Source organism: Chaetura pelagica, unplaced genomic scaffold (genome assembly GCF_000747805.2).
Source record: "Chaetura pelagica isolate M959 unplaced genomic scaffold, ChaPel_1.0 scaffold428, whole genome shotgun sequence".
NCBI classification, from domain to species: Eukaryota; Metazoa; Chordata; class Aves; order Apodiformes; family Apodidae; genus Chaetura; species Chaetura pelagica.
In genome coordinates, this window is record NW_009954311.1 from 641,691 (window position 1) to 704,878 (window position 63,188).

Here is a 63,188-nt window from a genome sequence, read left to right on the forward strand (position 1 = left end):
GTGAAGAGAAAATGCAGAACCTCTCAGAAGGTTTGCTAAGGTGCTCAGATCTGCATGTGTGCAGAAGGCAACACAGAGCAGGGACTCTGGCTTAACCAGTCATTTTGATGTGAAGAGTATGTAGGAACAGTAGTTAAGGGTGACAACCTGGGATTTAGGAAAGCTGTGTTCAATTCCCTGCTTTGCCATGTGTGACACTGCACCTGTGCCCCAGCTCCAAATCTATACAACAGGACAACTGTGTTTTCCTACTTCACAGGACTCCTGGGAGAAGAAATGTCTTTAAAACTGTAAAGTGTTTGGTTAATTTGACAATGAGATCGTATAAGTGTATTATGTAGATATGGCAGAAACCAAGGAAGGTGGCTTTAAAACCATATTAACATCTATCTTCTTGAGATTGATTCTATGAGAAGAGACTGTTCTGCATCTGTATTTCAAGCTATTACTCATCTTCCTGATCCATCCATCGCTCAGGATGTTCCTTGGCCCTGAAAACCCAAAAGAGCTTTGTCATGAACTGCGTATTAGAATAAATATCTCCTCCATTTGACAGAACTCTGGGCTCTGACATTTTCTTAAGTACCTTATATTTTCTCCTAAACTCACAGCAGTTAATGGAATACAGTGATGATTTTTACAAGGTGTCCTGTAACTCAGAGGAATAGCTTGCAGATTTGAACTTTGCTTGTCTTTCTAGATGTCTTGCCTGGGCTCTAGAGATAGGCCAATTCCAATGATTAAGAAGTTCTGTTAGTATCAGCACTATTCAGAGTTTTGGCTGCTTTATCTCTGCCTTGCTTTTAGTCCCAGCTGAAATCAAGAAGAAGAAAAGCAAATTGAATGAGAGTGATTGTTATTAATTAAAAGAGAAAGCTAGAAAGTTATCCAAACTTTTTAGCAGCTCAAAACAAACTTCAGGTATGTGATGTCCTAAGCTTCTCGAACAAGTTCATATCTATTCCTTCCTTATCTGAGTCCATTCAAGCATGTCACACAGTTGATAGGGGCCCCATGTAGCTTTATCTGAATCAGTTCTCCCAAAGTCTTAAACTGCATAATTAAGGTCTTTTTAGTGACTGGAAAGCTGCCATTAAATTTGAAATCTGTCACGGTAATTTCAAGGCTAAAGAAATTAAACTGAACAAGAGATATTATTCCTAATTATTACCCTATCTCCAGCCTTTTGCACTTGCCTAAAGTCTTTAAAAGTTTTGTCCCTTTAGCCACCTGATCAACAGAATTTTAATTAACACTGATCAGGATGTCTGGACTGTGACTGCCCATAGATTGCTCTCTTTGACTTAATAGTAGGTGTTCACCTCAAAGCCTCATTGTGTTTGGTACTTGGGGTGACACAGCTATCAGGGTTTCCAGTTTTGATACAGCTTTTCCTGAAGTTATTTGTATTGAATAAACTGAATTTAATTTGTAATTCCAGAGTAGATTACCACTTCTCTGCATTACAGCAGTCTTGCAAGAGGCTAAATCCTTTTTGGAATCATTTAGTGTTGCCACCAATATTCTATTTAGATGCAGGATCTGATTTTTATCCCAGAGAAGTGTGGATGAACTGCTTATAGTGACCACTTTTTTTTTGGTAATTTAGGTTATTGACTTCAGCAAATATCTTTATTGATTCCCTATAATTGCCACTGTCATGTTTTTCAGTGGTATTTAATAAGCTCCTCTGGAGTTCTTAATAGTATCAGTTTTATTACAAAAGATAAATCCACATATGTGAAGAAGAAGAGAGGGGGATCTATGCATCTGTTCTTAAAGGGGTGAACTTTCACTGAAGAGCAGTGGGTGCACATCACAGCTCCCTCAATTAGTAGGAAAGAAAAGGTTGACTGGGAGAGATTGTTCAGCAGCTTACTCCCTTTTATGAAATGGTTGTCTATCCTTTGTTTTCCTGCAGCAAACATTTGAGTTTAGAGCCATTGTCCTCTCATTATTTTCCTTCTAATTTTCAGTAAATTATGCCATCTCCAGAAGAATGTGACAGTAGCTGTACAGGTTCAGACCATGGTTCCCATCTGCTGACAGTTTCTAGGCCAGGGCAGCAGGACAGGGTGGCTGGTTGCTGTCCCACGTTGGGGTGATGTTCCCTGGAGGCTTTAATGGGCAGCTTTGTCCTGCCACTCCTCTTTGTTAGGGATACTCAGGGATACAAATCCTACTGCTAACACAGTAGATTATCTGCAGCTGAACAAGAAAGAAGTTACAGTAACAGATTGTTATTAACAGGCAGAAAAAAAATGAGCCCAAGGTTTCTTCTGCATCTCAACATTCAGATCAGATGAAAACATCATAACTTTGAATGATCAGCCATGAAACACTGGAAGTCAGGCAGTTGGGTTTGTTCTCAAAAGCAGCCTTATATACTTTCATCTGTGGACTTCTTTCTGAGCAGCACAGCCTTCTGTCACACCATGGACCATTTTTATGGGCAGACTTAATTGAAAGAGTTTTATTTATAGTGGTGAATATTAATTCTTGTTAAAGGTGATTCTGAGGGAGGTTAATGAATGTTCTCGCTGCGAACGGTCTGGAAAAAATATACTGCTGGTTCCAGGGAACCTCCTCTTGCTCTGCTGAATTATACTGGACGAAAGTTGTATTTCACCTTCCGTTTATTTATTATTCACATCTCTCTCGTGTCTGTGATGCATCAGGCCTGGCCTCAACAGGCAGCCCGTGTCCCAGAGCTGGTAATTAAAGTCTGAGGCAAGAGGCTATAGATGGAGCCAGAGAGACAAAGAAAGACAAGGAGATAATGAAACCAAATCCATCAACACAACTGGCCGTGGTCTTCATGAACTAACATTGTGGCAAAGAATTGTGGCAGAAGTGTGTCTGAGAAGAGCCTTCTGTGTCAGTGTATCTTCTGTGACACACTATGCTGAAATATTTCCTCTGATACTAGGTAGCTAAGGAAGGTCATTCTAACCACAGAATTTGAGCAGAGTGGGTTATTTTTACCACTGATCAGTGGTTGCTCTTTACAGTCCTTAGTTCTTGGTTTTGCTGTCCATGGTTCATCAGACTAAGGGTTGGCTTATTGCACGGCAAAAGAGGCATCAGCCTTTTGTGCAGCTATAACACAACCTGGAGCTGCAGCTTTTCAGGTGATGAGGTATCACAGCCATGTGAGCTTCTGAACCTGCCCGCTGACTGGGACTGGTCATCACACTTCTTTTTTTTTCTGCAGTGATGGTGTTTCATCATTTAAATTGCCAGAAGCAACCAGGACATGCAGCAGTATCCTGTAGTTCAGCTCTTTTACATGACTGAATGCAACACTGCAGGGCAGTGAGGGATTCAGGGAATCAGAGCCTGTCCTCGGCACTTATCCCCTCCTTTCTCAGCCAAGGAGAGAGGAGAGATTAATGCAGCAGAGGGAGTTGGTGAGTACTGAGATTTCATGGGCCAGTGCTCCTGTGAGCTGCCTGAAGACTTCAGCTGTGTCACCTGGAAAAGGTCTGCAAAGGGGCTACTCCTGCACAGGGGTCCCCAGCTCCTGCTTAGGGAGGTCTCTGGGTAAAACGGATGATAAAGGATGAAAAATGGTCTCTGTCAGCTCTCTCCTCTACTGACTCTTGTGAGTGATCCAAGGCTGCTTCACAGACACACACTGAACCATGCTCAACAAAAGTATTTTAATGGTAAATATTATCAAACCAGGGGAGGTGTAATACAGTGAAATCCAGAGCCTGGCGCAGGAAAATGGCTGTTGACTTCCAAACTTTCTTTGGGTACCCAATCCTGCAAGTTCTTCTGTAAAAACAAGAGGTGCAGGGCTTTCATCTACAGATGCCATTTTATGGCTACAGTGAGCTGTGCCCGGGTAATTTGATTGGGACAACCTTTAGGGAGCACCAAAACATGTTGCTCCTACCCAAAGTGGAGATCTCATCCAAAATTCAGGCTGCTATGAGGACTCAGAAACAGATCATTGCACAGGGAGACACTTTCTGACCCATCCTGAGCAATGGCTGGGGTGCTGTTAAAGTACTGATCCACAACAGCAATTTCTAGCTTTTGGAAATAATATTGAGCCATGACAGAAGCAACTTTGGAAAGTGGTGAACAGACCAACAGTGGAATGAAAAGCCTCTGGATGGTAAAAACAACCTTACTCACACCTTCTCTAATTCTTCTCTCCCCTTCCAAAAGTGCCTCCCTCTGTGAGCTTTTGCAATTAGCTCTCATTAGCCATTGACAATAAAGGAAGAGAAGGCATAAACTGGAAGCGTGAATCATAACCCAAATTAGCCTGTCACTTCTGCTAATAACAAAGCTTATGTTTCTCAGAAACGTCTCTGCAATAAGACTAATAAGGAAGGCAGCAGAGGGAAAGCTGAACCATGCAGACTTCTACAATGAAGTGGTTTCTATTTTCCTCTAAGCAAGGGAATAATGAATCAGAAAGTTCTATTCTTACAACTGTCTTCCTCTTGTACCAGGTTTGTGCCTAAACTAGTTCTCCACATCCAAATGTGTGTGGGGAAAGCTTGGTTTCTGGTGAAGTGTCTGCACATCTGGGGTTAACCGTGCAGCTCTGATGCAGATCGTGTGTGCTTGAGCAATCCTTATGCAATAGTCTGCATTTCACAGCTGAGAAATAAAAGTGCCCTGACACACTTCATTGAAAGGGTTGTATGAGACCACTGCAGTAAGAGGGACCTGCAAGGTCCTTCTAGCCCTAAGTTCCTAAATTTGAGGGCTTTGGGTACTCTAATGATGGAATAAGTTGACAGAACAAAAGGACTTCTTTAAACAGACAGAAAGGATCTATGAATAAAAAAAACAGTGGCTCTAAATATTCTTTCTCTTGAGGCACCAGAGGTAACACAGACCAGGATTAGCTTGTTGCAATGTACAATTGACAGTATAAAGTCAACACTTGTGAGAACACACAGACATCTTTCAAGCAGGTCACATAAAAATCAGCAGTGACTATATCCTAGACAGGAATGAAGGAACCCAGCAAGGCTATTGGTACATTTAAATAATCCAAATTATTTCTTCTGAAAAAAAACAACACCATTTCTATTCTGTCGCAGGGTTTTGTATAAGCTTTCTGTAGGGTTGTATTGTTTTCATAGTGAAATGCTCTTTATGTTTTTTCTGCATAAGACCCTTACAAGTACCACCTGATTAAGTTAGGAAACTCTGTAGTTTAGAGAAAGTTGCAAAATCTAAACAGACCAAAGCTATTTCACTGAAATAATCAGGTATCAGTGAAAACAAACGTGTAGTATCAAACCACAGATTAAATATTGATGACCTTTGGTACTCAGGCAGCATAAAAACAAGGTCACAACTTTGCAAAAACTCAGTGAAGATCTATTGCATTGCAAAGACTTTAAAACGTGCAAGCAAGTGGTTACACCATTGTCTGTTATCACATCTTCTCAGGAGAGAAAGAAAAATAAGGCATGATCTCTGAACTCTACTTCTGTTACCTTATGCTGCTACTAATGTATTAGCAGAAGAATCTCTTATTTGAATAAGTGCTGAAAATGAGCCTCAGGAAAAATGCATTGGGGTACAATTCCTTGCATTGCAAATCCCAAAGTCTACCAAGAGGTGCAGGCAGTGGCGTGTTGTGAACTGCCTGGGAAGAAGGTAATGGATGTAAAAAGTCATTATCCTCTGTCTTTTGGTGAAGCTTGCTGAGGACCTGGTGGTGCCCTGCCTGACTTGGCTACAAAAAAATGTGGTAACAAAACTTAAACAAGAGTTCTGGGTGTAATTAGCCCTGTTCTGTGGAAGTGTCCGCACCCCTCCCTGGGCGACAAAGAAAGTCCCTCTCTTCCAAAAGTGACACAAAAAGGCAAACTAAGGAACCTGGGGCATGGGACAGCATTTTGAACTCTCTGCAAGTCCTGCTATGTTGAAAATATACAGAAGTGGAAGTAAGTGGAAAAGTACAGTTTCTGAGTATTGAAAGTTCAGCCCTGTCCTGGTGATCCCCAGTTGTGTCACCGTTGCTCTCAAAACCAGTGACTATTAAGGAAGTGAAGCTGTGGTGTCTTCCCCACAGGGCTTTTTCTCTTTGCTGGAAAACTTCCCTTGGACTCCATCTGTCTTTGGGTCAGATCTCCCTGAAATCCCAAAGGCTCCTGGAGGCTCAGAAAGGAAATAACCTCAGGAATGAACCTTTTCCATTTAAAATGCTGACAGAAGAGTCGTTTGGTAACGGAGCAGTAATAACAAGCAGAACAATTCAGATTACAAGTCCACAAATCCACTTGACTAACACAGCTCAGGCCAGCAGCTCCAGATAATGGAAGTTATTATATGAAATACAGCCCTTATTTTAGAAGTTAATACTCATCTTTATCTCCTTTAAATTCTTGCTGTGAAAACTATAAATGCTTCTTCCCCCAAAGAGCCCTTTCAGGTTGGCTGCAGGGAGTGGATAATACGCAGATATTGGAGATTTTGTTCAATTTTATATTTGGAAGGCTGAGTCCTTAGCTCTAATCTGTTAATTCCTGCCACTTCTGGAGGTGAGACCGTGCCATGAGCTCTGAGATAAGACACCAGTAAAAGCTTTCCATTTGGGTAACTAAGTGCTGGCCCTGACTGCTCAGGGATGTTTTTAGGAAAGGGCTTGAGAAGTCTTAGTTGGAGTAGTTTTGGAAGGGTTCCTGCTGCCCTGGGGCAGTCTGCACAACTAGAAGACCTCTGGGGAGGCCCATCCTGCTTTCCATCATTCACCTTGTCTTTCTTGTCTTGGTCGTGGCGGCCTACTGTTTTCTGCTTCCCATCCATGCCAGTTTATAGAAACAAGTATCTGATCCCATGATGTCTTTGGGACCATCCATTGCTGCCCAAGTGGTCCTACAGTCCTTTGGAGCAGGCAGACACATGGTTCATGCTGCCCTAGAGAACAGCCTGTCCACTTCACAACCAAGAGGATATAGAATAAACGGAGGGACGTGAAACAAACCACGTTTCTCTCTTTAAAAATCATGCAAGAATTCCCATGCTACCTTATTAACAGATGAAAGCAAATATTATCACCTGTCATGGGAAAAGAGGAGAAGGACTGAAACATGATCTCTTGGGAAATACAACACAAGAACCTGCATCACATGAGCTGTTAGGTTGATCCAATAGACTAAGCTATTTCTTTTTTTATTAATTTCAAGGGACAGCTAAATAAAACCCCATAGTGAGATCCCTGCTGAGTGCAGCCATTTTCAGCTCTTTCAGAGTAACTGATTTCAGCTTTAAGTTGTATTGAAGCTTCTTTTAAAACAAAGATTTTAGCTGCTTCTGGAAACACTACAGAAAGTTGCCTGAGGCAGGTGCCCTCTCTTCTAATCCTCAGTAACTGCCATCGCTCGTTGCAGCTCCCTCACCTGAAGTGTGAAAGGACAAAATCTGGCTGGAGAACATCCATTCCAGAAAAAAAGAGAGCTTAATATTCACTGAGTGCCATCCAGTAGCTCGGACATTCCTACTTTTGGACATGAAAATCACAGAATCATAGAATCATTAAGGTTGGAAGAGACCTTAAAGATCATCCCAACCCCCCTGCCATGAGCAGGGAACCCTACCACTAGACCAGGGTGCATAAAGCCTCATCCAAGCCAAATGTCCACAGCAAAGTAGGCAAGAATGAGATTGCTACCAAAAAATAAGGAAAAAAAAAATAGACAATGACTTGGCCATGGTGTTCAGAACAATACCAGTACTGACAGAAGGAGGTGTTTTTTCTCCACAAGTGCCTGAGGGGTGTTAATTTGCTGAAAAGCATTTTCTCCTGTAGTGGTTTGATGGTTTGAATGGTTTGAAATGCCTTCAGGAATGCAGCCAATTCCTACCATCAGCTCCCCCCTGCCTTGTCCTTTTCCTATGGGCTGTCCTTCCAGGCAAGGAATGCAAAGGGAAGAAAACCACCACTCTTGCTGCCTCTGAAGGTCACAGACACAAGGGGTTGGTGCCTGCTCCCCAGGACAGTCTCTGAGGGCAGGTTCCAGCAGCATCTCCCTTTCACTGCACCCATTGGCAAGGTACACATATGGCTGTCAGCACTTCTGGAGAAAATTGTTCATATCTGCATCTTCTACCAGACTGACCAAGCATCTAACACTCAGCAGGTGTGAGGAGAAATCATAGAAGACATAAAAAAAAATTATTCAGAGACCTCAAAACAGTGATTCTTTCCTTTGATGTTCTTTAGAAGAGAGAACGGCTCTTGTTAACCTCTCTTTGTAGCTGGGCTGGCATGGATGGTCTCTAAACCAGCCATATGGGGAACAAAACCAGCTCATACACAACTGGGGCAGCAACTCTACTTGTGTTTTGGAGGAGGCTGCACACAGTGATGCAAAAACCATGGGTAGCATAAGACTTTAGCAGCTTTTTCCAACTGAGGCCATTTAAAGAAGCCTGAAGGTTGTTTTACTTTGTACCAGTGGCAGATTTGGTCTTTGGATCAGGAAGGGTGGAAAAATGTCTTTGCCTGTCTTTGCTTTCCTACAATAGCTACACCAAAGGGCTCCCTACACTGTTAAATCCGATTTCCTCAGTGCTAAAAGTAGAGGGTGATTGAAGTTACATTGATTGCAAAACCAGGGTAAAAGCAAGGAAAATGAGGTCTGTTCTTCTGTTAGCCAGTGTGTAATTTTTAGCTGGAGTGAGCATATTGCTACAAACCTGTCAGCAAACAAAATGTACAGCAATCAGAAATACCTGGGGAGAAGGAGCTTAGTGAGGTGTGAAACGCCCCGGCTGTCACTCAAGCAATCCTCACAGCTCCAAGGACAAATAAGCAGCATCTGTGTGGATGCTCTTCGCAGCATCCACAGAATCACACAACAACAGAATAATTCTGGTTGGAAAAGACCTGCATTTTGGGAGGCTGGGTGTGGAACGAGCCCTCGCCTCTCTTCCATCAGCTGCATCCCTGTCTCACACCAATGCTCTGGGCCCTCCTGTTTTTCCCCCTTTGCCCAACACCATCTCAGACCAAGGAAACCTCAGGCTGCAAGGAACTCAGTTGTGGTCCCTCTAAACCAAGTTTAGACATTTCACACTCTAACTTCCGGAGAGCTTCTTTACCACTTAAAAGCAGAATTGATTGTACAGTAGCAAGGCTGAGATCACAAAGGAGCAATTTCTCTTGCACAGACACATCTGAGGTAGTTAGATGACCTGCTTTGTGAGCCATAATTTTAAAACAGTAGGAGAGAGAGCTAAGCATGCAACTAAACCTTGAGGAAATTCTAGGATCCTCCCAACAGTCCCCCCAGCACTCATTAAAAAACCCCATCACTCATGGATTTCTGGATGTACACTTCTGGCACTCAGAGCTTTCCCTGTTCAGTCAGCAGATGTTGCTCATTGTTTGCAGCCTGCACTCATCTGTCTACTTCTTTCTGCTCGTCTATAATCCAGATCTTGAGCTACAAATGAGCTACTCAATGACCCACAGCCTTATAATCATATCACAACCCATTAATCCTGGGCACGCATTACAGGAGGTTTCTATTTCTAGAATTGTGGAGTTAGATGGTTAATAGATGTTGCACAGACACAAGCATCTTGTATGAAAGCTGGTTGTAGTCACACCACTCAGATTGTTATTGGTAGCAATCATTGATGGTCATCAGCAACATATTGACCACTCAGACTGTGTAACAATCCATAACATTTGGTTATGCATTTCTTGAAATAACTATTAATTGTTAATTAATCCCTTATAAAGTATTTATATCCTCACCTTTCATATAAAGCATGACTGTAATGTTTAAGTCTACTATCAGACCTTTAAATTCAACCAATCAAAAAACCAGTAAGAAACAATTTATTTTTTTTTAGCATTCACATCTCTCTGACTGAAAGAGCTGGACATCAGCAGTCCCAGATTCATTTGGATGGAGAAGACTCTGTCTAAACACCATGTGCCTTGCCAAGTTGTTCTGTGTTCCCTCTCCTGTTAGAGGAGAGACTGTGGCACTATCAGAGCAAAACTGATGGAGCCCATCTATTTCAGACCCCAGGCTCAGGATGGGTCGAATCACTCTCTGACTCTAGAGATGGGTGACCTGGATGAACTCCAAAGAGCTGGGGTGAAGTGAGAGCGTCCCCACTGCTCCTGGTGCTGAAGACCTGTTCTGATTCAGCAAAGCAGTTCAGAATGTGCTTGAACTGAAGGCCTAGATGGACTTCTACATTTAGCTAGGGAATGGGAAACTTCTTCAGGGAGCAGTGGAGTTTGCAGCATGTAGAGCGGCTGAGGGTATTTAAGTCTCCACAAAGAGTGAGGAGCTTAGATCCCTGTGTAAAAAACTGGTATTTATCATATCAGGAGGTTGGAGGAACCTTGGCAATTTCACCAGGACATTAAATTCCAAGGCACATTTGTTGAAAGATCTTTAATCTTTGGCTGCTGTCACTTTCTCTCTCTCCCTGGCTCTTAGGACTAATAACAGCAAAGCTAACTAATGCTTCTGAAAACACTTTGTATGGCTTCCAAGCTGGGCACTGCTCTCCTTCTGGTATTTACACTCCAGTCATCCTCTTTCATCATCTCCATGTCCTACATTATCAGGCAGCAATGTGTCATATGATTACACATCACGAATTAAACCTCATAACAAGGTGTTCTGAGCTGGGAATGTACAAGAAATGTATTTTGGCAAATCATATAAGAAGCAGAAGAGAACAGGCCTGTTTCCAACAGGCAAACATTTCCAGTTTGGCCATGAGTCTGTAAACTGGACCAGTCTCTAGGTAACATCCTCCAGTATTGTGCCAAGGGGAATAATGGCTTTTTTGATCCCAGTGCTACCCTGGTATCCGTAAACTCTAGGAAAGCCAACTCAAATTCTTTCCAACTCCATCTTTATCCAAAGACATCCAAGAATTTCTTTATTCTCTGTCCCTGGCTCTCTATGGCTATTGTCCAAAACCTGCCTTTGAGCCACTGGAGGCAAAGATCCAAAGTATTCACAAGGGGAATGGAGTAGTGAGAAGGCAAAAGACAATCTGCCATGATATAAGGTGGGTAATTCCCTGTCAATGCCTGAGCAAACAGAGACTGTGGCAGGGAGCCTGACAGATGGTTAGAGTGAAGCAACGGGCTTTTGTTCACTGATGCTTGGCCATCTTCTTTTTCTGTTTGAAGCAGAAATGTAACCTGGATAACAGTTCTCTTCTTGTTCACTTAATAGGGCCCAAATCAAGGGTGTGGATGGGTACATTGAAATAAGACAGGGTCCTCACTGGTTCTCCCTCTACATTCAAAAATGTTGGTCCATGTGTCCAACCCGAGTTACTCACTGTTTCAAGCCCACAATCCCTTCTGGTGCTGGCACCTTGAGCCCAGCACTCAGGTGCCAAGTCCTCAGCAGCTGAGCCTGGGCATAGCACTGCTGTATGTTTGCAGCCTGGCACTGGCAGTAATGGATCTGATGTCCCCACTGGGGGCGCCTTTACTGTCCTTGGATGCTGCCCTGCAAGGGGATGCCACCGTTCTTTTCTCCAGGACAGGAGAGCACCCACCACTGGCACAGCCTTTCAGCAGGGAGGCAGCAGCAGGGATGGGGCAGAGGGCTGAATCATAGAATGGTTTGGGTTGGAAGGGACCATAAATCTCAGCTAGTGCATCTAGTTCCAACCCCCTGCTTAGGCAGGGACACCTTCCTCTAGACCACGTTGCTCCAAGCCCCATCCAACCTGGCCTTGAATACTTCCAGGGATGGGGCTTCCACAGCTTCCCTGGGCAACCTGTGCCAGTGTCTCCCAGGAAATCATTTCTTCCTAATGTCTGACCTAAATCTACCCTCTTTCATCCTAAAACTCTCCCCTTCTCTGGGAACAGCCCAAGGCAGCCCCAGGGAAGGGGCTGGCAGGGAGGTGGGCAGCCCTGCCAGGAGACAGGCTGGCCTGCAGCACCTGCTCTGAGCCCTGCTGCTCAGGCAGGAAAGACTTTAAAGACTTATTTCATCCACTGGCTCTTTTGTTTCATCAAGCCTCATGCCTTGCCCACGTCCCCTCACTGCTTTCACAAACACGAGCTCAGCCCTCTCAGAGAGGTGAACTGGGAGATGTTTCATACGGGGAGAGGAGGTAATCAAACACCTGCTCCCTGGGAAACAAAGCCTTTCCTCTTCACAGCCTGCTGAGCACTGATGAGGAAAGGCAGAGGCAGCCCCCACCTGGCACAATGTGCAGCCCCCAGAGCGGGCAAATCTGGGTTATAAAAGCAGAAATGTGAACTGCTCTTTGTGCTCAGGTCTCTGCTGCTCTGCCCAGGTCAGAGAACGTTTTGCAAACATTTCAAGTTGAAAACTACAGGAGCTTTCACTGCTGCCTGTTCCCATCATCAGGCAGGGAAGGGAAAAAATTAAGAAAAATTGCCTTTGTTATTCTGGCTGGAGCTGGGGCTGACCTAGGCAGGCATTGTGCCTCCATAGGTTCTCCTACTGACTTTGGCCAGACCTGGCAATGGTTGGCTCATTTCATTCAGGGTTTCATGCTGCTGCTGGCCCTCAGGTCACTGGGATGTGGTAACCACAGGTCTGTGCTGGGTCCTGGCCTTGGCACCTCCAGCTGGGCAGCTGTAAATGCTGGTATACAGAAGATGGCTGTGACCAAAAACTGGCCCAAGAGATCTTCTCCTGGTCACTTAGCACCTGTAGGCTGGAAGTGGGGTAAAGGTGGGGAGCTCTGCTTCTCTGTCTCCTGGTTGCAAAAGCAGGAGTGTGATTCTCCTTGCAAAGCCATCACTGCCATATGTCCCAGGACTACCCCTCTCTGGGTGCACAGCAGATGTACCACAACCTACAAGGGCATATGTAGGGACGAATGGAGGAATATACCCCAACTTTCCCACCTTCCACGTGGCAGTAACACTACGGAAGCAGCCAAATAGTGCTGGCTAATCCCATTATTTCATCAGGGGTCCTTTGCCTGCCTTCTGCAAGGTAGCAGTGGCCTCACAAACGTCAGCTTGAATATCCTCAGTCAGATCCCTGCTTGCACGTGAATTTTAGATGGTTCCTCATTGCCTCTGATGTCTGACATGCAATAATTTCAGAGGGACCTGCACGAAGCACATCAGCAGGCAATCAGGCTTCACATATTTCTCTTCCAACACAATTGTCCCTGTAGGAGGACCATTTTCTCTGGCTGGGGCCAGGAGCCCTCTGGTCTTTTGGCCATTGCCTTCATCAAGTCCACAGCTTGAAAAAAAGAACTTTTCCCCATCAAACACTCACTAGGACTGACTGCCAGAGAAATAAGCATCTATATCAAGTGGAGTGCAGCAACATCAGCCCTGGAGAGCTCTCTCCCAAATCGGATGCCTAAAAAAATCCCATCTGATGTTGACTGCTCTGAAAGGCTGGAGATGCAGAGGTATGTATTTGAGACAAGTAACCCCCAAAGCACATCCATTAAAACCTCTGCAGACTGCACTACTGCTTGCATTGTAACCAGAAGGAAATAGGCTGTCAAAATATAGCAGAGCTCAGGGATGCTACACACAGAGCTGCTTTATATACTCATCTGCACGGTGAACATCGTGCACCACCTATTGTAGTGCTCTCCCTCTTGCCCATATTTCATTATCTGCTATTTCCCAGTGTGTAAAAAGAGGACCTGCTGGCACAGTTTAAATGGTGCTAAGAGCACTGTGGAGAGGCACAGTGATAGCTGTGAGGGAAACCAGGAGACAGAGGAGTTCTCCTGAGCAAAGAGTGATATCAAGCAAATGCTGAACTGACAATCTCTGCTGCTGAAACCAAAATGCACTGGCAAAAAGCCACCACCACATACATACAACCAGCAACCCTGAAGAAGAGAACACATCAGAAACATATTTAGCGAGTGAAGCCTCAGCTGTATAAGATATTGCAGACAGGATACTCCTGCTACTTTACCCACCTGAGGAAAGTCAGGCAATTTTCCACCTTACAAATTCAAAGGCAAGTGGTTAACACTGGTGCAGGTTTCACACCTCCCTGGTGCTCAGGGTTGATTCAAGATAATGGAGAGGAAGGTCTCTAGGGTTGGTTTCCTGAATGTTCTATATCTTTGCTTCGCTGCAGTACTCAGTGCTACCCAAGGTACCAAACCTTCAGCACTGGTATGTCCCACACAAGGTGTGAGACATGGGGGCTTTTGTTTGATATCCAGGCTGGTCTCTCCAGCTTTGTGGTGCTGGTGTTCAGGCAACTGAGACCTTTAGCAATCTGTAGGTGCCCTGATGGAATAAAGATTGTGCGTGGCTGGAGGAAAAGAAAATCAGGAGAAAATTGGTTGGAGGTGATTCTGGAGACTTGTTTGCCAGGATTTAATACATTTTTGAGAACTGACAGCTGGCCTTCCATACTCACAGGTTCCTCTAAAATATTTTGATTTCCTCGGGCAACGTTTACCTCTGCAATTTAAACAAAATGCAGTCGGAACCAGACTATCAGAGTGCAGACTGATTGACTGCTTTCAGACAGCTCTTCAAGCCTCCTAAACAGGTTAAACCACCCTCTTCTGGTGAGTAGCTGAATGAATAAGGATGCAGATCTGCCAGGAAGCATTAGTGAAAACATTCCCAAGAGCTGCTCAGTATTTGTGGACTGAAATTATCCACAACAATATTTTTATAATTCTGTTTTTAATTTCTAGTAGTGGGTACAAGAGTCAATCTTTCATCTGCATAGATAGCTTTTCTCATTATCTAACAGGGTAGGTGTTTTTTCCAATATTAAGAACCAGCTGATGGTTGGGAATTTGTGGTGTTTGTTGTTTTTTTTTATCCTGAGATAAAGTTTATATTGGAAGGATCATATTTGTGTTTGTTGTGGGGTGTTTTGCATGTAAAGTTGAATCTCATTGACAAATAGTAAGGAATAAAAAGAGTTTAGCTAAGAAGTTTATACCAATATTTGGTAGTGATGGAGTGGAAAGGACTTTGGCTGGGAAGAGATGTGTGTGGGATCTCTAAAATTCCTCAGATTTAGTGAATAGAAGATAATTTTCCTCTTAAGTAGAGCTCAGGGAATTCAATTCACTGCACCCGAATAGAAAAGAGGACTTTGAGAGGTCAGTTAGCAACAAACCCCCAAATCTCTGGGCCTGCTATAAATGTGATGAAGTTGTAAATGAGTGCTCCAGACACACATTTTCTTGTCAACCCAGGGAATTCAGCAAGACACAGCCCAGCAAGCTCAGCTGTGGCTGCTCTGCACACCCCATCTCGACTCTTACCTTCTAGCCCTTACCCAAACCAGAGGAGACTGAGGCCATAACTAAATCTCAGCATCACAAAAGGAAGTTGCTAGGGCTGGTACACAGTGAGTGAGTCTCTGGTATTCACTGGTATGTAGGCTTTTTTCTTCTGCCGAAAGTCCTCAGCAGCTGCACATGCTGGATTTATCAGGCTTTATGAGATATGGCAGCACAGAAATTGGTCTGAGACTGCCAGACTATTTACTACTTCTGCACCAGAATAATTCATATGTTTATTCCCCATCCTGAATACATCCAAAACTAAAGCTCCCAGGTGAAGTTGAACTGATTTAAAGCTAACCATAAATCTGCTGACCCTTGGTAAACCATACTTTTTCTTTTTTTCTCTTTTTTTTTTTTTTTTTTTTTTTTTTTTTTTTTTTTTTTGTAAAGGAGGGAATATGAATCTTTTCAGTGCTGAGAAAAAGAAAGCAATTTTCCAACCATATACATCAAGCAAATTTCCAGATCCTCTGCACTATGCTGTCTCCTCCTTTCACTGTTCCCCATTTCTTTTTCTCTCCCAAAGCATCCTACAGTCTCTCCTGTAATGTAAACATTTGGTTTACTTGTCCCTCTCTATGCAGGGAGGGCAAACAAAAGAAAGCAAAGTCCTTTTGGGTGCTGTCATCAAAGCATTTCATCAGTGTGTTGATTCACTGCCTGTATCATGCACTGCCCTTGATCCAGAGCACTGCAGGAGGAGGTAACCCTAGGGTGCTGCACTGATAGCAGAAAACTGATGCTTTCATTGCTGGGCTGACATTTTTCCCCTTTGGCAAATTAGATTGATTTTAGGTGGGGGGAGCAAATTCTTCCTTAGCCTCCTGGTGGCTAGATTTTGGAAAGCCTCTCTAATTGGAACAACCTGAGTAATTTTCAGCATGTTTTTAGCTCCCACAGTTTTCCCAGTTAGCTTTTTTTTTGTAGTTCATTTCCATGAATAGGAGCCTGTGTCATCCAGTGCTTCTCTGTGCCTTCATCACTTCCAATCTTCCTGTGCTTCGTACAAGAAAAAGAACAGTCTTTGGCAACCAAAGGATGTAAAATCTCTAAGTTCATTATACTGGTTTGTTGGAATGGAAAGGAGTTTTTCATACTGCATATGTAATAATATATTCTGATTAGCCTCCAACATTGGTAGGAGGAGATAAGATAAGCTCTCAACATCTTTCAGATGTAAACAGCAGTATGATAAATTGGTTTAATAGCTTTTGGACAAGTTTAAATAAGGTGGGTTGTTTTTTTTCCTAGTGTCATATTCAGAAAAAAAATAGCCCTTTGTTCTTTAATGGCACATCCACTTACATCACTTAATGTTGCATGTTACTTCTTTTACAGGCACTGCTGTGCAAAGTGCTGGCATTGTTGCAATCCAAATGAAATAACCACTTTCTTAGCAATTCTGCTGATTAGCTAGTTTTAAAAGTGCAGATTTTCTTCATGAAATTCTCAGCTGGACATAGCACCAACAGTCTTTTGTGCAGCTCCAGGCTCATGACCATGACCTCCAAGGTTACCAATAACTACCAGACCAAAGTAGTTTTTCTCAAACCAGACTATTTCTGTACAGAAAAAAGTCAGTTCCCTAACTCACCCACCATGTGTTTCCTTCACAGCTTGAGACAGACCCTGTGGACAGCAGATAAAAGGTTTTTGCCCATTTTCTCCACATCACCCAGTTATCAGTCTCATTTCTGTCTAAATGTTCCATGTCCACTGGGCTGGGCAAGCAACTCTGCACCCCTGGCAAATCTCCAGAGATGTTTGGCTCAGCTGATGAATGTCAAGAGAGCAGGTTTGAGGCAGGACTTGGGTTTCTTTATGGCTATTCTCTTGCAAGGGAATTCAACCTGATGAGAAGTTGGCTGGTGGCAGCTCCAGCACTGGCTCAGCCCCGTGCACTGCTGAGGGTGTGGGAGCTGGAACAGGGACGTGTCACCCACAGACCCACAGACTCTGGGTCCTGTAGTGTGCAGTAAACAGAAGAATCTCCCAAGCCCACAGATTAATTAGGTTAGAAATGTTGTCCCTGGTGTGAGGGAGTATTTGTTGGGTTCCTAGAACTGCCAAGGTTACAAAATCCAGATCTCCCACAGGGAGTTACAATCTGCACAAATTTCTCTTCCATCATAGTTTTACCAAGAAAGTTTTAGTTGGTATTTCTAAGGAATACTGAGGATAGGAGAAACTAATCAATTTTTTTATTATTATTTATTTTGGGTTTTATAGACTGATAAAAAAGCAATTGGATAAATGGGATGAATAACTGTATCGTCTGTATTTTTCCACATTGTCTTTAAAATGCCAATAAGAAGATGGGAGTTTTGTCCATGCTTTTTAGGAGACTATTTCACAGATATTTTGCCCTGTTTCTGAGCTCAGACTTTCCCTTCTGTCATTTTTATAGTTCTCCCCTTAGCATCACATTTTTGTACAGGCAAAGCAATTCTTTTCTGTCTGCCTGAACATAGTAACCATAACCCAGTCATTACTCAGTGAAGCTATATATGTTTAGTTCATCATCTTTTCTCATAAATCCATCTTTTCAACCCTCAAATAATTTTAGCTGTTCTTTGAATTGTCTCCAATTTTTCTGTTTTTGTTTTTTTTCCCTGATAATGAGGTGGCCCAGAACTGAAGGCTGCATTCAAGGCAGGCTGCCACCAAAGTAATGGGAACCAGGATGATTTTCATTGTCTGCTGTTTGACACAAAACTTCATGTGAATACATTGCAAGAAAAGGTCTATTCTTGCAATTGTAATAGTGCTGAAAACATATACAATCCTTATGCTCTGCATTTAATGCTGGGGCTCCTGGGAATCTGCATTTCCTGCATTGTCCTGTTTTTCAATTCCGAGGTTTTTTCTAAGGGAGAAAAAGAGAATTTGGCCTTTTGACCCCAATTCCAGATGCCAGTGTCCAGGTAGCTGAGGGTGGAAATATGGGAACCCTCAACCAAATTGTGCAGACCCATAGCTCAGGAATACCCCTTCAGGACTAACTCTCTTCTTGGAAACAGTAAGGCCAACCCATGTCCTATTTTCTGCAGTGTGTTATTAGTAAGACTGAGACCAGCAGAGGACTGAAGCTACAACATGCAGATGAAAAGCAAGCTCCAAACCACTGTGGGACTTTAAACTTGCCTTGGGCCCCTTCAGGGTGGAAAGCTTGGAATGAGCTTTGTTCCTGATGCCTTGCAGGTCTCAGCTTTTCTTTTGCATTATCCCTCCTTGCCCTCATGGAAATGCATAATTCAGCTTTGGAAATCTCTCCTCAGCTCCAGCTCGTGTCAGGTCATGGGACTCAGCTGAAGCCAAACTCTCTGCTCGGAGCATTTACTGATCCTTTTTTATGGTACAGCCATCACATAAATACTGCACCAAGTTGGCCTTATGGCCATCTGGGGACTTGGTAGCCAGTCTAACAGCCGTGTTATTTTGACATTAAATAGAGCAGTAAGAGTAGAGGGAAAAAAAAACAAACCAAAATGAAAACCCAAGCAAAACAAGGTCTCCCCACTGCTAACAGGATTTCTGAAAATTATTTCCTTCCAGCCATGTGCCAGTGCAACAAGGGCTGCTCCCTGCTCCTTGCCTCAGCAATGGCAAGGAGCAAAAATCAATAGCAGGAAAAGGATGATCAATGTTAACAGAAATGGCAAGTTTTGTTTTAAAAGATTTTGGCAGAGGGGTTTTAAAAAATGATACCATCTGTGGTATTTGTCTACATCGACAGCGTGTGCAGTGGGTAACGCCAGTCCTGCATCAATAACATCTGCTAATGCTACTTTTTGAGCAGCGTCATCAATCCTGCCCAGCAGGCCCTGGGGTGGAAAAGTAAGCTCACAAACTGTGCCTGCCATCTGCCCTCCACCCACCCTCTCCCAAAATCTGACAGCCCCCACCCAAAGTGCCTGAGGAGACCGTTGCTCAATGTGCGGGGCATTGAGGTGCTGGGAAGAACCAGTTTTGGGGGGCAGGGGTCTCGCCCTGTAGTGGGGCCAAAACCCATCATTTACCCTTCTGCAGCTTGTCAATGTTGAATGTAATGACCAGTTTCCCACAAGCAGCTGTGCACATCTGTCCCTGGTTGGGAAAATGTGGCTCCTGAGGCACAGCAAAACGCCACCTGCCACCAGGAGGATGGTCACCCTGGTGCGTAAGAAGGAAAGAGTTGGGCTGTCACTGGTGTTCTGGGAATGCAGATGGGGCTGGGCAGGTGCATTTTGGTTTGTCCATGAAATGCTTGAGGATGTGTTTTGAACATTCCCAGGGACGACAATGAAGGAATGCAGGGAATATTTTAACACACTTCAAGGCATGGGAAGGCAAGGGGTACATCTCAGCTGGCTTGAAAATGTCTTTTCTCCAAAGTCTGAAACATGTTTTTCAAATAGCATCCTTTTTAAGAACAGTTTTGCTTCTTGTAGACCTGAAAATAGAGATTTCACTTTGACATCCATTTTTAGCCAGAATGTGAGCATTTATTGCTTTTTATTCATGTACAGATAAAGCAAATGCTCCCCTTGGAGTTGTTTGCTTTCAATAGTGCAGAGCCAAGCAGTTGTTTTAATTAGGTGGTTTTCTACAGACAAGGGCATTTCCCTCATAGTTTTTCTGTGTCAGGACTGAACAGAATGGGAAATTACTGCAAAACTTACTGAGAGTTACCCATGACAACCAATGCAGCCCAAAAGAAGGGAAATTTGGCCAGTAGCTGACCCAGAACCCAAGTGCCCAACCACTACTGCTCACCTGCAATATAATGAATGGAAACCTCTGTCCATCCAGCAAACAACTAAATGTCTCTCTCTTGTTGCCCATTTCTGGGGGCCCCCATTGCAGCAGGATAGGCAATAACAATTGTGTTACTCCAGAAGCCCCTTTTTGGCACTTGCAGGAGTTTGGCAAAAGGGAGCAAAAAGGAGAAGGAGAATGATACGGTGAACTTAGTTAGATAAAGTTTCATTTGTCAAAGAGCTGTTGAGGAAAAAGGCTGATGGATTCCAGCCTGTTGTGTAGTGTATTACAGAAGCAATCTATTTCTGGGCTGCTATTATGCCATGGAGAATTCATCTCTCTGCAAAAGTAGAAGCAATAAAGGGAAAAATTGGCCCTTTTCCTGTAAATCAACTCCACTACTTTGGGGTAGGTTGTACTTCTTTCCTTGCAGCTGAGTGCAAGCCTGTGTACTCCCAAAGGAACCTCCTAGTTGAAGCCAAGGTGCTCTTGAAGATCAAGTGCAAAACTCAATGACCCGGGACAGGAGAACAAGTCTTGAAAATAATCAGTCTGTGCTGGAATCTGAACTGCAAAGTACATCAAACACTTGGAGCTTTGAAAAGTTCAGAAGGTTTTAAGAAAGATAAAATCACTTGCCACTGAGCTTCTCATTAAGAGTCTTGATATGATGATGATGATGATAATGATGATGATGATGATGAAATATTTTCTGGAAGCTGCTACCAATTCAGTGTCATTGTTTGGAACAAGTGAAAGCCAAAATCCTCCATCTGAGAGGATGACTGAACCTCTAGATACTGAAGGGCATGAAGTCTTTGATGACAGCTAAGATGAGAGCATTTGATGCATCCCATATCAGAGGCACACTGAGAAGCATCTTCTTGTGGTTATATCTTATAAGAACAGTCTTGAAACAATGCAAAGTAAAGCAAAGTGTTTTGCATTCAACCCAGTTGTGCAGTTACATCAAAATCCAGCCCAGACCAACAAATCCAAAAGAGAGCTTTGAAAAAAACTGTGTTGCTGGCACAGGGCTGAGCAGTGGGCCTGGACCCCACTGTGCCATGCAGTGGCATGACTCAGGGTGGCCAAGATGCTTTACCATGAAAAATACCTTCTGTTGGCCAGCAGCTGCAAGATGCACACCCTGGGCTTCAGGGAGACTTAAGGAATAGCTCTTTGCCAAGAAAAGCAAGGACAAGATAGGACTATGCCAGGTTTGCTGATGCTGCTGTCTCTCACTGCTGGGAATGACTCAGGGGACACAACAGGCTCAGACCTCCCAGTATGGCTTCCTCTCCTACTTACTGCTAGAAAACAACACAAAAACCCCCCACGCTTCTGCCCCAGAAGAAGACAAGTGACAGCAGGTCAGTGTGGACAGACAGGAAGGAAAACTGCGACAAGTAACACGGGGATTTGGTAAGAGTGCAAAACAGCAATGTCAACACCCTGGTTATCAAACCTTTTCAGGCTGCTGTAGGTGTGCAAGGCACTTTCTAAACAACAGAGTCCCTGCAGCCTCCAGAAGGTCAGCCAGGAACCACATTTTCATGGCCCCTTGGGCTGTGAGCAGCAAGGAGGTGTTTGGGGCTGGCCAAGCAAATCCTAAACGGGTTGGCCAATGTGGGGTCTTGCTACCTGGAGGGCAGAGATGAGCATTGCTCTGATGATATTGGGATTAGTTGATAGTGTTTGCTGCTTAGTTCACTGCAGAGCAGGGAAATTTGAGGTGGGAGAGGTGCCTTCTCAAGCTGGAGGCAGGAACTACAGCTGGTTGAGAACTGGATGGGGAAGGGTGCACCAGGCTGCAGGGGGATGCTCTGAGGAAGATGCTGCCGAGGATGAGGTGGCCCCTGTGAGGCTTTGAGAAACTTTACTTGCAAAAAAAGAAAAGTAGAGAGGGGAAAGGAGTGAAAAAAAAAATAAAGAAATCTGAAAAAAGAGACAGAAAATAGAAAGGGTGTAGACCATGAGAATAAAGCACAGGCTCCCTCTGTCCCCACTCTCTTTGGAAGGAAGAGCAGTGGGGCAGCAAGAGAGAGGCCAGGGAATGAGCACCTGGGCAGACTCTCAGTGGGGAGGGACCCATGGTTGCTCTCCTTGTTGTGGGGACCTACCATGAGTGTCCCCTGGGAGCTGCTGAGCCTGCAGCACATGCCAGCTGCATTTCACTGAACAAAGGGGGAAAGGCTGGGAAAGCAGCCAGGGAGGGAGAAGCATGAAGGAGAGTGAGAGAGTGTGAAGCAATGAGCAGGGAGACCTCAGCTCTTCCCTGGGGCACCCAGAAACCCATCACCTCAGTCACCCAGTGGTTACAGGGAGGTGCCATGCGGGGAGCACCCTCTGTGGGTAAGGATGGTGCTGTTTACATGGTTTAAAGGGAGATGAGATGATTTATAATAATGAATAATGAATTCCTACACGTTAACAGGAGCAGCAGCACAAATCTGACACCCACAAAGAGCAAAGTGCTTGCTTCCACCCTGGCTCCCCACGTACACCCTGCCCCAGTGCTGCCCTGGTAGTGCCTTCATTCCCATTTAATATTTATGCAGCACCTGGTAGCAGGAGCTCAGGGCAGCCAGTGTTCCCAGAGGGCTCCAGCATCCCTTGAGACCTAGTGAGCTTTCCCTCCTGTCTCATGCACCTCAGCTGTCTTCTGTATTTGCTTTGTCAGGCCTGCAAACACCCCAGCAGCTGCCTTCCTGCAGATATAATGTTCTTTTTATTTACTGAATGTTGGCAATGGGCTCAGGGCTGCAGAGGGATCAAAATTATTTTGATTCTGCTCTCAAGTCACTCAGCTGGATGGGGTGAGGCAAGCAGGAGGGACCTGGGAAGGTCAAGCAGAGCAAACTGCTTCCAGAAGTAGCCTTTCATCCATCCCATGGGATGTTGAGGGCCTTGGGGATGGCATGAACCTTGAGTCCTTGTTGTTCTCCCAGGAGCCCCCTGATACTGGTGATGGGCATGACTCAAATGCATGTCCCACACCATGAGTCAGATGGACAGGGAGCTGCAGCCCTCAGTCCCATGAGGGGTGATTGCTCATTGACTGATGTTAATTCAATTCTTGTGTCACTGAAAGGTGAAAGACATTAACAAGAGAGGGGTTTGGAAGAGCCCCATGTTCTCGTGTTCTGGCCTTCTTGCTAACAGCCTGGCTCTGGGGATTGCTGCTGAAGGCTGAGGCTGCTTCTTAAATCTCAGGAGATATTTTCAAATATTCTTCCCAGTTGGCTGGGTTGTAGCATCCCAATTTGCTTTGCAGACATTTATACTTCTGCTCTGTGCTTTGCATCTTTTGCTGACAAACATTTTGTGGGAATGAAAACAAGCATTTCTCAGTTGCACTAATTTTAATCTAATTTCAGACAGGTTGGGAAGGTAAGGTCAGCATTCTGTCAATGACAAATTTAATGAAAATAAAGGCCCAGATATCAAAATGTTATGCAACTGGATAAAGCTTTTTGACTGCTGTCATTACAATTGATAGTTCTATTCAGTCACTTGAAATTTTATTGATTTTTTTCTTTTTTTCTAAGCACTCCACCTTAAACTTATTTTTCATTTCAAGAAATCAATGCTATGGATCCTTTGACACAAGGCATGAAGGATTCTGCCACAATATGTATTTCATGATGGAAGGATCTGGGATTTTTTTTTGTTTTCCTACTCACTTCTTTCATCATGAAAATAAACTGAAGATCTCAGTTACTCATAAAAACACAAATCTGGGGAAAACTTCCTGCCCTTGATTCTCTGCACTAGATCACCTGTGCTGCTGTCTGCTGTGCAGATTTTTTTTCTTGAAGCCCTGCTGAAAGGCAGTTATGAATGTGTGATGAGGTTCCTCTAACAGCTTTGGTAAGTGGAATTTTTTTCTTCTTCTGCCTGTTTTTCCTCTTGTTTTTGTTTTGTTGGTTTGTGGGGGTTTTCAGTTTTGTTTTTTTGTTGTTTTTTTTTTTCTCAATTTGGCTTTCCTGGCACAGGTGGAAAATCTTAGTTTGCAATTTTGACAATCAAATGAAAAGAACAAGTTTTGCACGGGCTAAGGCTTTGGTCTGAGCACCAGGCAATATTGCTGCTTGAAGGCTGATGTGCCATGGGTTGGGGTACACAATGGGTTAAAGAACCATTTGGAATCATGAAGTGTTACCAGGAATAGGCCACAGTGGAGCCACTGGCTTAGACTGGGGGTGGGTGAGGAGCCTGGTCTACTGGGTACAACAGTTTGTTGACTGCAGGGACCAATCTGCACCACCTCCCTCTCCAAAACCACACTCTCCAGCCCACATCCAGGGGCCCTGGGCTGGTCCTTCCACACCCACCCAGCACCCCTAAAGGCTGTGGGTTTGGGCACAACATGAGCAGCAGGTGTTGCCCTTCATCACCAGTCTTGAGTGGCTCTGATGTTCACCTTTGTGCTTCCCACTTGAAGGGTGAGGGACAGACAACCAGTTCCTAACTTTCACATCCTATATATATCCTACACATACTGTATTTTTCCTAGTAAATGTATAATTTTCAAGGCCTAATCTGAGCTTGAATAATGCCCACTGCTTTCCTCTGTCAGGAAGGCTCTAGGGCACAAAAAGAGAAAGGACAAATCCCTTCTCAGCCTGAAGGAGACGACCCTTCTGGTCCACTGAGGTCCTTAGAAGAGCCCTGTGCTGTAGATCCACCCATCTGCCTGACTGATAAATAATTCAGTTCTGAGTGCTATGAGCCCCTAGCTTTTTATGACTACAGAAATTTATTACTAGTGCAAAAAGTCTCACCTTTAATTATTTATAAAGTTGGTTACGCACAATGACACTCGTTAATGATCTGAAATTGAAGTGAAAAAAAATTGAGTATTTTTCCTTCTTTTTCAGAAAAAAAAGAGAGGCAAGGGAGCAATTATAATGTAAGAGCACATAGGAGGGGTGAGTGGACTACATCCTTCTTCTAAGTCTCTCTGACCCAGTGGATTTGTGAATACAGCTCTGTAATTTTGAGGTAAATGAATTCAATTCAGAGGGAAGAAGGAGAGGAGGAGGGAAGCTTACTTGTCAGCATTCATATAGGTGCAACAGGTATAAAAAGACAATATCCAGCATCCATATCTTATTACATCCACCACTAAACCAGAATGCTATTAGCAGTTGTGGCACAACAGAGAACAAGAGGGGAGATAAAGAAATCAGGATTGATGTTCTCTTCCTGTATTTGTTATCTTCCAGAAAACAGCAGCAGAATACAAATCAACCCACCCCATGGACAGGAGGGTGGGATCTTTCAAGACTTATTTTATGGATGAAATTCAGTCATTGGGGTATGAAAAGCTCCTTAAGTGTAAAGAAAATAAAATGCTTTCTATGGTTGTTTTTTTTCCTCCAGTCAAGAGCTTCTGGAACAGAGAGTGGTGTGAAGGGAAAGGCCAACTGTGGCCTGAGTGAGGACAGTCATAATTTTCTCCTTATCTGAATAAATGCCCAGATAGATTTCTTCCACTCCTTTCATGGCAGCTCCTTCCTGGAGATGAGAGTAAAAGGGACCATAAAGAATTGTTACTTGTTTGGGGAAAAAAAAAGCTTTTAAAAGGGAAATGAGCTGGCTAGGGAAAAGTATGTGGGCAAAAGTGGAAAAAAATACATTGAAGTTTCAGCAGGGACTGACAGTCTTCATCTTTCCAGTCTGCATTTCTTCACCTGAACAGAAGTTTCCATGTGCTACAGACCAAATCAGCATCTGTTACACTTCTGAGGGAGTCTGTATCTCCCACAGAAGGTAAAAACACAGCAAGAACCAGGCTGGCAAAGCAATCCCACGTCACCACCACCATCGCCTGGTCTGCACTAGTGGCAAGTTGTTTCCCACATCACACTAGACTTTAGAAAGCATGAGAGATGAGACTGGACATATTAGCAAGAGCTGAAGATGAACTGAAATTCTACATAAAATACTCCCTTTTTCATGTCTCTGGTTGATTAACACACTATGTGGACAACTTCTCAGGCTTGTGCCCTTTGCTAGAACGTACTGATTTGCAAGGCAGGGTTGAGAAATCAGTCACTATTATGATATCACTCATAAGCACACAGCTCTTAAATTTCCATCATAGGAACTATCCTAGAGCAACTGGGAATCTTGGGGTTTCCAAATACATTGTGGCCCTGAAGGCAATTTCTCTGTGAAATCAAACCACACTTTAAAACGAAAGGCACTTTTCAGATTGGTGATGAAATTCTTAATTATGCAGCATCAACTGCAGCAGTCCAAGGAAGAAGCAAATTCACTTACAAATTATGCACATACATCAAAACCACCTTCTGTTTCAGAGACAAATGCCCAATCAATCCAATCTATTTTGCCATTTGCAGTAGACGCTGCATCAGGATATTTTATAACTATAAATTTTAATATGTCTTTCCTCACTATAGTTCGTCAACTTGGGATTACCCAGAGACACAGAGGGAGCTGAACTAACCCAAATAAAGTAAAGCACAGTTGAACAAAACTGGCATGTATCAAACTGGAAAAATTAATACAGAATATAAAACATTTATCTTAGTGAAAAGTGGAGTGACCATGTAGAATAGGTCACTGATGGGGATAAAAATATTTTGGTTTTAGTGTAACACAGTTCACTCACAACTGGATAATCTGCCCACGCACAATTTAAGGTTGACAGTGTCTGTACTGTGAGCTAGGCAAGAGATTCAGAGGGAAAAGCAAAGCTGACTTTGTTTCAGCCTTTGCTAGGACTCTGCTGCTTGGTCCAGGTGATGGATTAAGACAGAGCTGAGATGCAATTTACAGCTCTGTCCCCTGGGCAGCCTTTCCAGAGAAAGGAGGGCAGTGATGGAACAAGTGTAATCCTGATCGCTTGGCAAAATGTGCCATGTTTCCAAAACACCAGGGACAGGGCCACAGACAAGAGTTTAAATAAAACCAGTTGGTGAGAGAAAGATCTACTGCTAAGTTTAAGTTGAAGCTGCAGCCAGTGCCCAGCTGGGTGGGGAGGACAGACCAAAGGCAACGGTTTCATCAGGACTGAAGTGACCATCACACAGCTCCCCTGCTGCTATGATGTGCACACACAAGGGAGGCAGACAATGGTTAGAAAAAATTCTGTTCATGCAACAAACATCCTTTTCTGTACAGTCAATAATGATGCTTACAGGCATTTGATTCCCTATTACATTGTTCTGAATTGTATTAGAGGTAGCACACAGAATAAAGATTGGGCTCCCTCATTCTTTTGTGCCTCTAAACCCAGCTGGAATGCTAGAGAACAGTAACAATCCTCTTTCTTTTTCCCCCTCTTTTGACTTCAAGAAAAAGGTGCTTAATAGCAGTTCTAAGATTAAGAAGGAAATGGGTGTTTAAAAAAGAAACATATTCCTCTAGGGTCACTATGAAAAGCTGTTTCATTATTGCCTAGAACCAATGGAAATAAAGCCAGCCTGTCATCAAACCCTTAATACAGCATTAGATCTAATTGAATATTTTGCATCTATTTTTAATGAGCAGCTTGTTTGTTTAATGTGATGCCTAGATAGTTATGAGTTTGTTCTCTACTTGGGATGTATTGGTTATAATGTGATGATATTTAATTACTATCACTCAAGGAATTATGAGAAAAAAGCTGCCAGGCTTGAAAATAGAGTGACTTATTCTTTGTTCACTGGACTGAGAAGACTGCACCCCATTTAGCTGTGTGGTGTCCCCACAGGGAATAAGCCCCTCACCTCAGATTTCTTCATCAGCATCTAGCACCAAGTCTGTACAGAAAGCAGCCCAATACCAACACATGCAAATCTATAACTGGGTATGATTTTCCATGAAAAGAATTAAACAGCTCAAATTAAATGTGCAATATCAAACAGTGAAGATGCAATCCAGCTGCTGAGACAGAAACAGCAGCACACATCAGGGACACACATCTGTTTTCATAGAAACAGTATCATCAGCTTTCCTTGCAGCCATATGACCCTATTTTTGTCTATTCCAGTGCTCAGAAATGGCTTTAAGAAGCCACCAAGACTCCTGCCAGGATCTGCCTGCCCGTTTCTGTTCCCCACGTCCATGACCTGACATGCTGCCCCTGCTCCATGTCACCATTCAGCATCCTCTCCTCCACCCTGGAGGGGTGGAGCAGCTGGTTATTGTGCAGGTAGCTGACAGGAGTGAAGGTGAGGGAATTATTACTGGTAATAATGCCTGCAGCAAATCCAGCCTTCTTGCCACACTTTGTTTTAACCACACCTGCTCCATATGAAGGGACATATCACCTGTGAATTCTCCCTAGTCCTCAGGTTGAAGGGTCTTCCCAAACCCTGTGTGCCTTTCTCCTCTTAGTGCTTCAACCTGGGGCACCTGTTCCCCAATAAAACTAATAAAACCCCTTCAAGATGCAAAGAACAAACCTTCACCTTCAAACCAACTCTGCTTCACAGGGAACTGCCTATGCCTCTTGACTTGTCTTTTTAAACTAATATTGGTATTTATGTTTTAACTAAAAATGGCCTTTCTGTATTTCTCCAGGGGGGCTGCTTGCTGTGCCTTACCCTTCCAGCCAGCTCTGGGCAGGAAGGGGTTACCCAGCCACGAGGACTCCATGCAGCAGGGCTGAACACAGGTAATTTCTCACCCAGCCAATTTGCCTTTCCCTCTTGATGTCATTACTTTTCTCTTTGGTGTGAGTCTTCCTCTTTTGTAACCCCATCAATAACACAGAGCTTTGTTTTGAAAAAATAGCCATGGCTCCTCACTGCTAATGCCAGCTCTTCTTTAAGCAGATTTGGTATCTGGGGTAAGTGGCTGTAAGAGAATCCCCTCAAAAACACCAATTTCTTGAACAATGTTGGCTACCCTACCCCATTCTGGGCTGTGGCAGTGGCACAAATTAATTGCAGAGCAACCAGGGAATAACATCACCTTGGTGACATGAATAACTGCAGAATTACCATTATTGCCAGCAGAGCTACAGTGCAGTCCCCACAAATAACTATACAATTGACAAACATAAACTCTGTTATTGTCCTTCAAATGTTTTCTAGATAACAGGAGCCATCACTGGGAGGGATTTCACAGGTATGCATTAAAACATTTAAAGATTTATAGTTTAGCCAAAGTTAGAAACCTCACTGACACTTCTGAATCAGACCTTACTGCTCTATTCACACAAGGTGAAGCCCATGTAACTCATGTAACTTTTAGCCCAGATGAGGAAAGAAGGATTTAGCCAGGGAATCACCACTGGAAGTACACAGACAGCTTCGTCTTTCTTATGGACTATGCATAAACAGTAACCTAAGGGAGATCCAGATCAGTAGCTTTGCTTTTTTGGACAGGAGAACTAGTAGATCACTCCAAACCAGGAAAAATCTTTATGGACTGAGGATGCAAATGTCTAGGGGGGAATAGAGCTGACAAAACCATTTTTACCATTTTCATTATTTGCTCCAGCTTGAAACAACACTGCAAGGAACTTTTAAATTATTTTTTTAAAGCTGCATATTTTGTCCTTCTAGTTGTATAGAAGGAAAAGAAGGGACATCATGGCCTAAACCACTAGCTTGGGCTGGCAGTAAAATATCCATTCAAATGCCTGAATAACCCACAGTGAAGAGAAGATTAGACAAATGAACAATAAAACTGACTGCTCCATCTTGTCCTCAGTGGATGGGAAAGTAATGAAAATTTCATGAAAGATAAATGGTAAAGTTAGTTTAAAATGGATTTAATGAAAGTAAAAGAGCATGAGTGCTCATTCTAGGCTGCTGATTTATATTTCCTATATTTTAGTCTTCATAACCAAGTTCTGTCTCGTTAGCCATTAGAAGTTTAATACAGGGTTCCACACTCAGTCAAAATCCAAGCAGCTTCTAATACTTTGAAGGAGCACAATGTTGCACTTTGAAACATTAGCAAGGGTGTCCTTGGCTGGATCCTTGCATATTAAAAAATGATCTTCAAACTCAGGTTTTCTTATGGGTCAGGGAGTTGGGGAATAATTCAAACCATTGCTCCTTTTTATTTCCATTGAGCTTTCTATAATGCACAATTATTCCAAACTTGCAACAAAAGGAATAAAAGTTTACAAAGAATTAGCTACAAAATGAGTGTCTCTTAAGAAGATGAAACATGCACCAAAATTAGCTGAGGAGGGTTGTGTTTTTTTAAATTCTATATTCTTTGTCTTTCAGCTGCTTGCAGATTGTAGAAAGAATGAGCTAATTTTTCCCTCTACTTCCTCTTGATATTTTTCACAGTATAAATAATACATAACAATAAGAATATTAGGTTTATTTGGAAAGCAGGGAATCTGTCTTGGTGTCAGAGCCAGGCTGGAGCAGCCACAATGCAGATGAGGGTCATGCACTGTGACAAAACCCTCATGTTACACAGCAAAGACCAAGAACCATCTAAGCCATCCTTGGGTGGATGTGCTAGAGAGACATCAACAAAGGGATGTGTAGGGATGTGTGACCTTTTAGATGGGCAAAAATAAAAGTCCCCTGCAAAGCAGGAGGCACAACACAAACGCAGCCCCAGGCTGCCCACACCACCTTGCCAGTGACTCAGCACCGAAACTGAGCCTCTCCTAGACCCAACCAGACCAGATAGCACAGTCTCCTGTGACTCATCCCCAAAATAAACAGCAAGGCTGCCAAAACGCATCCATCAGTGATCAGACCAACCCACCCACTCCCTATAGGAAAGGGCAGCAATTTTAGGTTTGCCACTACTGACCTGAGCTGAGCAGGTGTGGGAGCCAGGAGGTCCTCACCTTGTCAGGGTTTGGGCAAGATGTGGCTGCTGCAATTGCCAACCAGGGCCTAATTAGCTAATACTAATAAACTAATAACTAATAGTAATTTGCTAATGAGCTAATAAGTAATTTAGAGCACTGGGGCCCCTGTGAGCTCCCTGGCTGCAGTGAGAGGGTACAGAGCTAGATCTCTGTAGATTGACAGCAATGCCCTTGATCTTTTTAGCTGCTTAAGTAAGTAAACATATAAATTACACACACACACACACACTTTGCTTCAGAAATAAATGGGAATTTTCCACACAGTCAAGGAGCAGTGCTCCACTCAAAGCTTCCTCCCATCCATGCCCCCAGGACTCTTTACATGCTACAGAATCCTGCTCCAGTCTCTGCTTGTATCTGAATCTCCTCTACCAGGCTCTGCTGCCATAAAGCAGCTGCTACTGCTAAGTGACTTTCTGCACCAGTGGTCTTCTCATGAGCAACACTGATTTTTCTTTCTTTAGCAACTGAAGATGCAGGGTCTAACTTCAGTCAATTGATTTTGATGGGAATGGCCCCCACGTGCACCGGGAGGAATTGGATGCACTGCCAGGGTCCCGGGCCCCGAGTGAACAATTGTGCTCACAGCAAGGACACAGAGACAACAGCCTTCAGGCTGCCGCAGGTAGCAGTGACAGTCAATCACTTGCATGAAATGACTGTGTTACAGTAAATCCTCCTGCTCCGTGGAGTGAAACCATCCTGTTCCCAGCCTCTTTGGAGTCAAAGAACCAAGGTGTTTCCTGATGAGACTCAGCTGGCCTTTGCTTTCCCATGGGAACCTGTTGCGCAGCTGCTTTGTAACTGACGCTCAAACTGAAGGAAGGCAACCTTGGCAAAGTGAGTACTTTTAGATGTAAATTCCCCTGGTGCCTGCTCGCTGCTCTGCACACTTATTCTGCTGCATTTGTATTTATAAACCACAAGCTCCTTTTGCTGGGAAAGTATTTCTACAGTGGCTTGACCTCTCAGTCAAGACGTCAGTCCTGTTGCAAAGCTGCAGCAGAGGAGCTCCCAGAAACAGCCCCACCATCGTGGCCCATGCAGTGAAGGTGATCTTTGTCCTGTGATAGCCATGCCAGGCTCTGAAGGGGTTGCCTGGGTACAGCCATGTCCCAGCTGCTCAAGAGATGTGGAGAACTTGTCTATGGGTGTCCTACTGCCCCAGGTTGGGTTTCTGGACACTTTTAACCCAAAAAACCCCACTGTGGGTGCAACCAGGAGGCTCTCACACATAGTGAGCAGGACAGCAGCTGGGTGCCCTTTTCTCCAGAGCCTACCAGAGTTGCAGGTTTTCCTTCCTGGTGCAGGAGGAGCAAATACATTACCCTCCACAGCAAATGCCAGACAAATAAACACAGGCACTTTCCAGGCCCTGATGGGTAGGGCACGTCTCTCCCCAGAGAATAATCTCCCAGAAATCGACACATAACATTGAAACAGAATGAAAAGGCCTCTCAAATTTAATAGCCTCCATGAATTACACTGCCTTTCATCTGCATGGACTGTCACTCTTTCCATTAAAAAGTCACTGTCATCAGTAATCCATTTTAAGATTTATAGACTTGTAGATTTATAGACTTACTGTTCTTATCTGCTTTTTTTCCCCATGCATTTCCATGGGTCCCCAAAAGGTGGGATTCTATCCAAAACCTCTGCCCTGCATCTGAAAATACAAACCTGTGATGGGATGGCAGGCTTTTGAATTGGATGCCAACAAAAGTAATAATGCTGATAAGGACAGCAAGTATGATAACATATTGGGGGAGAGGGGGAAATGACAAGGACAGGAAAGGATAAAAGATGAGCAAGAGAAAGTAAGAGAGGGATAATTCAGGTTTTAATTTATTTTTCACAAATTCTCTATAAATTGCATAATTTTTAGAAAGAAAGAAAGAGAGAGAGAATAATTAGGTTGCTTTTCCTCTTCGGTAATTTCTTACTTGAGACAAAAAACCTTAAACTTGCATACTTGAAGCAAATATATTCAGATCCACCTTTTGCATCAGGAAGGCTGCTTTAAAATGTTCACAATATAGAATATACTCAGGTGGGAGTATTCTGACATTACAAAATCTCTTCAAACAGCCAGAGGAATTTTAGTATAAATGAGCCTCAAGCTACCTGCTTTGCATATTTTTATCTGATTCTAGTGCAGTTGCACAGTTTGTTCTGATAGTAACTGAATACCCATATGTGGATCAGTATCTCCAGCACAAAAGAATTTGAATATGTTCATGCTGCTTGAAACTAGTTTGTTTGCATGTGCAACTGGATACTTGGTAAAACTGCAAACATTTACGTGACTTAGAAATCAAAGCACTATTCAAAAGCTTCTATCTCTTTCCCAGTGTGATTTTGGAATGTGTATGTGAGAAGCAGATCTACTTTTCTTCATTATTCTACATATTACATTGACAGCAGGTAGTGTTTGAGGCACCTCTGAAAAAACCAGCCTTGAACAAAATTCCATAGGTAACCTTTAAAATCTTTCTTCCTGCTAAGTACTGTTTGGTATTTTTATGTGTGTTTGTCTGTAGGGAGAACTAGGACAAGTCTTTTTCTGACTTATGTTGCTGTGTTAAAGCAAGCAGTTATATCTGGTGAGCTACCGAAGAAGATGATTTGGTACAAGTGGCTGTGGTGTAAATCAAGGGAAGTCTGCAGGCAACACTATCCATATATATTAAAAATAAGGCTCTTTTCCCTAATGCAAATTTGTTTAAAGAACAGTGAAGTGTGGGGATTGAATGTGTAATGCATTCTAATTAGCTTCCTCTTAATCATTGCTATTACCACAGGCTATCGTCATATTGGAAGCCGTGTCTGTGCTGATCCTTTACAACATGCACAACGATAGTGTCTGTGCTGATCCTTTACAACATGCACAAGTGATGGCTATCAAAGTAATTATTAGCACAAATTTCACTTTCTATTTGTATTTTCCAGCTTGAGACAGAGAGAAACATTAGTCGTGGATTAATTTTGCTGTGCTCTTGGGGAAAAGCAGAACAGTGCTAGGACTAATTTTAAATCGATCCTCCTGGAGCTCTTCAGCAGATGGGGTTGTGACCCATGGATTCAAGAGCTGGCTTCCTATGCTCTTCTGCATTGCACAGGAAGGAAACCATGAAGACAAAGCTGCTAGTCTTCTCCTTGAAAAAATAGTTTCCTAAATAAGTGCCCTGGGCTCATTGCCTTTAGTAATTCCTTGGTTGAGTGTCATTACTATGTGTGGATTTTTCTCCCAACATCACTGTTATCCCACTTGGATCTGCTGCAGCAGAAGAGGCTGGAGCAGTAGTTTGACAAATGGCCTATCTCCTTCCTCATCTCCCACCCTGCAAATGCCCCAAATCTCTAGGCAGGGACAACCATGCTGGAGACTAGGAGAAGAGAGCAGCACATGGAAGGCAGCAGCCTCCATGCCCATGTAAGAGCTTGCAGCAGAGCCTGTGTGATCAGGTACTAAATACATCCACAAACAAAGCAGATGGCTGAAAATGCCATTTTGCAGCCTCCTGGCAGCAGGTGCCACACTGACAGGGAGCAATGCAGTATCAGACAGTGGCAGAGTCCAAAACTCATTTTTTTACACATGCATCCCCCTACTTTAGGTAGTGATTTAGAGATCAGAGGAAGGATTTGACAGTTTGAAGAATTTGTTTCATGTTTAGACCATCATGTTAATGATCTGTGTGTCACAACAATAATCAAGTGGGGTGGAAACTTGCTTGCAATTAGCCACTTCTCCTGTCACAGCCTACAGCGTATCAGGCTCATGGCTTCTAATTTTAGCCAAATGCTTACTTTAAAATCTAATTTTCATTCTATTTCCTCCCCCCAAATGCACAAATACTTATGTTGCCCATGGCTCTGTATATAAAGTCCCCTGACTGATGGATGATGAGTCTGTGACAGCCCCTGCTGCAGAGCTGGTCCCTTTCCTCCTTCCTAACCATTCACCCATTAAGTTCCTTGTTCCCCAGCCATGATGCCCAGATGGCTACAGTCTTCTTCCTGCTGTCTCCAGATAAAAACCATCTCATTTCTGGGTACCACACTGAGCAAGACACCTCTCACAGCTTCTGCCCAAGCACCAGAGAGCACCCTACAAATGCTGACAGAGTACACTGCTATTTCAAAAATGTGGGTACCCATCAGGGAAAACAGAGGCAAAACCATAAAATTACATACCCAGGCTGTATTTGAACTATTCAAGTGGTGAGAAAATAGCATGACTGGTCCTGCTGCTGCTCCACATCCCTCACTCAAAACCAGATTTAAGCCTCTTGCACTAAAATACCCTCCTCTTGCCTATTTATTCTCCCTCTCTAATAATCTGCAGTGTGCTGGTACTAATCCCAGCCCAAGGCTTGCTGTGCTGGAGACTGCATACAAAGTCAAGACCAGTGCCCTAAAGTGCTTTAAACCTTACTTTAATTTTGGTGCAAATTATGTAAAACAGTGTTTGCAGGACTGTTCAACAAGCTGAGGAATTTCTTCAGGAACTCTTATTATGTTGAAAAATGGAGTTGGAATCTTTTCCTTTTCCTAAGTAAAAACAAAACAATAGCCTCCAGGCCAAAACCAGCTTTTACCAGCAGTAACCTGCATCATTTTTACAACAGCAGAGTTTTTGATTGATTGTCCTGTGCATATCAAGCCTCAGCTCTGCTGTGGTGGAGACCCGAGTAGCAACATCCACAGCAAGGTGCTGCCTTGCACCTCTTCAATGTCTTTATCAATGATGTACAGCCCAGCCCCTGCTGCTTACTGGCACTTACCACTAGATTTATGGCCAACTTCCAGGGCCTTTCCCATTATTAATTTATTATAACAACAGTATTCATGCATGAGTGTTCATGTTAGGGTGACAGCAGCGTGTGAGCAGCATCACAGCAGATGAAGCCTATTAAAGCCCCATCAGTTTAGGCAGCCAAAGTCACTGGGAAGTGAGTCTCTCCCAGCTAACAAGCTGCAAAGTTGCTTTTATAGACCTTGTCAAGTGGAAGTTGCTTTTTTAGCCTTTGCAAAGTGTTTATCTCAGTCATAAAACTACAGTTTTCACCTGGCTACTGACTCCTGTGAGTTGTCCCCGGAAGGGTGTCTGCAAAATGCTCTTCTGCTGCTGCAGTCTGAGCTAAGCCCTTTTGCCTCCCACCAAGGCACAGCAATTCAGCTCGCAGAGGGTAATCTCTTTTTGCCTTTTTGCAGCACTATTTGATTGTATCTAAACCTCCCAAATGCCCACCTCAGCTCCTGCTTCCTGTTAAAGTTGACTGACTGTTTTATCTTGACATTATTTTACTCTTGCATCAAACTGTATTAATGGGCTGGTGGGTTCCAACAGGGATGTTCCCAGGGGACCTCAGACCATCCCCACATCCAGAAAGGATGTGAAAACTCAGAGAGTGCAAAGTCTGGCCTCTGTACCTTTCAAAGCCTCTGCACAGCCTGATCCTGCTACAGACCCTGAAGAGAAAAGAACCATTTTGTGCCACCTAGAACGCAGAGCTGAATGAGCCTCAGGGGCCTCCAGGAGAAAAGATTCCCACCAGTCTCCTGGAAGGCTGGAGAGAGTGACCTGCTCTCCAGGGCCAGGTCAGGAGAAGCAAAGCCATCACAGCTGCTAAGAGCTGGCAGCCTCGTTCTTCACCATCGCTGCACCTGACACACGAGTTTGCAATCACCCAGCATCAAGTGAAGGTAATTTGCTCTGTCAGAGAAGACTTTTGGACTGATTCCCTCAACCAGCATGGTCAGAGATGGTACCTGCCTCCCCTACTCTTGTTGCACCCTGTCTTAGCTCACTCCAGCTGAAGTAAGTATGTGAGACCACCTCATCCCTGCCCTGTCCCACCGGGTCAATCTCAGGCAGTCCCCGGCTCCAGTGGGACTTGCCCTGGGCATGCAGGATGGCAGTGACAGAAGAGCATCCAGGGAAGCTCTCTCACAGGCAAGGCAACAATAGCCAAGGCCCTTCATAGTTTTATCTTAATTACATTTCCCAGCTGTATCGAGAATGAAAAAGTCATACACATTTTAGTATGGTTTAGTAACAATCACTCTATGAATCTAAACTATTCAATAGTAAATGATCCTTTCTAGTATTATTTTTTAGCCACTCTAATAGAATTTATTAGTAATTTTTTATTAAATTTGACAAGGTGAAAACAAAAGGCTATAGAAGAGTATTCAGCTTCATTATAGTCTATAGTACTTTTCCATAAAGGTTAATATGGACTCACCACTCCTAATAATGAAATGGCAATACCTTTGCTGAGACTATTCAAACCTTACAGTTCTGCCCTTTCAAGAACATTCTTTCGTTCGACATTTATGTTCTACTTCTGTGGTTTTCCCCATCAATAAGCTACATTTGCAGAAATTTAGGAATGTCTTGTCTCTCCTCCCCAAGTATTACTGGATGCGCTACAGTAAAATACAAAATAAAATCTGATCAAGACAATTCTAAAGCTGTCAGCATATTTGGTTCCCTAACTATACATCCAAATAATCTCAAAAGTGTTGTACTCTTCTCTTGGAGCTGGTAAGCTATTTGATGAATTATTCTGGTGACAGACAACCTGGCATTTGTTACAAGCATTTTTATGATTCAGTAGTTTTTGGAGAGACTAGAGAACTAAGCAGCAGATTTACACTGGAACAAAATAAAAGCAGAGATCTCATCTGCCTGATGAATGACTGAAGCAGCTTTCATCTGCAGATTTTCAGCTTGTTTGCCTGAAGGTGGAGAACTTATTGTTTAGGACTTGATAGTGGTACCCTCAGGCTACAATCAAGTGCCATGTGTTGAAGGCTGTGCACATGCAGGGGGTAGAGAGACTGTTAACTCTGGGGCAGCTTCCATCTGAGCAAGACACGTAAGTGCAATAAATTTGAAAGAAAAAGGAGATGAGGAGAAGATGAAGGCTGTATCATGGATATCAAAGCAGTTGTGCCTGGCTGGCTGCTCTGCTCAGCCAGTTGGCTCTTTGGTAAGGGTGCCACAGCAGATGTGGGGTTTTTCAGAAAGAAGTAAATGTAAGAACAACAGCAGCTGTAAGGCCATTACATACATAAAATTTGGCATCAACAGGTGGGCAAATACAATATTACTGGCTGCCTTACTCCTTAGCAAACAGATATTAGATAATGCCTCCCTGTCTGCCAAGCAATGAGTCAGTTGTTGAGATGAAGGGACTTCTCTGGCCTCTTGACTTTCGTTCTCCACATCTGAGCAGGGATCATGCCAGCTGCCTCCCACTTCTATGGGGCAGCTTTGGTAACAAATGCTAAAGCCACATTTGACATGGGAGGGCAGGCAAGTCAAGTTTCACCCGTGCATTTGAAAAGGACACAACTGCTAACTGCATGGGTGCCTGTCTCTTGGCACCAAGGGCTACATTCAGCCCACCTGCCACTGAGGGTTAACCAAGCTGTTTGCAGCAAAAATGCCAAAAGTTGTATGAGTAATGGAAAATTCATACCATCCCTGCATCTTCTTGTTCTGCCTCTCCATCTAATCTTTTGTCTCCCCCTGCTAGGATTTAATCTGTACCCTAACAAAAAGCCCACAAAAGTCAGTTCTTCTCCCCACAGAGCAAACAGCTGTGAGGACAGGAGGCACTGGCAGATACTACAAGCAACCTCTTCTGGGGCCGGTGGGAATACTGGAGAAAACCAGTGATTGCATTTTCCGTGCATGGACATTTTGGTGCTTTCCGTATGTCTTTTGAACAATGCCAGACTTGTCCTATATTTGAACCCAGCTCACAGTCTTCCACTTGCTTAGCTGTGAACATGATTTTGACATGGTTTTTTAACAAAGCCATTTCAACCTCTTAGTTAATTTGTTTCCGAGGCCTTTTTCTTTTAGAGTGTGTAATTAAACTAAAAGAGCCTGGAAAAACCCCTTACAGTAAATAATTTACAAGTTCCTCCCTGGGGACATTTTTTAATTATAACTGCACTGGCCAGATCTTACTGAATACTCTGAGATAGCATTCCCTGCTGAGATCCTGAAACATAATTAACTTATTCCTTTGGTAATGGTATTTTTCCTTAGCTTATTCATTTCTTATGCAGGGCAGGCAGATTTGTTTATAAACAAAGTACAGACTGATAGATGCTTTGTCATGGGAATAGCAATAATGGCACTCACTGCAACAGACGGGGGCACGTCCATTTGAGGGAGGATGATACTGCTTTGAAGCAATTTTTATAAATCCTATCCTGACAATCCAGTATGAAGAGACACACAAGAGCAACCAGGCAGCCCCAGTTCCTCTCCTTGGCAGCCTGCCTTTCTCCCCAAGTGCCATTTTCTGCATAGCAAACGTAAACAATTCTGGTGCACCTACCAACCCCCTAACCTTTGTGCTTCAGAAACACTGCTATATACTATCAAACTGACAGTAATTTCTTGTTATGTGGCAAAAAGAAAAACCCTGAGTGACAGCAGCAAGGTTGGGGAAGTCAAAGGAAAGCTGTCACATTTATTTAGCTCTGTGGTTCTCAAGAGAATATCCATAAATATCATTTTACTATCCCCCACCAGCCAAATGTTAAGAGCTATCTGCATCACCCAGGGTCCTACAGCTCCCCCAGCCTGGCCAATGAGCCTGTGATGATCTCCTCCTGACCCAGCAGGGGCTGGCAAGAAACAAAAACCAGGTCATCTTGATCCCCATGATACAGTACATTAAGTAGTTCCCTCATCCTTTCCCACTGCAGCTGTAGCCAATTGGGCAGCTTGGAGTGAAAGCAGCAGAGGATGGCTCCACCACATACTGAAATGTGATCTGCAAGATATGAAGTTCAGGGATGTGCATTGCCTCAAGCCCCAAAAACCTTCAAAGCTCTCTTGCTTTCCCAAATTAGTTCCAGCAACTCCAAGGACAAAGTTTGGCACCTGTCTGTTCCTGTGCTGGATGGGGGCCTGTATTTTACATCCAAACTTTTGCTTTTTACTTTTTTCCCCCCATTTTGAACTCCTGGGAGTTTACAAATGTCAGCAACAAAATGTCTGACCAAGTCTCCATCTCTCTCTAAGCACTTTGTTTCTGTACAGTTATTAGTGCTGGCCCTGAATTCTCTTCAGCAAATGCTGTGTTTTTGTACTCAGTTGTTCACCTGCAGTGAAATACTTACAAAACAAGCTAGTCCTTATTTTAGTGAATAAATCACAGCTCAAACAGCAAGATCAACAGCTAATCCAAAGGGCCATAAAGTTTTGGAATAAACTCATATCTAACTGGGCAAAGAATAATAATAATAAAAAACCCTCTGTAAAAACCCTAATATAAAGAATGTCTCAGAAAAGCAAAGGCACATGGTGCAGAGCTTTTGGATAAAGTTTGCTTTCATGGTAGCCATCTAATTTAAGTGGCACACAGCCTTCTAATGAAATGCAGCTCAAAAAATTCTATTTATCTTTAAAACCCAACATCATGGCTGCCCCTGAGCTTGAATGTAGCAGCAAAAGGTCATTAGCCTCTGATTCTGTTCCGCTACACTGACATGGCCTCTTAATTTTGTGCCTTACGTAGAACTGGAGCAACACTCATGCAGTCACACTTGGGGTCATGCTTACCAAAAGAATGTAAACATCTCTCAGGACCCCACGTAAAGCACCATGGTTAAACCTTGAGGCAGGACACCACTACAGCATCCACTGGTTTTGGTGGGGTGGAAGCAGGTAGCTTGTTGAGTGGGGCTGGATTTCAGGTACGCATTTAAACCAGCTATCAGATTTGTGATCCAGGTTTCCACTGTGAATAATACTGGCTTCAGCATGGCTTTGTTGATGTCCATGGCAGGCTGTGCCATATGGCATAGTGCTGAGCCTAATGTGACTGGTGAACTCCAACAGCCTTGCAGACAAACCTGGAAACAGGTTTGCCACTTGCAATGCTGGCCTCGTCTTTTTGTTGTTGCTCCCCACGTGGCAACAGAAGTTCAGAAATGAAGGATTAAAATATTGCCAGGAGGACAGATATTGTGGAAAAAAAAAAAAAAAAGAAGTCCAGTTTTCTCACCATATTTATTCCCCAAATAATGGTCTTGAATGATAAAAGTCTGTCTCCCCCCCATGCAGCAGGACAGCTGGTAGCACTGCAGAGCTCAGAGGAGCTGGAGGACTCCCCGCCACAGGCACCAGCACCATCTTCTCAACTGCTTGTACAACCCTGTCTGATACACCAGCACATCTTCCTCTGCATCTTTCTTTTGGTGGCATAAATAGTTTGATAAAGAACGGACAGAAGGCCAAGTCTGATCACCATCACTTTACTGAATAGCTCATATTGCAAACTGCTACCAGCTGTCCTGTTCAGGCTGCAGCTTTTCTGTACATGCTGGCGGGAAGCCCAGCAGGCCAGTTCTGAAGGGATCTTCCACCACTGCCAGATGGACCTTTGTTAACACAGGATGGAGAAGCACCTCAGAGCACAGGCCTGAGAGACTTGAACTACTAAGCTTATGCTCACCCCAGAACAAGAGAGTTTAATTAGTTACTGTCTTGGCAAACTGGAAATAAAACTGAATACAAGCATTCTGAGATGAAAAGTTTCACATATATTGTAGGCATGGATTTCTTCACAAAACCAGTTCTTGTTGAAGAAGTCTTATAGTCATTCTGCTCCACAGCTGGTCCTTGAAAATTAATGGATTTTTAAGTGATAACACAGAGTTTGGTGAAAATAAATGCACTGATTTATTGATTGAGGGTACAGTTAAACATGTATAGAATAAGAAATGGTCTTTACTGTAACAGTCACACATTCTTTTTTTAATTGATTCTAGAATAAGAATTCACACCAGATATATGCTAATTAGAAGCCAATGTAATCCTCACTACTATTACCACATTTACACCAATTATTATTTTTTTTTTGGTTGAAACACAAATATTGTATTTTATTGCTCCCAAAGTCATTATGACTATTAAAGGTCATGATTGATGGATCTGACATCCTTGGCTGGGCATTCTGAAGGCAGGTTGGCATCAAGATACTTTCAGGAGTCTTCATAAAGAATTTCATCTACTTGGACATCATTTTCTGCCACAGGCACTGATTCACAAATCTGTTCCCTAAAAGCCAAGGCAATTGTGTAAGGCTTTCCACTGGGATGCTTCATACATCTTTCAAGATAGGTATCATAATATCCTTTTCCTCTTCCCAATCTGTTGCCTTTTTTGTCAAACCCGAGGCCTGGCATGAAGATAAGGTCAAGACCCCCTGCAGAAAAACGAAATAAACATTAGTGCATGTACTGTGGATTTCCTGATGGCTTGACTACATCCATGTAACTTCAGACATTTGCAAAAATGCAAGCTTTGTGTTTTGCAAAATGCTTCCCTCTCTTTGATCAGATGAAAAATACTTTGAATACTAAACCTGTACATTTGCATTTTCATCTTATCAATTGCATACGAGATCAGTTGTAAAATAATTAGACTTTGAAAAGCTGGAAGGAAAAAAAACAACCTACCTTCTAACAAATTTATTTTATCATTTTAACCCCACATCTCCAAGCACTAGTGATTATGCCTCTAAATCCAGGCAGAGATTGAACTCAGGGAAATTAAATGCAGGAGGAATCTGAAAATCAAATTAACTTCAACATCAGACAGAAAAACAGAGAAGGCAAAAAGAATGAAGACATCTAAGAGAGAGAAAGAGCATCTTCTCAATACAACTGTAAGATGACATGAACCTTCACTCAACCTCCCATAACCAAAGAGCCTCAAATGCAATATATTTTATTGGATAATTTTCCTTTTATAACAAGACCAAGATTTGAAGGCTTGTCTCTTCATGATGTCAGGTTCCTCTTCTCCTAAAGGACTTTATTTCTGAGCCTCCAGTGATTTTCACTGTTGCTCCAGCAGCACACACAGACATTCTGCTTGCCCGTGTACAAAGTCCCCAAAACTCTTCTGAGATTGCACTTAACTGGAACTCAAAGTCAGTTAAAAAACAGAAACAAGCAGCATAAGCTGCCAATCACCTGGACAAAACAGACCCGACTGGCTGGTGAAACCCTGATAAAAGACCCCACCAACCAGCTGCTGATAAAAGGCAAGGTCAGCTAAGCCCTCTTCCTTGCTTTGCTCATGCTCTGTGAGGAGGTGGGATGCCATCATGCCAGGTACCCAGCTACAATTTACAGTTGTTTCAAGAGTTGCTTCACATTGCTGCCAGGTAGGCAAGGCAAACGGGCTGCCACGCTGAGCAACTGCCAGGCATGGAGGCAGCCAGGGTGGAGGTTCCCATTCCTCATGCAAGGTTTGTTCTTCAGTGTGAGAAGCCTTGCAAGGACATCCTCTAAACAAATGAGCTTGGCTGGCCTCGTACTGACTGCTGGAACCAGGAACATCCCAATTACTTCCACAATGCAAAGGAAGTCTTTAATAACTTGCCGTAGCAGACACTTAAGGACAAAGAGCAGGAAGGTAGTGGAAAGCCAGTGAAAACTAAAACACAGCTGACACGTGTCTGGAAAGAAAGCAAGTACTGTGTCTCAGTCCACTGCTTCTTCCTTACAGGAATCGTACCTAGCTTTGAGTAGCATTTCTGTAACCAGCTTCTGCTCCTCCACCAGGGTTAGGATGTGTCAGGTACCTTTCTGCTTTTCTTATGTCCAAACCCACTCTCTCCTGCCTTTTTGGACTGAGCTGCTCTCACTCCATCTTGCTGAGGAATGATGCCCAACATGCAAGACGTGTGGGAGCACGGACTGGAAGGACCAGAGCTAAGCAGAGTTTTGAGTTTTCAGTTTTCCAGGGAATCCCATCTGAGATCACAAATCAACTCTGAACTCAGCCTGCAAGAGCATGTTAAAAGTTCATGTAAGACCAACTCATTTGCACACACTTCCCAGGATCCTGGAGATTTCCCTCCACTTTTCATCGTTCAGAGAAGAGTCACTGATGTGCACACCTAGTAGGGTCTGGGAGACCCTGGTTACACACCTGCAGAGCGAGAGGGTCTTTAAGATCCCGGCAGCTGGGAAGGGTCAGTATTCCCGCCCACTCCCTGTCACAACCCATAAAAGCCCGGAGAGGGGGAAGCTGCCCCCTTCTCCCTCCCTGCTGCTGCTTCCATCGTTTTCCCACGTGCTCGCTCCAGAATCCGGCTGCACCGGGTGCTGTGAGGAGCCCTGGACCTCTCCCCTGGAGTGGCCCTGCCTTTTCCGTATCCCTGCGGTCACTGAGGTCAGTTTTGTATAAAAATACTTTCCTGTTCTTCCCCCACGTTTTATCCTTTTGCCTTGTGTTATAGTGAACTTGTTTCTAGTTTCAATTTACAAAGTTTAAGTCTTTCTTCTTTATTCCCCTTCTATCTTCCCTTGGGAGGGTGGAGGGGGCGTAATAGAGACCAATTCTGTTCTCTGGTTTTTGGGATTCACCTTCAGTATTTAAACCAGGACAGAATAATGTGGTTTTGGGCCCAACACAACACCCATCACAATGCAATGACTTAATTAGAATATAGATACAAAATATGCAAGGCAGCACAGTGTGAGATGCTTAGAGAAGATCAATCTTGCAAACATGGCATCATACAGAGATTTTTAATAAGAGGTCAGGGGAGTAAGAGGAGGGATTTAGCCAGAGGACAGACCACAGAACATTAGTGGTTGAAATAAAAGGGAGTCTGAGTGTTTGGCCATGCTGCATTCCACTTTTTGACTCATAGGACAGCCAAAAGGCAAATGGCAAAGAGGGAAAGAGGCATGAGGGCAGAAGCATGGTCTCACCTGAAAAGAAATGCCATTTTTATAGTTATCATCAGGTACGTGATGTTAGATGTACCATGCCACGTCTCCTTAGCTTGCAAGTAAAAATATGTATTTGCCAGTTGTCAGCCCTATGGACTAGGACCAAACAGCTGTTTGATCTTCTCCCTGTGTCCATGATCAGTAATAAATCCTGCAGGTCAAATGCTCCTGAAGTTATTTCTGTCCTCTCTACTTACCCTCTCCATGATTTGCTTCTCAGTGGCTTTGCATAGGCATTGAGGTGGCCCAGATACACCAAACACTAATAAGGTGCAGAGAGAAACATTCTACCTTACACTTTTGTAGGCTGTTTTCACTTTGTGTGACTCTCGTGGCAAAAAGGAAACACTTGCAGTCACTACTGTCTGCAGGTAAGAATGCACACAAGGGCCAAATCTGCAGAGTAAAAAGGTGCTGGTTCTCCTTCCATCTGCACTGCAGGCAGGAAAGAGACAACTCAGGAGAAGCACTAAGGAAGGAGGGAATCGGCAGGAACAGTGCAGGGAAAAAAAGATATTTTCTATGCAGTTTAACTGATAACACAGGCACACTCGACTGAATTTAGAAGTAGTAAAGCACTGTGTTTTCTTCTACGTACTCTGGAGAAACAGCCTGTTTTAATGAGCCAGCTCCTACAATCATGGATTTTTTATGCCAAATAACTCAAACAAGCTTGTGGAAATTTCAATATGAAAAATGATGCTGTAAATATTGTAATTGTTACCCCTATATTTTTCTTCCACTGGAGCAGTTCCACCAAATGCTTTTGCTCTGACTCACAACACACTATCTGGTATCGATGCAACTCACACTGCACAAGATTTAAGTAGAATGCCAGGCAAGAGTTCCAGAAGAAAAATGACACAGCTATCCTGCAAGGAGCCTGAAGGCAGTTCAAGAAGCATTAGCTCCACATCCTACCCCAGGATCTAGAACGAATGGCAGAGAGCTACATGGAGAAAATGCTTCCTGCCACATAACTTGAGGAGCAGCAAAACCTTTTGTGGTGCCTGCGGCGACGCTGGGGAAAAGCTGTCACAGGATGAGAGGTGACACGCAGATGAGACCAAGATTGCCAACACAGATGAGATCAAGAATGCAATGCAGACACATAAAATTACTATCAGCAATGACAGTACATCAGCAAGATGGCAGTTGAGGGTAAGAACATCTTACCTCTCTTGGTACAGGGCTCTCATGCTCCCAGGCCCTTCCAGCCCTGCAGGACCATTAGTTGCCACTCGAGATGCCCTACTGGCTTGCTACATTCCTACATCCTACTCTTCTTCCTCCCACAGACCCGTGTGTGAAATGGCATCCTTGTTTCAGAGACGACAGAGCAGCTATTTGGGCATCAAATAGCACATCAGCTTTTAGTGCCTTGTATAACAGTCTTAAGAGAGGTCTTGTGATCTCCACCTGTTTCTGTCCCTTTCCTCATAATGTCTGCTATCCCCCATGTGTCTGTAGTCATTACTGTTGGCTCTGGGATCCCTGAGAGACCAAAAACCCAGGAAAGAAAACCAAGAAAAGTACTACCCCAGGTGAGAGGGCTTCTGCCATAATCTGTGCTTCTCCTGGAATACTTACATGTGGTCTGCAAATTGCTAAAGGCTGAAAACACTGCCTCAAGCAACTCCAGCCTGGAGCTTCTATGTAGAGAATACCAATGCTTGTTACAAACTTTAATGAAGCTACTGGGTATCCCAGTAACGTTGGCAGTTACGATGACAGTCACCAGTACTTGCTGTATCAATGAGATGAGCTTGTTGCTACAGCTCTTTCAACTGTGTAGCACCGTGTGTGAAATAATATACCCTGTCTTCCCTCCCAACGTGGGCACGCAGCCCTGCTGACATGGCCACACAGGTTTCGTTTATATTGCTACACACAGCAGGGCAGAAAACAAATTGATTTGCAGGATCACAGGTGGTCAATGCTCTTTTAATTGTCAGCACACTGCCTGGCACTGCTGGTACAAATGATACCCACACCTGGTCCAGGGGACAGGATTCCCATGGGAAGTGAAGACAGGTGAGTACAGGTCTGGCTCCTTCCAGCCCGTGCAGTCCTACACCAACAAAACTGGGTTTGCTCCTCCAGACATAGATACAGATTTTCCTGCCACGTGCTGGAATATGCAACACAAATCCTCAGAGTGATGTTACAAAAATACTGCTGTGATGATCTGCCACAAGGCCTCATATTACTAAAGATACTATAAACTGGGGAAAAGATTAAAAAAAAACAAGCCCTGGTACTGCCTCAGGGTCACAGAGGCACCACATGAGACCAAACAAGAAGAGATGGGCCAATTTTTATGTAGTGAGGACAGGACTAGTCTGTTACTTAACTGTGTAGACACAGTCGTAGCTTCAGAACCAGCCACGTGGGTGTACAGACACACTCTCTTTGCACTGACTTGCATGTGTGTCTGCAGACATACCTTATGTCACCGAGAAGTGAAATGACTCAGGAAATGTGTGGCAAAACTACAAGCACAAGGCAGGTGTGCAAGCTGTGTCCCCTGACTTAACCAGCAGACCAAAACACTAGCATCCCCTCACTGGTGTTTTAAATAGGAATACAGGGTTTCGCTTCCTTGAGGCAGATGCAGTGAATCTCCTCAGTTCAGCACTGCATTTCTCATTACCCTTCATGATGATATCAGGTTTGATTTGTTCCCCAGGGAAGGATTTTATCCTTGCACCTCATTACCTCTCTTCTCCTTAATCTGATGTTCCTATTTGAAATGCCAGCCGGCATTTTCAGAACTGTTCTTGACAATGGTTAATTATAGAAGAGTCCATCAAACTGCACCAATACAGGTTATGTAAAAACTGCTGGGGACTTGTCCTGTTCTCAGAAGGAGCAGTCAGCATGGCTTCTCACCTCCTAGGTTTGAAGGGGCTCCAACAGCCTGCTGCCACCCACTGTGTGGGGTCATTCATCTCCTCCCGCACAGCTAGATGGTCCTAACAGAAGATGAAATTGAACTACTCTGTTATCCCACCTCCTCACCCCTTCCCATCACTTGCTTTGTGCACACAGCAAAGAGCCCAGGACTCACCCAAGTGGGAGCAAGGACTCTTTTGATCCTCACCTCCAAAGTGCTTAGAAGAGGACGGGACAGAGGACGAGCTGCAGGAACTCTGTGTAAAGGACAGAAGCCTGCTTATATAAAACCATGCTTGCAGAACAGATGCCTTCTGAGCTCAAGCCTTCAAGAGGTGGACAGCAACAGGCTCTGTAGGCCACCACTGCTGCTCCTCACAGCAGCAGCTGGGCAGTTTGAGCTTCGCCCTGAGGCACAGAAGTTTGTGCATCCTTTACAATGTCCCCATGAGGATGGCCTGATCCTCCCAGCTTGATACCTTGAGCAAGAACGTGCTCTTCAGCATTTGGGTTTTTTCCACGCACAGCTCACTCTGCGGTGGTGGTAGCTGGGGCTCCCCCTGCTTTGCTCAGATGTAAATGATAGCATGAGGTGCAGGACCAGAAGAACCAGGACAAGAACAACTTTCTGTTTAAAGGAATGGAGTGTTTATGGTGTTATATATGCCATAAACAATGCCAGATCAATCTGTGCACAATCTCTGAAGAGCTGACAAATATTTGAAGGCTGTTCATTTACAATGAATTAAAGGTTACTTTGGTCCTTTTCTCATCTAGCAAGGACCACAATGGAGAAAAACAAACAAACAAACCCTATTGCAGGAAAACCTTAATTTTACAGAATTAAAAAGGAACAGTAGCCATCTGCTGATCTGCTGCCTATGTATCTGCTGGCTTGTCACAGAAATAAAAATTAACTGCCACTTAATCCTACCATTGAAAGCATCAGTCTTAGTGACATGCAGTGTATAAGCCAACGATTTGGAATAACTCAGTTCTAATCACAGAGTCTTGTCTATAACTTCAATTATTTTCATCATCAGCATAGTTAGACTTTTTGGGTAGGTGTTAGCTTCTCAACATACACTCCGTAGGGTACAGATCATCATCTTTTTACACAGCACCTAACACTGTGGTCTAGGTTAAGCACCAGATCTTGGGGAAAACAACTCCACGGAAGTAAACATTTCAATTCTGATGCTTCAAAACAAATCCCTTCCCCTTTATGATTTGTGTTTTCTGCTCTTTGGAAAAAACTTGCCCTTGGTTTCAAGCACAGGATCTCTGCTGTTACACTTCTACCTTGGTATTTGGTCAAAAAGCAAACTGCCAGATCTGCTTGCTACAGGCCTAATCCAGACCCTACTGAGATGCATGGTTCCTGGAAGGGCTAGGAATGCTTCCAGAGGAAACCAACTCCTTATCCTGCTAAGCCCTGAAAAAGCCAGACACTCTTCAAATGAGCAAGGAGATAAAAAAATTGCCCTTAGCTGCAATTGATAAGCATTTGAAAAAAAAATCATTCATCCAAACCCAATGGAGCTGACTTCCAGTAACAGAGGGGATTGCAGACATAAACAGTTACATGGCTCAACTTTGCCCCAGTCAGTCTGCAAAAATGTAAATAGAGTCTTTTAAACAGAAAGGAAACTCTTCACCGATAATTCCTGTTTGCTCACACGATACAGCCTTTGAACATCACTATCAGAAGCTCAGCATGAATCCTCATCTCCTTAGAAACCTAAGTTAAAATGCAAAGGGTCAGATTCTCAGTTACTGTAAATCAGCATTGCCCCACTGACTCCCCTTGCACCACCCTTGGGAGCGACATGGAAAATACCCTGAGTTATGGACAAATTTGAGAAAAACAAATTATTTTCTCTTGTTGTTGGGTTGTCTATAAACAGCTCTCCTCTAGTGCTTCTCAATAGCACTCTCTCTGTAGTCTTCTTATCCCAAACATTTACCGAACAAAGGACTAGAAGTTGCATTTCATATTAGATTGAAAAACCAGCTGATTTTGAACCGCAGTCAGTAGCTTTTCCTCCAGGTGTTTCCGTTGTGTGAACACCTTTAATTGTGCAATTACACAGCACTTCAGATTTCTAACTATTTGTAGACATCTGCTGCTTTAGTAGGAAAGCCAGAGAGATGCTTGCTTTTTATCCAGCACACACTAACCAGGCACAGGAATCAAAAGTACCACATCCAAATCCCACAGGCTCCATCCATGGTGTCCTGCTGTGGAGCACACTGTGATGTTCTCAAGGCTAATGCTCACTTCATCCAGGGAGAAATGCTTTTAACACTAGAGGCAGTCACTTGCTATGTTTTTATTCCTAATTTTGTATGGGAATTGCAGGCACCAGCAAGGTTCTGTGTCCTTTTGTCTTCTAAAAAGCTTCTTATCCACATCCATGCACATCCATAACCCACTATTTTACCTTATACATACATAGAGATGCCAAGCAGACTTCTCTGCAATCCACATGCCCCAGGTAATTGGTCCACAAGCATGACTGAGACAGCTTCTGTTATTACTTCAATAAAATATTTTGCAGAAAATAGAACCATCAGCAGAATCAACAAACAAGCACCAAGCAACTCAGCATTTACCCATCTATTCATCCATGTCAGTGCCTTGTGTCAGCATGAAACATTGGTCTCCACAGTTCACACTTGCCCTTCTAAACTACAGCATAATAAAATATTTATACTTCTCCCTGAGATGCTACGTGATAGCCATCAGTCACACAGGTTTAAAACAATGGAGTGGCAGCCACCCTCCTGTTATTAAACCTGCAAAACACACTAATAACAGGCATTTGATCAGCTCCTGTGCAACTGTGTTGTGATCAAACACTCTCCTATTTTGAATTCATTTAAAACAAAACATTACAAATTTAGTGCCAATGCATTTGAAAGGTCAAATGCACCACACAGCATCAGCTGTGGTACCTCAGCCATGCACAAACAAGCCTATCTTGCTCCACAAACGTGGTGCTCCCTTTCACGTGCCATCAGGGAAACTACTGTATCAGGCTAAGACATGCTCAAATTCTAGCTGGTTTCACAATGTGAGAGGACTATGTGAGGCTATAACCATCACACTCATTTCCCATGAGGTTTAATTCACACTCTGCTGAGGTCTGGTGTCTCATTTTCAGAATTTGCCAAGTATCTACCTAAAAGGAAATTTGAACAAGTGCTTTTCTTTTTCACTATTATTCATCAAGTCTGCGTAAGCCCCGTAAATAAACCATAATCACTCAATGCCACCTACAAAAATGTCTGGTTTTGTCAATTCTGGGTAAAGGAAATGATTGCTTAGAAATGCTTCAGCTATCAGTCTGTGAAAAATGACTTATCCACTCATGATATTTAGATATGGGAACAGAGAACAGTTTGATTGGGAAAACATGGGCAATGAAAAGTGTTTGGTTCAAAGGCTTGCACCTGGGCTCTGTGATTTTAAATCAGCAAAATACCCTTAAAAAAGCTGTACCTAGGAACAATTCCAAAAAGACCACAAATGGCATTAGAGCCACTTTACAGCACATCAACACATCTTGTTAAATCACCAAATGCTGAGTGAAAATCTGCTCGTTTAGAGAAACTGACAAAGCATTCATTGGTGCTTGAATTGTTGGGATTGTTTTAACACTGCTGCAGTCTAAAATACAAGGATCTTTCTGTATATTCTTGTTTTTACATGAAATTCTTTAAGATTTTATCAGCTACTCTTCCCCCAGTGTTTATCTAAGTACTTATTTAAATACCTCCACTCGATACATACACGTGCACTACTGTATTTCTTCACTCTTGGACCTCTTTTGCATGCTGCTGTCTGGGTATTTTTAAATCAAAATATGACAGAAGTGAATCATTTGGGGATTTTTTCAACACATCATGCATCTCTATTGATATTTTCAACTCCCTTTGACTCACTCAGCAGACAGCCTGTTGTAAAACACACAGAATTGCTTGTGAATAACTGTCAAGACAGCAACTTCTTCATCAGTGCATAAACTTGACTCCTGAAAGGAGTTAACACCACTTGATGGGAACATTGGGCATGCTTACAGATGGGGTTTGTTGAACATGTAAAGTCAGCTGGTTTGGACGTGATGGCACCTTCACTGTTGGTGTCAAATGTGCTAACATCACAACACCTGAGGAATGCTGCTTCTTCCATCACTGTATTTTCTTTTATCTTTTTAAGTTCACATAGTTTAAAAACCCTGATTCTTCCTGGAATGCTCCTCCTCTCATTCCAAACCCATGTTTTTTTTTAAACATTAGGCTGGAGCACTTGTTCTTTTGTGTGTGTGACTACAATGCCTGGATGAGATTTTAATTATAGGAAAATGGCTTAAATAACACCAAGGTTCCATAGTAACTGTATGGAATGCTGACACCTGCCGGCAAAAGGCTTCATGTCAGTCCTGGACAGGAATTTGCCCTCCATCTATGCCCCAAAAAGCTGATTCCCAGCTCTTATGCACAAAAGCCAGCATAAGCAGGCACTGAGTCCAGTTACAGTGCCAAACATAAAGACTAAGAGCTATCTTTACAGCATGAAACAGCATCCTGAGTCTCCTGCTCCCTGAAAGCCAGTGAGTATCAGCCAGGTCCAAGGAAATTCCCACTATACAGGGAAAATGACAGTGTACTTTGAATCTTAGGAAAGACAGCAGGCATTAACTGTGCCAGGAAGACAAACCTTTTGTAGCCGGAAAAGCGCTGACCTGATTTAACAGCCAACTAAGCTGGCAGAAAACCAATCCTAGGAAAAAGAAAGAAAAAAAAAGTAGTTTTGTGGGGGTTTTTTTTGCCAGATTTATGAGTTGAATCTGCTCAGCAGTGGGTGCCAGGGATGGCACTGTGGCTGGGAGGACAAGGGGAGCACAGAGCTGCCCATTCTGGCACCAGCCAGCTGCTGACAGGGCTCAGCTGTCCCACCAAACCACATCTTCAATCCACTTTACCTGCACAGGTGGGCAGCAGGAAAAAGTTTACTCTCCTATTCTCCAGATTGTCCAGATTATGTGCACAAAGGCAGTGAGATGAGCTTGGTGCTGCTTCTTCCTTTCCAAAAATTAATATAAAGGGGGGCAATGATGTGTGGATCAATTACCACAGCCAGAGACAGTTGCATGTTTGCATTGCCCCTGGATGAATTTGTTGTAGACTCACACCACACACCAGGAATGAACCTCACCTCTTGTTTGCCCTTGAGACTCTTGTCTCTAGGAAACAGTGTGAAGAAAATGACAATGCTACTCTTCACATTCACTGTAGCAAAATTAGGCCTCTTTGAAATAAAACACTAGAGAGTCACTTGCAGTGAATTTCAAGCCCTTGCTTATGTTGCTTTCACTTCTCCTTAAACTTTAATTGATTACAGCAGAAGTAATCTTTTTAGTTCTTTTGCTGAGTGCAAGGAGAATATTTTCTGCAAGAAGGCAAACATAGATGTGACACTTAGATGATTACAAGGAAAAGCACTCTTTTAAAGCCTTAATGAACTTCATGAAAACAAAAAGCTGTAGTGCTCTAGAGCTCTCAGCCCTCCAGGTTCACTGCAAGATACCCTGGCACAGGTGGTATTAAAATTAAACCACACAGTGCTCATGGTTTGGTCTGCACCAGGGAAAGCCAGGACATAAGGACACCAAGGGACATTACTAAGTGGTGCCACATAAACACATCAGAGCATTTTTTCCAAAGCCTTTCAAAGAAAGAGACTCTTTGTAATCAAGCTGTACCTGTTTCTGAACAGAAGCACCAGGAGAAGCTCAGCTAAAAGCGTCTGCATTCACCTAGCAAATCGGGTGCTGATTTTTATTAAGCTGTTTCAGAGAGTTGTGGAAGCTGGTGCAGACGTGAAGGGGAAGGGCAGACACCAGCTGCAGGGAAGAGCAATCCCAGTGCCAGGGATGGGGTCTCACATCTTTCAACTGAAGGCTGGGATACGGAAAAACCCTGAGGGAAACAGTTACTATCTCAGCTGGGTTCAACACCTGCAATATTTTATTTCCAAGCAAGTATATTCCTAGCTCTACCTGTTAAAGAACATTCTACACAGAATAATATAAAATTATTTTATGGATCTTTAATATTGGAAGAAGTATTTTTGTACTGACACATCACAGTGGGATATCTGTGTGGAAACGAGTAGAAAAGATCAGGCCAGATTTGAAAAGCAGTATTATGGTACATATAGGAAAAAATAACTTTTACAGTACTAGTACATCACCATTACATATATTTCCTAATATTTCTTCACCTGGGCATAAAATTTTACAGCAGGTATTATTTCTGCAAAATAACATCAGAGAAGCTGCAAAGGTTGAAAGAGCAATGGCTGGAACTCTTACATATCTACACCAACTTCTATATGAAAATAAGAAAACAGACAAAGTCTGAGAGAAAAAATACAATAAATATAATAGAGGTTTAACTAAACAACAATAAAAAGAAACTAAATTTAAAAATCTGTATTTACTTCTCGTCATAGATGAATGAGGTATCACTTGAACAAAAAGCAACAGTTTTAGAATTAATTCAAGGAACATAACAGTTCACACAGCATAGGAACATAATATAATATTAACATAATAAGGAACATAATATTTCACATCACAGCTAACTAACCACCAGCACAACTCACAGCTGTCAGAATGCAGAGGAGCCAAGGGCTTAATACAAATAAAATTAAATGCTTAGAGGAACACTTTGAATGTCCACAGGTAAAGAAAAACAGAACCTGTTTGTAAGGGAGGAAGCCAGGGAAGGCAGCTACAGAGGTAGGAAGAAATTTCAGTTATTGCAACACAGCTACAAGTTGTGAGATTTCCTGAATCTTGTAAAACATATGATGCTGGATTTTATGTCCAGTGCTCTGATCCCCACGCTGCATGAGGGGAAAAATCCTCTCTCCCCAGCATGACTCTACCAGAATCTTAATGCCTCACTTGCACTGAATTTGTCCTCCATATGCATATCAAAATACTATGGCTCATTGTCTCCAAGCAGAATTTCATTCCAAACTTTAAATCATTTCATTAAAAAATAAATGACACTAAGAGCTCAGCCTCCATTTTCAATTTTGTTTCATGCCATGCTCTCAGGTTTTCTTTTTTATGACTAATGTAAAAAGATTTTATATTATCCCTTGACATATATTGTACTGTAAGTTTTAATCAAGTCTCCCAGAGGAAAAGAAAATCTAATAGGACCTTCAATGGCTGTACAATTTTGTTTGGGATATTTTTTTAGTTTTTTTTCCTAAGCAGTAATATTTAACATCTCTGCTTTTCACATACCCATATTTCATATATTCCAGATACGTTCCAATCTGCATATATCTCATTCAAATATTCACAGTTACTCCTGAACATTATTTACTACACAGATTTTTTCAGAATGATTAGTGTAATTTTGTATAGTCCCATTATGCTTTCATGTACAGCTATACACCATCTAATGGAGCTTAAGTAGCATATTAGACCTTCTCTGTGCTTCAAGACGTAACACTTTGTCCTCACAGGTTTTTATTTCTAAATATGCCATATGAGGACAGGCTGAGAAAAGATGGCCTTGCAAAAAGAAGGCTTTGGGGAGACTTTATTACCATCTTCCAGTACTTAGAAGGGTGGCTCCCAAGAAGATGGAGACTTCCTACTTACAAGGAAAAGACAGGGGTAATGGGCACAAGCTGCTCCGGGGGAGATTCCAGTTGGACACAAGAGGTAAATTTTTCACCATGAGGACAATCAAACATTAGAATAATCTCCCAAGGGAAGTGGTAGATTCCAGGGTGCTGAGCCATCTCATATAAACTATAGTAGTACCTAGAAAGGTTGGGCCAGATGATCCTTGAGGTCCCTTCCAACCTGGCATTCTATGAGTCTGTGATTCTATTCCAATTAAAACTCTGTTGCCACCACATCAGTCACACTTCTAAAGAACTTTGCTAAAATTTTGGAGTAACTAAGAATACTGATGGCATCACAGGGCCATCAGTCCCAGCAGCTAATGCAGCCTCTTTCAATTTGTTAATAAATTGCAGGAGTTTAAAGACAGGTGAAAAAGAGCTTCTGTGGACTAAAATGTTTCTGCAGGGCAGATCCCATAAAATATGACATAAAATATGGCTAATGGTCACTTAAGAATAATTTCAAAGTACTTGAGGTTGCTTGGCACCATAGCCTAGAGGTAGGCAGCATTTTCCTTGCAAAAGGGTCATACTTACTGGCATGAAGAGCACTTCTAAACCAAATACAGTTGACACACGTAAGCTGTCCCTGTCTGCTTCTGCTACCAGTATGTTGTTGCAATTTATGCTACATCAAGTCTCAGAGTGTTCTGGAAGTTATAAGGGCAGAAATACACAACTACCCTAACCTTAAAAGCCAACATACAAAAGGTTATGTGAAAATCAAGCTGCAAGAAGTTGCTGCTAGATATATGTTAATGTTCCCTCTTTAGAAATTTGGATCTGCGCTTGTTATTAATAATAAATATACTGTTATTTAAAGCACAGATTATCTAGATAGTATTTCACTAATTATCTTAAAGATACAACACGAATATTGTGATTGGTAGGCGACCGAAGTTTTCAGTAGTGAAAATGCTGGAAGCCTCCAAACAAAATTACAAAATACAAGTTTAGCCCCCAGTACCTTCATTTCTGGGAGTAAAATTACATTATGCTTTGGTAGAGAAGCAGCAGTTTATTCAGCATTCCCCATTGCATATAAGATGCTGTATTTTCAGGTGCTGACATTTTTCAGTTTGGGTATTTATGCCATGCTGAGGGGGTTATGTTTCTTTTATTTCAGGCAAAATGGTTCACTGGTTTCCAAGAACAAAGCTAGTAAAAAACGATGGGAGAAGCTCTATAGCTCCATGCTTTGAAGCAAGAACTTGCCATCTTGCTTGTAGTATTACCACGTGTGCCAATTATGTGGCTTTAGCCCCATTTGAATCCATCTGAGCTGGGCTTATACAATGTTGTAAGTATTTGAAAACCTGCTGTTTCCACAGGCTTAGGGAAGATGTGTCCGGGTGAATGCTGGGCCTCTCTGCAGATGTCACCCTCTCCATACCACTGCTGGAGTCACAGCAGCATAGGTGGCACTTCTCTAGGAACCAGTGCCAGTTTACAGGGTATCTTCCCTCCATCCTGGGTCCTCATCCCCACACTACACATGTTGCCCTGATACGACTGCACAGTAAACTGGACCCATTCATCTTGGTTAAAAAAACCCCAACAAAAACAGGGTGGAAGAGAGGAGGAAAATACCCTTCATCCAGAGCAGCTGATACAGTTTACCATGGAGGGGCAGGGATAGGCTGAAAACACGAGGAGGGAAAACTCCTCAAGACAGTACTGCCACAAAGAGCACATGGACTGCAGGCTCAGCAACTCCTGCCAGCCCCGCTCCCAAATGAGAGGACTCAGAAGTCATAAGTTTTTGTTTCAGTGGCTGCTCCTAGTCCTTCTGTCTGGGGCAGGAATGGGAACTGAAACATGGAAGGAAATGAGGACTGAGGTTTTACTTAGACTTTCTTGGCATGCCACCAGCTTACGCAACCTCTCATCACCTGCTCTGTGACAGCCCTTCAGCTGCATCAGTCCAAATTGGTGCAGTGGGGCTGTCTGAGAGAAGAGGAGTCTCTTACTGGTGCTTGGCTACTTCTAACCAAGACTGGTTTCCCAGTGGCTGCAGGGGCATCTGTGCTGGCAGAGGAGAAGTGGGGACCAAGAGCAGGAGAGAGGGCAGGCCTTACTGAACAAAACAACCATGAACTGTGCCTTTTGTAGGTTTAGTACAAAAAGTAATATTTAATGAAGTTTTTCTAATCCCATGAAAAAGAGAAAGAAGCCAGCACAGTTAGGAAGAAAATGAGTATGTCTGCAAGCAGACAAGTGAAAGAAGACAGAGCACATGATCTCCCTTTTGGCAGGGTCAAGCTATTTATGTTGGTCCAGCTGCCCCTGAAATGACAGGCTGGGACTGAGAGCAGAGGAAGTGGGGAACATGGTCAGAAAGGCCAGAGGAGGATACTTGGGAGATACAGATCAGCTGGGCAAAGAGCAGAAGGATAGAGAGGAGCACTGTGGTGGCAGAGAAAGAAAAGCTTGGAAAGGGGATCTAGCCCAATGGTGAGACAAGCTTGGGAAATCATAATCTCAGAGGACATGGAGAAGATACTATCATGTTTGGAAAAACAAGCCAAAGCATCTGTGCCCACTGGGGGCTGCTCCCCTGCACAGTCCAGGATCCTGAGCCTCTGCTGCTCCTCCATCAGCAAATCCCAGTCAATACCTTTAAGACATTGAACACTGTAGTGATGAATAACCCATCTCCACACCAAGGTTAGAACAAAGCACAGTAAAAAAGGCTGCAGCTCTAACCTAAACAAAGAGAAAGCACATACTTCTTAGCAGCACTCACTAACAGCAAGCAGTGCTCATCTTTTGCATCTTTGAAAGAGCCCCATTCATTGCATCCGGGTTAATCTTTGAACTAGTCCAGATCCAACGGACAAGGATTATGTAATAATGTACTTAAAGACCAGGGCAGAATTTACACAGATAAAGAGGCTGAATTAAATTTGTACAAATAATCACGTTTCTGTTATTTTTTAGGAGAGAACCTCTCAGTCCATTAGAGTAAACATTCTGAGCTGTAATAACTTTCATTTTTTGGGCAAAGAAAAATACCTAGGCCAAAACCTCTCTCCTCATCACCCAAGTGAATGTTTTAAAAGTTTGTCATTTATTGCACACCTTCAACTACTGATCAGTACTTCAGTTACGAACTTTAGACCATAATATTTTCTCAGGTTCAAGACTTACAGCTGAACTCCCTCAGTCCAAAGTTGGCCACCTGCCTCCCTTCAAAGAAGCCACCTCCAAGAATTTTACCCATATGTGAGATACTCAACCCAATCAATTTTTTGAGTCCCAGTAAGAATAATGTATTTTTCAGAGGAATAACTTATCTTTCCACCCGTAATTCTCAGAGTAGGCTTAAATAACAATAAATAATAAATGAGGAAACCCATGTCCAGCCCGCTGAATCACACCGCCTCCCTAAACCACATTGAAATTAGAGCTGCTGGGGAAGTGTCCTTTAAATTTCTGTAGGAGTTGTGATACAAAGCAAATGGGGAGCATGGTTTTATCTGATTTACTCCTTCCAGAGTTGTGCAATGTATTTACACTCCTGCAAACAATTACTGCAACCTGCCTGAACTTTCACCGAAAGTATTACCTTGGGCAAAACCTGATGCCAGTGCACTTATGCTTCTGATGGGCAAGGATACAAATGGGAATTGGCACCTATTAAGAAAATGTACCACTGGCTTGCTGCAAAAGTGGTCTAAATCTTGCAACAGGTATAGCTGGAAATTAACCAAGTCATGCACTTACTGCCACCCCTACTTCAAACAAAATACCTGAACTTACTCCACCTTTATTCTTTCTGTTACAGTATCGATGGAACCTAAAGAAATCAGCTTTTCATCTGACAATGTCACCTATGCATGGCAGAGAAGATGCCAGACAGAAACTGAAGTGATCTCTGTTTATACCAACAAGGTGTAATGTGGTATACTGCCCAGATGAAAATAGGTAAACCCTGATCCAACAGAAAAAGGATCATCTCTGAAAGGAGAGGTTCATGTCTATTCAACATAGCTCATGAGTCCTACCAAATACTGAGAAATCCTATGCAAAAATTATACCTATTTGAGCTATTCTTCAAAATAGCCATGCCTGAAGTTTTAAGGACAGTGTGAATTTAAGCTTTTTGTCATGCAAAATGTATACACTCTGAAGTGACATGACTTGTTTACCTACCTGCAGGGTGTTTCTTGGAAATTTCATAGCAACTTATGGCAGCAATGAGAACATTACTAATACAACACCATGTTATCTCCTTATAACAATGTAAATGCCTCAGATCACCACAGTATTTGATAACATCACAGAGATAAATGCTTCATCCAACAATGGAGGATGGATGTAGCAGCAAGGCAATTTGCATTCCTGTAAAACGTTCCAAAGTTAAAAAAATGTAACTGACACAAAAAATATAGCAAAAGGAGTTTTCAAGCATGAGTTCAACCTGAGTTTTCCATCAGTAATTTTAAACATTTTTGCAGATGTTTCAGGAATGTGTCCACAAAATGAATGAAAATAATGAATGCAGACACAGAAAATTCTACAGTTTTGTAGAATTTGAGGACTTTTAATTTAAGAAAGAGAGGTTATTTTGGGACCAAAACACACATGCCACTAGTTACATCAAAATGAACTTTTAACTTTTCTATGAAGAATCCAGTGCCTGAGATGGCAACAATAAAAATGTGAGGGAATAATGACAGAAAAGACTTTGCAATACACATCCTAATCTGCAAGAGAGCCCTTGTATTTTCAGCCTAAGGTCTCGGTGCTGAGAGCTGTTCTGCATGAGCAGGTTCTGTATCAGCACTGTGATTCCTCCATGCAATACAAGTTGCAGGATCAAAGATGTCAGAAAATTTTCATGTCAGCCTACAGGCATCATCTGAAAATTTCCCTAGCTTTCAGGCAGTGGAAACTACAGTTCTCAGACTGCATCCTAGAACTGTGAATCCCCTGTGACTTTAAGTGGTAGCCCAAGCCAATCTGGGCAAGCCCCTGTCTCCTTAATGAGCCTCTCTACATAATGCTTGGCAGACTGCTCTGAGGATGTCCATAAACCAGACCAAGAAGCTGATTTATCTGGAGGGGTGGGTTTCCTTCAGCTGGATTAACTGAGCAGTCTTGTTCCTGCCCTGCCAGCCTATCACAGGGGTGACACAGGGTAGGGAAAAATGGCAAGAGAAAGTAGCATCTGCTTATGTCAACTTAAGCACCCCTACAACACATGAAACCAAACCATAATGCAGGAAGAAACACTCACCACCAGCAAGAGCCTCCTCTCTTGCACTATCATCATCACTAGGCTGGAGAATATTCCAGGATGTCAAAGTAAGTGAAGAAATGTCTTCAGCTGATGATAACTTCAGCATGTCCATTTGACTGCTGTGAGGCTTATATCGTGGGATGAAACACTCTTTGCCTTGCTTGAAAATGTCCTTAATGATTTCCTCTGTCTGGATTTCATCTGGCATGCTCAGAAAAATTGCAATTCTTTTGGATCCTTGGTACTTGGGATGGCCAATCACCTACATGGGAAATTGAAGTTAACAGTTGATGAGAAGTTTATAAAAAGATTGATGGCCTTGCCATCTTCTGATTTTCATGAGGTTCTCTGTGCTGGGCTTCTAAAAGCCTGAATATAGTAAGGAAAGTAAAAAACACTTATGTAGTGAAAAAGTGTTAGATTCATGTCTGCCCCCTTCCAAAATGAATGCCACATTAAAATTTGAGAGGAGTTTTTTTTAGGATTTGTCTTCTCATTCTGTAGTCCCTTATATATTTTATTACTTACATCTGGACAAAACAAATACAAGTGTATAATTTCTCATTTAAATGTGATCTGTTCTTATTCAATACACTTGCAACAATCTGTCAAAAATTGAGAAACTGTATTTATCTGTGGACAGAGAACATCATATTCTTTGCTTTGTGTTTGCATGACTGCAGGGTAACTTGCTCTTCTGAGCTTTAGCCTTTGCCCTGGCCCTGTTTTGAGAGATAAATGCCCCTGTTTGAGCTGAGGTATGGTTCTCACTCTTTTTTTTTTTTTTCCTTTCTTTCCAGCACAGCAGTTAAAAGCCCATGTGAATTATTCAGAAGATGGGTATCTTTCTGTAAGGCAGAAAAAAAAAATGAACCACTCTGTACCAAATTATGGTGGTATGTTGGTTGGCCATAGAAATGCTGTAAGAATTCAAAACCATGTTGTACTTCCTTCTTTATTTGTCTAACCTTACACATGGATTTTTCCAACTAAGCAATCAAGCTCTTAAACAACAGGATTTCCATGGCAGCTTTTGTTTGAAAAACCAGGCTATTTAGTGAAATTGCAGACTCCAAACAATGCCTGTGACTCATGTTGTTGAGGGCCTCCAGTTCTCAACTTTCTCATGTGTTTGGAGAAGAGCAAAACCAAGACACAAAACTCTCCTCTTTCAGAGTGGTGCTGTGAGCACCACACAGGTCCAATCTGCTCCAACGTGTCCAGTAGCACACTGATTATGCCATATAAAAAAAAATGAGTTTGAAGGTGTAAAACCACATGCTAGCAGGAAGACGAAGCTTCTATGACTAGAAGCAGTTTCTAAGAAGAGTAAAAAAAATTTCCACACTTAACAAATATTATCTGTTCTTTGTTTATCAGCTGATGGTGCTGCTTGCAGAATCAGAGCAGCCAAACAGCACGACTTTAATCATGAACATAACCCTAAAAAATAAACATAATCCAGAAGCTAATTAAAGATTAGTGGCTAGGTTAGCCAATTCACTTTGAATTTAAAGATCTTCTTGAGATGGTTTTACAACTAAAAATATTGTTCAGGTTTCATTAAATAACCTGCTGACTTACTAGCTGCAAGCACTGAGGTATGTTCTAAAGCTACATTCTCGGCCTTCTACTGTTCAGGTTTTTTTTCCCATCATTTTCAGAAATTTCTTCATGCCTGCTGCCTTACCCTCCTATAAAGAAGGTGAGTCTACTTTCTGCCACTCGTGTAATGCCACTCTGTCTCAAGCAAGCTTGTGATTTTCAATTTGTGACAGATTATTAAAATGGCAGGATAACAACAATTTATATGTCATATTTCCTGATGCCTTCAAGCAAAACAAAAACTTTATCTTTCAGTGTGCTCTCACTAGGAACTGAGTGCTCTGTTGCAGGGCTTTTTCAGCTGCAATTAGACAAAGGCCGAGGGCTCCTAAAAATATGGTACAACATGGGCTGGGTGCTTATCAAATTGGCAGAGAACTCTCTATTTTTGAAGAGGATTCCTGCCAGTATTTTGTAAAATTTGAGATATTCAAGTCTAGGTTGTGTGATTACTAAAATGCATTATCATGAGAGTAGGACATGACATATATGATGTTGTTTTTTTTAAAAAAGGCATTCCCATTTAAAAAAATGAAGTTCTGTCAGTTCCAGTTAAACTTGCTATGTTCTGAAGTTTCTGTGCTGCCACATCCCACCCATGAAGTGGCTACACATTAAGCAAAGTCCATAACATGATTTGAGATCCTCTGGCAGGAAAATAACAATATAAAGGTAGATGATGTAGGAGTACCCACTGGTACTGCAGAAGAAGGAGGCCTGTACTCTGTTACATGCAGTGACTACAAAATAAAATTTTATTGTGTTTATTAAAATGATAAAATACATGCATATAAAAAGGTTGTAATCCGAATGCAAACAGGCCATTTCAAAAGCACAGGCTGGTGCCTCGCTGTGCTGGGTACCCGTTTGGGAAACCCTGCTGGGGATCTTTCCGTGTGTAAAAATTACACTGGAAATAAAACTGCACGGCAGGAACGTTACTGGAAGGTACAGAAGAGAAAAAGGGGCAGTGAAACAAGAGGCCAGACGGGGCAGCGGGCACATTTCTGCCCGCGCTGGCCGTGCAGCGGCGGGAGGGGAACAGCACAGAGCCCTGAGGAACCGCTCACGCTGCTCTGGGGGCTCGGACAGCGTTGCCCCCGGTTTCACAGCCCTTCTGGCTG

The 63,188-nt window shown here is 42.9% G+C and overlaps 1 protein-coding gene across 1 annotated transcript; it reads right to left on the reverse strand.

Moving 5' to 3' along the window:
* Window positions 1-41,634: 41,634 nt before the first annotated feature.
* Window positions 41,635-60,717, reverse strand: LOC104394452 (5-formyltetrahydrofolate cyclo-ligase-like). Its single transcript, XM_010004047.1, has 2 exons — window positions 60,457-60,717; window positions 41,635-42,054 (listed from the first exon to the last, which is right to left on the reverse strand). Exons 1-2 carry the CDS (start codon window positions 60,665-60,667, stop codon window positions 41,831-41,833), a joined length of 435 nt encoding a protein of 144 aa, XP_010002349.1. The 5' UTR covers window positions 60,668-60,717; the 3' UTR covers window positions 41,635-41,830.
* Window positions 60,718-63,188: the final 2,471 nt, after the last annotated feature.

Coding starts and splice junctions, on each gene's coding strand:
- LOC104394452 (XM_010004047.1), bottom strand. CDS start 60,667: ATGCCAGATGAAATCCAGACAGAGGAAATCATTAAGGACATTTTCAAG. Junction 42,055..60,456: donor AGAGGAGGCTCTTGCTGGTG/GTGAGTGTTTCT, acceptor GTTTTTCTGCAG/GGGGTCTTGACCTTATCTTC.